Genomic DNA, 72,089 nt, shown 5'->3' with positions numbered 1-72,089 from the left:
GTTCATCACTGAAAAGCGAAACGTAGACCTGTGGTTCAAGTGGTAGAGAACTAACTTGGAGCAAAAAGGTAGTGGCAGTACCCAGGCCCTTAGTTCAAACTCCAGGATCATCACCAATAAATAAACAAATAACACACACATATACTTAGGCTATATATTTTATACACACACTATACTACATAAAATATATTGTGTGTAACACATATATGTTGTATATGTGTATCTGGAAGGGAATGGATTAAAGGTGTAGTTTCCTGGTAGAAAGTAGGCTTAGTATTCATGGAGTCCTTGGTTCAGTCCTTAGCCAAAAAGTCAAACAAAATCAAACACAAAATGTATGTGAATAGGGGTAAAATTCAGAAGACAGGTCTATGACAGATGTTCCTTAGTGGGTAGCATTTTCTTCTTTGATGACCATCATGAGCAGTAGATGAGATTAGGAGAGGGGCTGGGAGTTTGACCTAGTGGTAGAGTGCTTGCCTAGCATGCACAAAGACCTAGGGCCTTTGTACCGATTCTTGGTACCACTTGTGTAGGGAAAGCTGGAAGTGATGTGGTTCAAGTGGTAGACCTTTAGCCTTGAGAAAGCCCAAGGACAGTGCTCAGGCCCTGAGTTTTAGTCCCGGGAGTGGAAAAATAAAAAAAGGAGAGTAGTGGTACTAGAGAGATACAGGATGCTAGGCAAAATATGAGGATAAACACAGAAGCAGAGAAAAGAACCATGTAGACTCATTCTCCTCTTGTTGCCTACCTCTTACAAGTACTCATTCCTAGTACTCATTTTGTTAGGCTTTGAAGAATGAAAGGGGGAAATGAGTTGAATGAAGGCATGAATGCATTGTTTATGTCACAGAACTGAGGAAAAAAGGGAAGGGTTAGTGAAAGGGGTTGAAGATGTTGAAAGTATGACACAGCTCAAGATGCATGTATGAATAAATTGCTTTGTTGACAAATGACAAAAAAATCAATACATAATCTAAAAGTTAAGAAAAGTAAGAGAAGAGGTGGAGTAAGTGGGTTGGTGAGAATGTCAAAGAGAATGTCAAGAAGCACTATTTTCATAAACTGCTCTGTTGAATGACAACTCCTTTTTACAAGTCCCTAAAGAATATACAAATGTAGTGATTCTTGGTCCTTATTAAGAAAGTTTCGACCTGTGCCAAGGAGGCCTAGTGTATCTCCTATTCCTTCCTGTAAAGTTTTCAGTGTGTCAGCTTTTACCTCCAGGGCTTTGATCCATTTGGAGTTAATTCTAGTGCAAGGTGACAAAGAAGAATCCAGCTTTAGTTTTCTGCAGGTGCTTGACCAGTTCTGCCAGCACCACTTGTTGATGAGGCTGTCTTTCTTCCATTCTATTTTTTTGGCTCCCTTGTCAAAGATTAGGTGTCCATAGGTCTGTGGTTTAATATCTGGGTCCTCAGTTCTATTCCACTGGTCTTCAGGCCTGTTCCTGTGCCAGTACCAAGCTGTTTTGAGAATTATAGTTCTGTAATAGAGTCTAAAGTTTGGAATTGAAATTCCTCCAACGCTGTTCTTTCTGCTAAGAAGTGTTTTTGCTATACGGGGTCTTTTATTATTCCATATGAAAGTTTGGATTGCCTTTTCTATTTCTTTAAAGAATGACATTGGGATGTTGATGGGTATTGCATTGATTTGTAGATAGCTCTTGGCAAGATTATCATTTTCACAATGTTGATTCTTCCAATCCAGGAGCATGGGAGGTTTTTCCATTTCCTTAGTTCTGCTGGATAAGTGGGACTGCATTAAACTGCAGAGCTTTTGTATGGCAAAGGACATAGCTAGTAAACTAATTAGGAAGCCTACAGAGTGGGAGAAGATCTTCACCAACCAAACAACAGACAAAGGCCTCATATCTAAAATATATCAACAACTCAAAAAATTGAATCACTCCAAAACTAACCTCCAAAGCAACAACCATCCCATTAAAAAATGGGCCAAAGACTTAAAGAGAGTCTTCTCTGAAGAAGAAACAAAAATGGCCTATAGACACATGAAGAAATGCTCAACATCTCTGGTCATAAAAGAAATGCAAATCAAAACAACTCTAAGATTCCACCTCACTCCAGTTAGAATGGCCAGGATCAGGAAAACGAATAACAACAGATGCTGAAGGGGATGTGGCCAGGAGGGGTCACTACTACACTGTTGGTGGGAGTGCAAACTCATTCAACCACTATGGAAAGCAGTGTGGCAGTGCCTCAAAAGGCTAAACATAGAACTCCCCTGTGACCCAGCAATTCCTCTACTTGGCATTTACCCAACCACCCAGAAACAAGGACATACTAAACCCACTAGCACGACAATGTTCATTGCAGCACTATTCACCATAGCAAAGATATGGAACCAACCTAGATGTCCCTCAGTTGATGAGTGGATCAACAAGTTGTGGTATTTGTACACAATGGAATTCTATGCTGCTGTCAGAAAGAATGACATCGCCCCATTTGTTAGGAAATGGAAAGACTTAGAAAAAATCATATTAAGTGAAGTAAGCCAGACTCAAAGGAACTTAGGCTCAATGGTTTCCCTCATTCGTCATAATCAGTAGAAACCTTGGGCTCTACTAGCAGAGATTTGCAATAGAGCAAAATCTTGATACATAAGGACATATAATGTGAAGCTAATTGAAAGGACCTCCAGGATATTGAAACAAAAGCCATATAATGAATGATTGTTGTCCTTAATGTACTATGTTGTCTCTCATCTCCTTTGCTGTCCCTTGGTTATCTCATATTGGTATAGTATCTCACTTTGTTATCTGATATATTGAATTTATTTGTATTTGGATATTTGAAATTTGATAGGGAAGGGGGGAAAACCAAGACGGGTGGGGGGTGTGGGGGGGGGAGGGAAATGGGTACCAAGACATGTGAAAGGGTATCAATGTATGTGAATTAATGCACCTTCTATCTGGCAAATATCATGTAACCCTTTTTACTAATTACAATAAAAAAATTTTAAAAAAAGAATATACAAATGTATATTTTTAAAGAGGAGACAAACTGGGAGTTCAGTTCTATATGATAAAGACTGAAAACACAGGCTTTGCATTCTAAAAGAGGGCATGTTCAGAAACACATTGCAAAGAATAATTGAATACTAGCTATAAAACAAGAATTCCCACCTTAAGTTTTAGTACAAATCTTGGAGAAAATATTTGTAGAACATTCAGAAGTCTGAAGTATATTCTTTCAGCATCCAGAGAATAAACATTAAGCAGAGCCATACAGATTGATCCTGAACTGTTTGGTCATTTCTATTACCATGAACAATAGAAACAACACAGTTCAATCATCTCTATCCAGTCATTTGAAATGAGCAAGAACACATTCAACAAATCAGAGATTTGGGTCTCTTTGGTTCCTTTGTTTCCAAAACTCTACCCATGAGAGTCTACACCACCATTTAGTCTGGGTCCAGAAGAGGCTGGTAACTTTGCATAGTAGCCAACTAGTAAGTTTGAGAAAATACACAGTTGCATGGGTGGCCCAATCTGCATGTAAAAACTGGAATTAATATTTCCAGAGCTCTTTGAAGCACCCCCCTTAATAACATAAACAAACATGAGAAGATATCAGTGGTTGTCAACCAATAAAATATAATTTAAAAATACCAAAGACATGAAAGCTGTTTCAAGTGAATGTGCAATGAAATAAACACATGATAACTGAGCTAATGCACCTCATTTTCATAATGGCTTATGACTAAGGGCAGTAAGCACATGTATACACATATGATTCTGAATATACATATGTAAAAGCACACACATCACCCTTCTTCATTATTTTTACCTGAGACTTAGAACACACAATCCTCTGAAAGAAAGGAGAGGTAAGTAGAATGGAAGAACAAAGAATCTAGACTTTGCCTAGCCCAGATATAGTGACTAAGCAATTGGAGGTGTAGAGACCATTAGTTAGGAGGTTAATATGACATGTAGTACTCAGGGTGTCTGACCTTTAATAAATGTCAGTAGGATATAATAAATAACCCTTCATGTCAACATATAGTATAAGGAATTTTTGGTATTTGAGGAAAACAAGGAAGAAAAAGATATGTAAGATAAAAGGAGACGCAGGGAGGCTATCAACGGAGATTCTGCCTCTGAAAACAACACAGCCCAGTGAACAGAGGAAATATAAGAATTGGAGGTGATTTATCCAAAAAAAGGTAGTAAAGAAAAGTAGTACCATTAACAAAGCCTCAGGTAAATTGGAATTCCTTATTTCACTCCAAAATGAGAAGGCATTTATAATCATGATAAGCCTTGGTTATCACTTATCATTTATGTCATAATCAAACATTATCATTACAAATGGGAATCCCATGCTTCAACTGTGGTTAAAAAGTCTACAGAGACCTGAGATTCTGTCTAAGTCTACCTGGCAGTTTGTTTTAGGATAATTGGGGACTAAGATGGAATGGTTTTTCACCTTATCTATTAATTCTGTCATAGAGAGAAGGATGGGTAGATAACTAACTAGGTAAAGTGAAATTATCAAGGATTTAAATACAGATATGCAGATGTTCTCTCACATCTTAAACTGTTTGATTAAAGCACGTTTCAGTCTTACAACTTTAGTTAGCATTTTTGTAGCTAATATTCAAAATATCTCTGACAACTTTCGTGAGTCATGTTCTTTGCAATTCCAGCCCCACTGTCAAAGTGCTAATAAAATTGAACACAACATTTGATTCGAGGCAGAGTCAAGGGGCACATGAGAACATCCTGTGGAAAGAAAAAAGTGCACTCTATTTTGAAAAGCTTAAAATTTGAGTTGTTGATCATCATCATATTGGAAGGAAAAAAATACATCCATTATCTTTTATTACCTTAAGTATAATATTGAGGGAAGCCCTCATGAAGCCCTTCTCAGATGCTGCTTTATTTGGGTGGATTTTGGGTGCTCTGTGGATAGGTATAGAATGCTCTTTATCAGCCCATAGAAATCTACATTGTATTTTGCTTTCCTTTCAGCCAGTGGAATGACAGGACTGTAAGAAATAGTGAGCAACACAGAGATCAAAGTTGAAACAAAACCCTAATTTGTCTCTTGAAAGGAAATGCCCAGGAGAATTATCTTATCCCAAGCATCTAATCTTTGCTAGATTATACCAGAGATTCCTTGAAATTTTGGAGTTGCTTGTCCTACCTTTACTTAAAAACAAAACTTAAATCATTTTTTCCTCTAAAGTTACGAAGGTGATAGATTTTAAGTTCCCTTATAAACTCATAACACTAAGGGGAGTGAAAGGAAACCATTGATGTCCTTTACTTAAGTGCCTAAAAGTTTAACATTATGTGAAACCAGCACCCAAACCTCACAGAGGCGAGAAGGCAGACTTGTTGGAGCTGATGTTGCTAGACAGTCTTCAGGACCTGGTAGGTTTTAAAACAATACTAAATATGATGACTGAATTAAGAAGGCTTGAAATATTCCCAGGCCACTGAAGATAAGGGTCGTGCCACTCTTCTTCAATAATGGTGAAATGAATGACCTTTGAAAGAATGACTGTCTTTAAAGCCTTTAAGCTCACTGAAGACTCTCTACACCACCAACAACATATAACAATAGTAAAGATCCATACAATTTGGAATTATGAATAGAGAAAAAAATTATTAAAGTAGTACAATATGATCAAAGAGGTATAAAATATGTTTATAATTCCATGCCAAAGACTGTTCACAGAAAATAGCTGAACCTTTAGAAAATGGCTCTCCTCTATATTTTATTTAGATAAAAGAACATACTGTTACTACTAAGGGTAAAGAAGTTAAGAAGTGGAACAAAATGGAAGTGACTATACAGCAAAATAGATTACAATGTTGTAAATTATAAGTGAGATAATGTGCGAATATTTTAAAGTAATTTGGTTATGTCCGATTCAAGGAGTGTTGGATGGAGCTTTTGTGTGTTTTTCCAGTTTCTCTGTCAGTGTTTCTTTTTACCAGGATGAATTTAATTTCATCTTAGTTTTTTTCCAAGGTGGCAAGATACCTCCTGTGGTTGTGTGATTTATATTAGAAATTCCTAAAAAGTGTACTGAAAGAAGTGTCTCTTTCCAGAGTTTGGCTTGAATTCTAATTGAAGCTGCTCAGATTGGATGGAGACTCTTGAACAAGTCACAGGAATGAGGGTGATAAAACTGTGAGAATTCCTTACGTCAACCACTCTTCTGGAGAGAAATCAACCAGACCCACAAACCTCTGAGAACATAGTAGGGTGTTTAGAGGGTACATGGCAGAAATTTGATTAAACAGATGTTGGACAACAATATATGAGGATTTGACTAATGATTACTGACTTAATACAAAAGCAATACGCATTTAGTAGAACATGCACTTTTAACGTTGTTCTTGTGTTCTGGGGTGACAAATACGCAGAAATTTACCCCTCCCTCAAAATGATAGACAGAGACCATAAATGCTTAATCCTTGTCAGCCATTCCTGGTATGTTCTGTAAGTAGGGGGTGCTGTTCTAATTTATCAAACTATTATCTATGAGTCTAATTATCATCCATCTATCATCTATGATTTAATATTTTCCTGCTCATCTAATTTTATCTATGCATTCATCTATTTTCTAACATCAGAATACAAATGTTTGAAAATTCCCCAATATATCAAATGAACTAAGTGACTCCCAAAGGAGTGTGTAGCTTTTTCTTTTTTCATATATTTTTATTGCAATTAATAGAAGGGTTACATTATATTCACCAGATAGACGGTGCATTACTTCACAAACATTGATACCCTTTCTCATGGGTTGGTCCCATTTCCCTCCCTCCACCCCCACCCCTCATCTTATTTTCCCCCCTTCCCTATCTGATTTCAAATAACCAAATAAGCATATATACACTATATCAGATAACAAGGTAAAATACTGTAACAATATGAGATAATCAAGGGACAGACGAGATGAGAGATAACAGTACATTAGGGACAACAATAACTCATTATATGGCTTTTGTTTCTATATCCTTGAGGTCCTTTCATTTAGCGTCATACTATATGGCCTTATGTATCTAAGTGTGTGCCTTTTCAGGGTAGCTTCCCTGTAAGTGGTTTTTTTTATTGCCAGTCCCAGGGCTTGTACTCATGGTCTGAGTACTGTCCTTGGGCTTTCTCAAGGCTAGAGCTCTACCACTTGAGCCACAGGACCACTTCCAGCTTCTTTCTACGTATCTTGTACAGAGGAATTGAGTCTGGGTCTTTATGCATGCTAGGCAAGCATGCTACCAGTAGGCCAAACTCCAGAACCTCCTGTAAGTGATTTTACTCAGTTTCATCCTTGCTATAGTCTGATGTGAGACAAGCCCTTTACATTCTGTTGCTTAAGGAAATCGAAGCTGTCCAGGTTTTAAAGGAGACCACTGATGGAGTTGTGAACTATGGACTATCCAAAACCAATACCAGCATGCCTTCAAGTGTGGCCTTTCAGAAAGCCAGTGAAAGGGTAGCTTTCCAAAAGTTTGAAAAAAGTAGAGCTCCAGTATAACATTGTGGCATTGATGTGAGCTTGCAGTGCCCATGGAATCAAATCTTCATTGTACAGATAAGGAAATTGGAGCATTCTTCTTCCCTCTCCCCACTGAGTGACTTTCTCCTGATGTAAGCCAGACTTGGTCTATAATCAATCTACAGTTAGCAAATGCACAGTACCTTTATGTAAGAGAAACTCCCCTGTGTGCTCTCTAGAATAGATATGGCTAACAGGTCAAAATTCACAGCCCTCTGTACAAATAATAAAAAGTTATATTCAGTAGTATTAAAACAATTTAAAATATAGCAATAGAGAAACCAGTCAGTAAAGCTATTTCTAAACAATTTCAAACTTCCAAACCACTAGCTTCCTTTAATTTGGGCTCTCCCTGGTTAATGTACGATATTCTTAGTGGTTGGAAAATCTTCAAAGAAAAACCAGGAGAGAAAAAAGTTCATTATATTTAATGCCAAAGAACATGAATAATGTACAGTTATCTAAACAACAATACTATCTTTTCCTTTGATGAAAAAGATGAGAAGATACTGTGTTTCTTGTCCTTCTGAAGTCCACAAGACCCAATAAAATCTTCATAAGGAGGGAAATCTTATCATAAGAGACAAAATATAGTTTGGTTGTTGTGGCTGTACTAGCTACTTACATGCTGACATTAACACTGACATTGAGTGAGTTCATTTTCCAGTATTACTCGATTATGATTAAGTAAATGTTTACTGAATATAAACAGTTCATTAAATACCACACACACACACACGCACATACACACACACACACACACACACACACGTACATGATTCTTTGGACAGGAAAATACGAAAAACCAACCAAACAACAAACCAACCAATATATAAATAATCAAATAGTCTTAAACAGCATCATTTTGATCAAGGAAAAAAATGACCAAGGACACAAAAATATCTGCAAATGATCAAAGATACACAAAAATGGCTTCAAACCAAAGTAGTTGAATGAACTATTAGTAACCAAAATAATCAAAGGATATTAACTTTTCTCAATAACATCAGTAAAAAGCTTCTGGTACACACACACACACACACACACACACACACACACACACACACACACACACACACATCTATTGTAAGTCTTATAGGTTGTATTCTAATTGAAAAAAAAGCCATATTTTAAACTCCCAATACATCAGACTTTATTTGGAAATGTTGTGGACTCTTACTCCAATCTGACTGATGTCCTAATCACAAAGGAAAAATTTGGACACAGAAACAAGTTCAGAGAAAGAACACCATGTGAAAAATCAGGGTGATAAAACACTGAAAGCATCGAAATGAGTCAGAAAATCAGATATTCTCTTTTCCTGCCCTTGGAAATTGCCAACCTAACCAAAAGGACATTCTGAGCTATGAAACATTTCATTTCTCTGGTTTCAACCACTTGAAAAATATTTTTTATAACAGCTTTCCTATCAAACTACACCTAGATAGTAGAGAATATGCTAATCCCTGAGGAGGTACTGTAATAGATGTTGACTGATTTAATATGGCAGGTGACTAAAATAAATTTTCTTTTGCAGAATGACTTTTAATGAAAAATTAGGGCTCTACTATCATAACAGGAAAGCCAAAAAATACCCTAAGTTATTTTAGTTAAGTGAGCTTCATGTTCTCTGAATGTTTCAGTGCTAATATAATCATTAATTCAAATATGTTCACTTGAGGAAATTTATTTTTTGTGTGTGGGTCATAGGTCTTGAACTCGGCCTGGCCGCTGTCCCTGAGCTCTTCAACTAAAGGCTACCACCTCACCCTTGAGCCAAGCCCCACTTCCCATTTTCTAGAGGTTAATTGGAGATAAGAGTCTCAGGACCTTTTGTACCTGAACTGGCTTTGAACCTTTTTCCTCCTATCTCAGACTCCTGAGTAACTAGGATTACAGGCAAGAGCCATCATACCGAGCAGGAAAGTTATTTTGTATGTATTTTTCCTTCTACAGGATTTTCCTTATTAAAAGAATATTTGTTATGCATATTTTAAATTACTACTTTTATTGATCCTGGATACTTTATCTAGTTCTTAATCTCTAATGTTCCTTCTTACATTTGAAGAGGTTAGAAAGGTGGTTTAGGACATTACCCTTGTGCTATTTCCAGTGTCTGGGTTTTTGACTCTTGAGTTCTGGAAAGAAATCAGAATCATGCATGAAAAATACTTATGAAGGATTGGAAGGAAGCTAAGATGAAAAGACAGACTGAAACTTAACATCATTTTTGGGTAGAGAAGTCCAGGATTCACGACGGACAGGCTTCTGTAGCAATTTAGAACATTACATACACATACATATATATATATATAAATACATACGTATACACATACCATAAAATGATTGTCCATTTACCTTGATTCCTTACTTTTGGAAGGAATTGGGAATCTGCTTTCAGGCTCTAATCTTAAATTCACTTTTTATAGTTTCTACATACAAATCATGCTATTTTGTAACTTGTACTATTCAATTTGTTCAGTTTCTATTATACTTAAGCTATATTTAGTATTTCTTTATATCACATTGTTTTCCTTAAAACAGCAAACGTATTTTTATATTCTAAATTAAACTTCTGAACTCCAATAGATAAGTTTAAATTAAAATATATCATTACTCATTATTAAAAGGTATAGACACGTGCCCTGTATGTGGGTTTATGGCTACAATTTCAACTTTTCTGGAGACAGAGATAAGAGAACTTTAGTTCAGTTTGGCCAAGGCAAAAATGTTGGAGATACCCTATCTCACAAAGAAGTTGGCAGTGTGGTATGTAGTTGTGGTGGCAGCTACTTGAGTGTCAAGTATAGGCCTACTCAAAAACTTGATTCATGATTCGCGTTTTTGAATTACTCCAAAGTAAAAAGACTAAAAGCAAAAGACTGAAACTCAAAGGAAAAGGGCTAAGACTCTGTGGCAAGTGTTTGCCTCACAGGTAATAAGCCCTCAGTCCAATCTGCAGTATTACTTTCCCATTCCTCCAAGAAAGGATGTAGACATAATAACCCAGATTCGATGGTATAAATGTACTGCCGAGAGACTGAAGGGTGAGATGAGCTAACGGTCTATAGGTGTGTGTATAAAACCTGTATCATGGAAACTACGACTCAAACTTTAAAGATTATCATGAGTGATTATTAAAAGACAATGATGCCGATCAAGGAACAGAAACATGTTTTCTCTACACTTTTCATGGAAAATTTTTTTCAAACTGTGTTTTATATCAACACAAGCATTTTCCAAGAAAGTTATCAGAAACCTTCCTGGGCAGGGTATTTTCAGTATTACTGTATGTGACAGAGAGTAAATAGAGTGTGTAGAGAATAGTACTCCACAGCTGTTACGTTTTGTTTCTTTTCTTTGAAAAACAGGAAGATCTCCTGAGTTAAAACCCAGTCTGGATCTATTGAATCTTACAAGTTCCCTTCCTGGGTACAACTCAGTACATGAAATGGATGCTCAAAAATGGTGATGGAGGTGTGCCATAAAGTACAAAAAGCTGGTAGATGCTATTGCTCGTAATCATGTGAGAACCCCTGATCTTGTAACAGAAGCAACAGGTCTATATTCAAAAGCAAACTAGAATGCTAATTACATTCTCTTAGTTGTGTTAGTTCTGTCGTCTCTTAGGATTATTGAGTACTGTCTAATCAGAAATTTTGTTCTTTAATGGAACTAGATGATTAAGTACTATATATAGCTCCACTTCCAGGACCTGGAGTATAATTCACTAAGCATGCAGTTTTGAAAAGAGACATATCAAACAGTAATCTTGGAACTGGGACAATTATGGCTGTTCGTGTGCTGGAAAAGGCTTTCTGTAACTAGACATGGGCCAATCCCTCTACTTCATATAAGTTCTTAATGGCTTTTCCAAAGAAAATTCTTGAGCATCTTAGCTGGAATTCAAGACTTAGATTCTCACAGGAGCTGGAGAGAAGGGTGTCCATTATACCCTACCTCTACCAAATCTAACATTCTCTCCTCTTCTGCTCATTTTGTTTGGTGACTGCTTTCTGAGATAACTGAGCTTAACAATTTCAACACTGTCTATGTGCAGAGCCAGAATTGTTCTAGGGCTCACAAATACCAGCCATCAGAATCCACAAAGTTATGTCATTCTATTTGTCATATCTGAGTTATTCCACATAAAAATGACACTATATGTGAACCATTAATCATGGATGTATAATAAGCTGTAGGCATTCCTTAGCCTGACATCTGTACAACACAGAACTTTCGCCTCAATATCCTTCATAGCAAATGTTTGCCAAAGACCACATACACAAAGCAGCTGCCAAGACACAATAAATATAATTAAGACAAGTACAGGTCAGATCCATATTTATAAAAGAAACATTTCTAAGTGGTATTCTAATCTACAGAAGTAAGGAATGAGGACTCTTTTATATCATTTGGTAGCAAAGTTTAGTTTCTTGGAGCCAGAGTGTCTGGAGAGTCAGCAATCCAGAATGGGACTTAGCTTAAATATTGCCTCATTCAAAGCCCATTAAAATGGTTATCTACAAGCAATAAACTTGCTTGTTCTGAAGATATATTCAAGTTCCAACACTGAAAATCACAAATTCCGTTTCTAACTTTTAAGTGTTAAGATCTTCTGTTTAGAAATCATCAACATTTCAAAAACGCACTGTGTCCAGAATCAGCTGTTGTATACAGAAACTTAGTACTCTGTATGACATAGACACATTGCAAATGGCAAAAAGGAGAACACTCAAAATGTGAGCATGCATTTCCATGCTAACAGTTAAGCATTTCCAATTCCTGAGATGTGGTTCAGTTTGTATATTCAGCAAATTCTAAGCATTCTTTTATTCAGTTGTTTGTTTATTTATTTTTGTGTGTTATGGGTCTTGAACTCACCCTAAGCACTGTCCCTGAGCTCTTCAGCTCAAGGCTACCAACCTACCCCTGGGCCTGGGCATTGTCCCTGAGCTCTTTGGCTCCAGGCTACCACCCTACTCTTGAGCCAAGCCCCAATTCCCATTTTCTAGAGGTTAATTGGAGATAAGAGGCTCAGGTACTTTTGTGCCCCGGCTATCTTTGAACCTTGATCCTCAGATCTCAGCCTTCTGAGTAGCTAGGATTACAGGCGTGAGCCACCTGCCCTGCTAACTTCTAAGCATTCGAATCCTCTTATTTAGTGATAGAGTTCTGTCTTTAATCTGCTATAGAATATCATGGATATTTTTGTGGAGAATAACAAAGAACAGAATAATTCAGTAAACTCACTGATTTTCTTCCTCCTCGATCTGCACCAGGGCTATGCATGTGTTTAAAGAATAGAAACAAATGGAGCTTTCTCATTGACACACTTGGCAGTGATGGGAGGCCCACTGGTCCATGGTTGAGTTCAAGCATCTTTTCCAGGAGAAGCTGTCATAGCCAAGGAAATGCCCTATAAAGATAACTTTAAAGCACTAAGAAGGTGGCTGTCTGTGCCTCACACCTGGAAATGTAGTTACATAGGAGGCTGAGATCTGAGGATCCTGGCTCAAAGTGAAAAGTACAGAGAAGTTGATGAGTGTCTTATCTCTAATTAACTGATTTAAAAAAAAAAACAACCTGAAAGTAGGTGTGTGGCTGAGCACCAGACCTGAGTGAGAAAGCCAGGCTAAAGCACAAGACTATGAGTTTACATACCAGCATTTGCAGGTGCACGCATGTACACAGAATACAGTGCTGTTAGAATATGAATAAGAAGAGGTGCTTTTTGTAACTTAAGGTGGTGAGAAGTGTATAATAATATTGTTCTATACATGAATTATAGCAAAATATCATAGTCTTCAATATTGGAAAGGTTATTATTTAGAAGAATCGTCAGATTTATGCTACATGATTGCATTACTGGAGATGATGGCACTGAAATCATGGCAAGCTGGAATGAGGGTAGAAATTGGTCCCAGATAAGATGCTACTGTAAAATTATAGCTTCAGAGATAATCTAATGAAGACTTCCCTGTGGTTTGATGGACAACTTACACAGAGAGTTCAAGTTTTAGAGAACTCATTGTCTTTCAGGCTTGTCTGAATAGATACAGCCCACAGCACGGACTATATCCGAGATACCTGCATGTTAGAAGCTCTGCAATTCAGTGATTCCCATGTTTTGCTCTTAATTTCATTGTTTTAGCATAGTCTCATTATAATAGAACAACTATTTTGTTTATTGAAGCACATTAAAAATATAAAATGCACCAGAAGGAAACTTTTAATATTATTGCATGAATGTCCCTTTTGGTAATTAGTAAAAACCTTTGGGCCATGCCTTGAAAAAACCTTTTGTAAATTAAGTCTGAGGTGGGGCTGAGAGTTTGGCCTAATGGTAGAGTACTTGTCTAGCATGCTTGAAGATTAAGGTCAATTCCTTGGTACCACATACATAGAAAAAGCCGGAAGTGGAGCTGTGGCACCACTCTAGAGCTCTAGCCTTGAGAAAGCTCAAGGACAGTGTTCACGCCCTGAGCTCAAGCCTGGTACTTGTGAAAAAAAATTAATCTGAGGATATTAATTTAACCAGAGATAGGAAGTTACATTAAGTTCAGAGGAAGTCATATGAAGCTGCCTCTTGAAAAATAAGGACTTGAAGCATGGCAATAGAATAATGCAATAGTGATTTTTACTTCAAATAATGTACATCTGTCACAAGGTGATAAAAGGGATAATATCGAATCTATGGTTGCAAGATAAAATAATTTTTACACAACTAAAATGCTACAAATTTTACTTTATTTTCTTCTACTTCTTTATTTCTATAAGACTTTCCATTAAAATGAAAAAGCTGATCCACAGGTTATGAATATTTCAGCACAGCAGAGAAGTAGTACTGAATACCTTTGATTAACATATAAATACAAAGTAACCAAACGTAAAAGATTTATCTTAAATTCTCTTTAAGTATTAGAAGTTATATGTGAAGGTGGGACTCATTGATAGATTTTCCTGCTTAACAGGTGCAAGGCCTTAAGTTCCATCATTAGCACTATAAATAAAAGTGATCATGGTGATGACGTAATCCAGTGATGTGATTATGGTCTGCATTGTAGCATTTGCACAGTGTAAAGGTATCATATCAACAGTGACATTAAAGGAAATCAGAACATTACAGAACAAAGTAGTTTTTCAAACTATCTTTATAGAGGTGAAAGTGATATTGTGACAAATTCTAAAAGCAAAAAGACACCAAAGCATTTTGGTCTTTAGATATAACAAGATTCATAATAAAAAGCTTTGCTATGACCATGTAACAACATTCCCATCATGTTAAGTAAAGGTTCAAAAGAACAATATGATTTGGTGGTCTTCGTTGCAATAGCATTCTCTTGAAGAAGACATTCCTTTCTTGCTCATGATTCCTGTTGTTCTCTGTTGGTTGATGTCAGGACTTCCGTAGGTGAAATACTGTTAAGTACAAGACAGTACTTGATACACTGCAGCAGGGAAGTTGAATTGGTGGATAGATGGCCATGCAAAAAGCTTCTAATTGCCAGTTCTATTACTATACTACACTTTTTAAATCTCTTTATGGGTCACACTCGTTATCTATCAACAACATAAATAATACTCAAGTCATAATTGTGAAGATTCAGACTTGAAGCATCATATAATTAATTGCAAATGCTTTATTGTTAGCACACGCCCTAACATTTCTTGAGTTCTCTTTAAGGTAGGTATAAAACTTAAAAGGATCTTTTGTTTCTAATTTATATGATAAATTCCAAAGTGGTTTGGTAAGTAAGACGATGCTACTAGTCTTTCTGATGCTTTTAATAGCTGGGTGGGATATTACTCCGTCTGGTACTTGGCCAGCCACTAAAGAAGCAATTTCCAGATTTGGAAGTAGTTAATGTCTATTTCTTTTTTTCATATATTTTATTGTAATTAATAGAAGGGTTACATGATAATGTCTACTTCTTGAAGAAGTACGCCTTGGTATAGATATTGGATATCAAAGAATTTGAGTTAAGAGTGGATATTAAAAATTATTCAAAATGAATTAGATTGTTATTGGCTCATGCCTGTAATCCCAGCTACTCAGGAGGCTGCAATCAGGAGAAATCGCTAAAAGAACCAGCAAAATGCTGAGCTGGAGATATGGCTCCAGTGGTAGAGTCCCAGCCAGGCAAGTAAGCTGAACAAGTGGAAGGTCTTGAGTTCAAAGCCTACTTCCACAAAACAGGCAGAGACATGGGGGGGGAGGGATATGGGTACCAAGACATGTGAAAGGGTATCAATGTATGTGAATTGATGCACCTTCTATCTGGCAAATATCATGTAACCCTTTTACTAATTACAATAAAAAAATAAAAAATAAAAAAAACAGGCAGAGACAGAAAGATATATAATAAATGATAGACGGATAGATGACAGATGGATAGATAAAAGATAGATAGATAGATAGATAGATAGATAGATAGATAGATAGATAGATAGAGACAAATATTTAAAATGCAAGTATGTAGCACAACCATATATTTTCATTGGAAATTCTAATATTGGGTATTCTTAAAACAATAGATTTGTTAACTGAAGTGAAAAATTGTTCGTAATATGGCATGGCATTAGTTACAAATCACAATTACTGAGCTTATATCCTAAAGCAAGCTGAGTGTTTTCCTCCAGAGAAAAATCAAAATCTGATATATAATTCATAAATTTCTAGACATGAATGATATTTAGGCTGAAAACAGCTGTGGAGGAAAGCTCCCAAATTAAAATCTAGAATAAAATTGATGTGAAAACTCCAGCAATCTGTTTACTAGGAAGAAAACACATCAACATTGTACTCTGTTTCATTTGTCACATACTCACTGATTTAGGTGGAGCACAATAATGAGACTGTTGTCATGTGTTGTTATAGTTTATTGTATTTTAAACTGTTATAGTTTCTGGTATTTTAATTATAACAACCTGGATAAATGAAGGATAAAGACCTTATGATCTTTTAAGGAAAACTGGCAACCAATTCCATCTTAAACACTCAAAAGTTAAGAAAACTGGATACTGCTATTTACAAATATTGCTGCTATGGCTGGACAAAGGAAATTAGCATCACTGGATAATTACATTTCAGTAAACTGAGAAATAAGAATGAGATGCATCGTCCTTGGCCATGCATGGATCCTTCAATCATCACCAGAGAGCTTGTAATATACAGGCAGTTCAAGGAGCATTTGCCAAATGTAAAGCTACATGAATGAATGACATGTGCCTAGCTCATGCTTGGCAGGATTAAAGGTGCTGCATTGATGGGAACAAAATATTTATCCAATTTCTTGAGTTACATTGTTTTCGTCTTCCACTTTGGGCAGGAACAAAGGAAGCTATAATCTATGAATCCCCAAAAGGAAAGTTTCCAGACATTAAACCCTAGATTGAAATCATAGTGATGTGGTATGAGGTATACTGTGGTACAGGGATACAAATCCATATGGTAAGTAAAAGTGGTATTGCTAGATGAAATCACAAAGGGATGAAAGAGATACGAATCCTCTTGTGTTTCTCAATCCTGGAATTAACTTGTATGAGCCCGTGAAGGCAAATAAATTGGACTTTTATAGGAGCCCATTCTGATCTCTGAGTGATATTAGATGGAGTGAATCTAGATTTCACCACTACTCATGGGCAATTGAGGACTCCATGAGTTGTGTTCAGCTCTTCCTTCCGGTACACTGAAAAGTATAAATATTTTTCATCTCCGCTGTACTCCTAAATTGCCACACGGAGACAGATTCTAAACCAAGGTAGAATCTAAGAGCTCTCAGGGACAGGGTGAGAGCATTTGCATCCAGAAGAGCAATACCATGCCATAGTGGAGACATGATGGGGCGCATAGAGGAGAGGCATGGTGGAGCCAGACATCTCCCATTGAAACAGACACTTCTAGGCTGCTATAGGGATCAAAGTCTAGTAGAACTTTTCATTATTGGTACTTCTGTTTCCTGAAGATAATAGACTCAAAATAATCTGGTGGCAAGATGGAGATTTGGAATTTCAGATAGACCTAGAGCATCTCATTTGTGTCGTCTTCCATTCTTTGATTTTTATTTATTTAGGTTTCTGGAAGTACCAGGATTTGAACTCTGGATCTTGTGTTAGTTCTGCAGATTCTGCATTACTGGAATTGTGCCTTCTTTGGTTTTGTTAGAAATGAGGTCTGTAAATAGACTCAGTAAATAGAGTCTTGCCATTTGGCCTGGGACAGTTTAGACCTTCAAATTAGAAAACACAATTGCTACTTCATTCCAGAACTTGTATCAGAACTTGTATTGAACTTGTTTCCTGGGCTGGCCTAGATTTTTTCACATACTGGCTTCTTAGGAAGCTGGATTTATAAACATAAAACACAGTATCCACTGCTTCCTTCTGCTTGAAGCCTTCCTAGAATCTTCTTTCTCTTTATGGAAAGATTAAAATGGCTACATTTGAATTTCTGGAGAGATGTGATGATGACCATTTAGTATTAGCTTAATTGATTTAAGGGATACTTAGACAATTGGTGAAGTACTATTTCTGGGCTTACCTTTAATGATGATTCTAAAAGATTAATACTTCTAGCAGAATAGAGTAAAGGCCAGCTTCTGTTGTGTCTTGGGTCACCAGCCAAGTGACAGAAGGCCATACGTGGAACCATACAAAGACAGAGAAAACACAAATTTGCTCAGGAACTCTGTTTGTTCTAGAGCTAGAGCTAGAAAACCCTTCTACACTTCTACCTGTGAACCCCAAAATATCCTGCCTTTGGACTCTTGGACTTTCCTAAATACAACCCTTCTCTCCACTCCCCTCCCATTTTCCACTTAGCACAGTTCTATCAGGCTTTATAATGAGGGTTACACACCTAGACTCTGTCTTTCTACAACCTCCAAGCCTGGCTCCAGCATCCTCTGGAATTCCTGCTTGCAGAGAGTCAAATGTGAGACTTTTGAATCCCCATGATTTTATGAACCATCCTCCTTAATAAATCCTTCACAAATCTCTTTTGCTATTGTTATTTCTATGTATGTTTGTTTTCATGATTACATGTGTATGCATGAATGCTTATGTAATTATTAATGAATATAAATAGACATTTCAGTCGATCTGAAGAACCCTGGTTAACACAATTTAATGTCACTCAGAGTGGGACAGTTAGGAAGGCCTGTTTTGCCTGTGGAGTCACATTGTTTCAATCATTCTTATAAATAAAAAGACATTACATTGGATTCTTCCATCTGATTGTTATTTATGCTTACACATTGAGTCTCAGTTGGACAGGTGGTTGATCACTGAAAGATTGTGTACACTGTATCATTTGTCTGTTTTTCTTCACATTAACTGTGCCCTGCTTCTCCAGAAGTGGAAATATGTATTTCAGTCCTATGCCTTGGATCTGCTTTGATGCATGGACTATGGGAGGAAATAAGAGTGCAGTGGTCCAATGAAAGGCCATGTCCGGGGTATGATGTGTTCCTGTTTTCCCCTGGTATTTCTTCCATCCACTAAGGAGAAGAAGAGACTCCACTTAGCTTCTGGAATCTGCACCACTAGAGACAATCTGAACTTCCTTGGCTTTACAGAGTCATACTAGAAACAAATGGTTTTGTTGTCTAAACTATTAAGAATATATGATATACTTATGACACAATTAAAACTCCCACAAATAGCCAGAACCTCAGAGGTTATACCAGAGTGTTGCCAGGGAAACAAATATGTGCCAATGGATGGTACTGTCCCTGTCAGAAAACAAAGGAGAACAAGTAACAGGCCTCTCCCATCCCAGCATAAGTGGGCAAAGACCTAGTGGGGTAATTTGTCCTTTCTCTTGAAAGGCAGAGATTTAAGAACTTGCAGGGAAGGGCTGGGAGGAGGACAGGGCTTTGCAAGCAAGGAAATGGGAACCAGACTGATTTAACCCAGGGATACTCAGGAAAGAACAGAAATTCTGCTACGGGTTTGTTGAATGACTTCACAGGAAACAGGCAGAGACCTCAAGTCAAAAAAATGAATATTTCAGATCTAGAAATCAAGATGTTATTATTTTAAGTATATCATAAACTGAAATTTACATTTTAAAGCAAATGACAATGCCCTCAAATCTAGAGCATCTTCCTGTCCAAAATAAACTATATCCTGCTATCATTTACCACTGAGAACGGTCACCTGGCACAGCCATCCCCTCTGAATGTCATTGACAATGCTAATAGAACCCATTTTCCTGTCTTCTATACTTTTCCTGATAAGTAAACTTATTGCCATCACCAACTCTTCTGAGGACCTAAAATACTATGAATAAATACCCAAGAACACTATTGTGGAGGCAGACACCTAGAGATCACAGTTCAAGATCAGCCCAGGAAAAAGGAATTATGAGACTCCATCTTAACCAATGGTTTCACACACACAGAAAATGTAGTTTTACACCTGTCATCCCAGCTATGGCATAAACACAAGTAGAATTGCAGCTCAGGGCCCAAAATATGCAAAAATAGTGTACCAAAAGCTCTGGATGCCACTCAACTGATAAAGCTCTTGCCTAGCAAGCATGAGGTACTGAGTTCAGTTCTCAGTACTGCTAAAAAGGATGGAGAAAAAGACAAGACAAAAACAAGAAAGGAAAGGAAAGGGGGAAAAGAAAAAAAAAGAACGCTGGCCTTTCTTCTGTTGATATAGCAACGGTATACCTTTCAAAATAAAGACTTCTTAGGCATTTTATCCTCCCATTTCTAAAGTGAATTCTGTTTCTGTGTACTGCACAATTGGGAAAAAATCACTTAGCAGTTTTCAAAGTAGCTTTTCTCAAATGATGACAAATGAACACAGTGCTATCCTCTCTCTCTCTCTCTCTCTCTCTCTCTCTCTCTCTCTCTCTCTCCCTCCCTCCCTCCCTCCCTCCCTCCCTCCCCCCCCCCTCTCTCTCTCTCTCTCTCTCTCTCTCTCTCTCTCTCTCTCTCTCTCTCTCTCTCTCTCTCTCTCTCTCTCTCTCTCTCTCTCTCTCTCTCTCTCCCTCTCCTGAGCCATGGAGTTACTAACATTAATCTGATTTTAAATTCAACCCCTCAACTTTAACTTACCTTCTTTATGTTCTTAGGGGAAAAATGAGTTCTTCTCCAGATGAACTGCATTTAAGTAACTATAAATAACAATCATTTTTCCCATGGCGCATAGGGGTTCATTAAGTAAATTAGGAACACTCACATGAAACAGTCTCAACAATTACCATATGCTATCTTGGCAAAATTCAGTCTATTTATCATCCTATCAGCAGTATAATCTAAAATAGTAAGCAGACCCAACATTAAAAAAAAAACTTACAAGCCAAATGAAATACAGAACATATAGTACTTATAGCACATGACTTAAATTATTGTTTTAATTTCTAGGCAGTACCGAATGATAGCATTTCTGTTGGAACCGTCATTTCACAGGTCTGTGTCTTAAGAGGGTTGTTCACTTCCTGGAATATCCATCTAGGAACCATTTTGATGTTGGCTTTGGTAATATCAGAAAAACTTGCCATCCACCACGCTGGCTATGAAGTTGGGAAACACTCACACTCTACACTCTGCATGGGATATAAGAGTTGGGAAATCACTGTCCACATTTTCAAAATCACATCAGCCAAGATTTCCTCTTTATTTTGAAGAGGTCACTGAGAAGACTTTTTGTTGTTGTTGTTGTCATTTAAGGATTCCCATAAGAGAAAGTAAAAGAAAAAAAAGAGGATTCTGAAATGATGATTATTCTTGCTCTCAATAGAGATGCCCTGAGATCCAATGTGGGAAACTGAAGGTCAGTCATCAAGCATCTGAATGTGTCTTCCTGCTATTACTTCTGCATGAAGGACAGAAAAATGGAGGGGAAAGGAGTGTGTGTAAGGGAGTGCTTTGGGTTAGACCTGTGTATTATAGGGATGTAAGTCTCTAGACATTCACAGTGACATCAAAGGAGGACATTCTTAGGAAATGAACACAGACACAGTAGCTATGTGCATATGACCACATAAAATCATATTTACTAAAAAGAATTTCAGGAAATTGAAACGTCTTTTTTTTCTAATAATTGCTGGGGTTTTTTGTTCTTTTTTTTTTGTTTTTTTTTGTGGGTTATGGGGCTTGAACTCGGCTTGGGCACTGTCCCTGAGCTCTTCAGCTCAAGGCTACCACCCTATCACTGGGACTGGGCATTGTCTCTGAGTTCTTCAGCTCTAGGTTACCGCCCTACCCTTGAGCCAAGCCCCACTTCCCGTTTTCTAGAGGTTAATTGGAAATAAGAGTCTCGGGTCCTTTTTTGCCTGAGCTGGCTTTGAACCTCATTCCTCAGATCTCAGCCTTCTGAGTATCTAGGATTTCAGGCATGAGCCTGTTTTCCTTTTGTTTTGTTTGATCATTTACCTGTTCCTCCCTTTGGGAGAGGTAGAGAATTGGTGGGACAAAAGGTGAACAAATGTAACCGTGATACTCACTGGACATTATGATGAAAACAGTCTATACAACTTGTGGGTGGGGCCGGGAGGGTAAAACAAGGAGAGAGTGAGGGAAAAACAGGGAGAAAGTGAGGGAAGGGGCAACATTATTCAAAGAAAAATGTACTCATTCCCTGACTTCTGTAACTGCAACCTCTCTAGACATCACCTTTACAATAACAAAAAAATCCATGAAAGGAACAAAAATGACATAAAGAAATAAAATAAATGAATGGGAACCTTTCTTAAAAGCTAAAATATCCCCACGTTTGAACAGTTTGTGTGATGTTAGTCTGAAATTTGGCCTTGGCTCTCTGCAGCAACTCCAGAAGGCAAAGATGTCTTTCATCACCTTGTTTTCTTCTCAGTTGGAACTTTCCAGCCAGCCAGATTATCTAAGTTCAAAGCTGTGGGTGTTCTTGTATTTTTGGTTGGTGAGGACAAAGTTTTGATTGGGCTTAAATAGACTTCCCATGAGTTGGTGAGCTACTATTCTTGTCACCTAATTCCCTAAGAAACAAGAGATGCATTCAAAATAGTCATTGAGAGAGTAAGGAAAGAAGCTCTGCTTCCATCTTTTCTGAATCTGCAAATGAGTTGTGTTGTCAGTCAAAATAGGGCGAACATATCAGCCACTGTGAAGGACAGAGGGTAGAAAGAGCAGATGTCACTAAACAGTTTATTCATTTAAAATACCCAACTCAGTCCAAGCTGCTATAGAAGCTCATAAAAATAGTTTCATGTATGAAATGAAGCATTACCAGAGGTCTATAGAATGGATGGAATACTGGAAGTGGCTGAGGTCTCTATAGGTTCTGAGATGAGGAAGGCAGCTACCGTGCTTAGGTAAGCATTTTAGGCCACTTTCCCACCAGAAAGAGAAGCCTAATGCTGATACATCACCACAAGGAGCCTGGACAGTATGCATAATTGATTTGTTGTTATATTTGAAGACCTAAACCCCAAGTTGTATTTTTATAAAATACAGAAGTACTACAATGGGAGATAACATTATTATCACCTATAAGGTTTAATCTTCATGCCTGAAAAATCATTTGGAGATGATTTTTTCCACCAGTTTGCAAAAAAAAAACCCAATAATCATTTACAGACAGAAATAGCAGACAGGAAAGGAGAACTGAATTGCACACATTTGTTTCATTTTAACCTCTTAAGATATGAATAGAAACTGAGCTTGTTGCTCTTCTATTCGCAAAATAATGTATACTTTGAATATTTAGTTTATTTTCAATTCTCTCTGACATGGTATTTCTACTCAATTAGAATTTTACAAGTGTTCCAACTGAAATTTAGTTCAAAATCTTTTTTTCTAATATTGCCAGTACATAACACATTTGTCTACTTCTCTTTTATGCCAATTCTCTCTTATGAACATTCTAGCTCAATACTAATAAATTATTTAGAGCAGGTATATAATTCTATCTTGAACTCATAAAGCTTAGGGTATTTCTTTAGTGTATTTTATTCTTCTCATTTGTAAATAAAGGAATGCTATCAATTTGTTAAGAGCTATAAAATCAGCTTATATATTCATTGTGAGAAGAAGAAATAAAGAAATGTGGTATCTACATAAAATGGAGTGCTATCCAGACTTTTAAATGGTTTAACAATCTGCCATATATGTCTGCATGGATGGAACTGTAGGACATTATGCTAACTAAAATCATCAGACATATAAATAGACTGAGGTTTCACCGACATGAGGCACCTGCAGTAGTCAAGTTCATGGAGACCAAAGGGAAATAGTGAATAAGAAGGACTGGGATATATGAAGAACTGGAATCCAGCACTCCAATAGATATAAAGCTTCAGCTAATTGAGGTGAGTAATATTTAGCGATGCCTGCAACACACAGAGGAATTTTCACCTTAAGAACTGTATAGTAGGTATGCCACTGGAACTGTTTAGAAAAAAAGAGCAAGAATTATGGTCACTAACAGATTTCAAACTACCCAGAAAAAAATTGTTTTTGCCTACAAAAGGATGATAATTTGAGGGTCACAATATTAAATTGTGGATTGATTTGCTTTTAAAGGGGACCTGTATTTCCCTCACATTTAGAACCCTAAGAAGTTTTCTTTCTAATGTTCACTGATTGAAGACACATCGTCTAACCAAACATTCAGAAAGTAGCATTGGTAATCTGAATTTTAAAAGGTATGATTTTTAAAAACCTCATCGGAAGTACTGATTGAGGATATCATTTTGTCATGGACTTAGAAAACACACATATAAATAATGTGATCCAGTTTAATGCTGTATTTATAAGATAGGAATCACAATGCTGTGTTTGAGCTGAAAGTAAACACACACAAAGCCACACATCCACACATCTATACACACATGCGTAGACAGTACTCATACTCAAATATAAGGCCTCATAAGAGAAAATGCTCAGAATGAAAAAAAAATTATTCTAATCCTGGCCCCATGCTTTTAAAAGCTTATTTAGTTCCCTCTTTGTGTTAGCCTTTCCTATATCCCTTCTACCCCTCTCTCTTTCCCTCTGCTTCTTCTTCTTTGTCTTCCTCATCCCTTTATTTCATTGCATTTTTTCCTGTAGAAAGAATTTAAGTGGGAAGTTAGTAGGTTCACTTGGATGTAGACAAGGACTTGGCATATCAGAGGAAGGCAAGAGTGAGGACAGGATCACAGCAGCTGGGGGCGCCAGTCAGCAATGTGACAGAAGCCAGGACTCTGGCAAATCAAGTGTTAATTTCCAGCAGGGTGGGAGATGGGGGCGCCATGAATATCCACAGACAATGACAGCCAAGTTTCCAGCATGTGAAAGGTGAGGCTAAAAAAGGAAAGAGGAATGGATGAATAGGGATGACGGTGCTGGATTGAGATTTGAAACATGAGCAGAAGCTGGAAGTTTTCAGTCCACTTGTGTAAACAGGTGGAAGCATAGGTGAATGTGTGCATGTATGTGTGTGTGAGGATGTGTGTCTTGGCTCTGTTTCCTGAGAGGACACAGCAAGGATACTCTATAGTAATCATTAGCACGCTCTGATCTGTTCTTGGTTTTTAAATGCTAACTTCTGATCAAATGACCAAAGATTCTTGCAAACAAAAATGGCTAAATTCAGGGCAGGATCAGGGAAAGTACAGGAAGAAACAGTAATATTGGTAAGAAAAACTGGGGGAGGGATATTGAAAATGAAGGAGAGACATCATAAAAGCACAGAAATGAGTCTTCAAGGGCTCTTGCTGGACAAATCTGGGGAAACAGATCTTAATCGCAGCCCTTTGGAAAACAGATATACATCATTTAACTCAGATAAATAAGTGAATGAATGGATAACTGGAAGAGATATAGCTCTTATGTAATGTACAGGACAGTTACATACATGAGAAGAATGATGAACTTTGTCAATAGCTATATCATGTTTTGTTCAGCATTTTTGTTATTCCAAGTATGAGTATGTTTTCCTTTTCAAGGGTGAATAGTATTCTACTGTATACACACATCATAATTTTGTTTGTTTATCCATAGATGGATATCTCAGTTGCTTCAACCCTGTAGCTATCCTGAACAAGGATATCTGAACATAGATATACGAATATACACTTTAGTTACTCTCTTCTTTTCTTTTGCTTATACACTCACATAGGAATTGCTGGCTTGTGGTAATTGTAATTCTGTTTAATTGATTCAGAGGTCAGCATACCCCTGCTCCCAATGGCTATGCCATTAATAGTCTCATCTTCAATGTACATAGATTCCATTTCCTTATACCCACGAACACCACTTTTATATTCTCTTGCAATTGTTACATGGATTTCTTTTTGCCAGTCCTGGGCTTGAGCTCAGGGCCTGAGCACTGTCCTTGGACTTTCTCAAGGCTAGAGCTCTACCACTTGAGCCTCAGCACCACTTCCGACTTTTTGCTATGTATGTGGTATTGAGGAGTTGAACCCGGGTCTTCGTGCATGCTAGGCAAGCACTTTACCACTAGGCCAAACTCCCGGACCCTTAAATTTTTTTTTCTATTCCTAAAGCCACAGTATTTTAGCAAGAAAAAAAAGACAAATTAAATAGTTAATTTCCTTTCGATTGCAATAGTATTTGGGGTGAGCAATTATTTAATAAGTAACTGATCTCCTGTCATGAGCCATGGACTTTCTCTACCACTTATAAGGAAGCAATGGTTTGTTGACCAAAGACCATGAAAATCTGAATCAGCACAATGTCTTCCTCCTTCTCCTCCTTCCTCCCCTCCTCCTTCTCTGTGCCCTTCTCCTCCTCCTCGTCCTCTTCCTCCTCCTCGTCCTCCTCTTCTTCCTCCACTTCTTCTAACAAGGATCTGCTGCTTATCCATGTTAGATTTGATGTCAACCATCTACTTGTGGGAAATAAATGATAAAAATGGCAATTTTACTCATTTAACAGTCTTTGAGACTGAGATGATTTGATTGTGTTAGGGAGAAAGGGGTCAACAAAAGGAAAATAGCCTTTATTATTACAGCAATATGCATAAACAAAGACAGTCAAACAATATATATGTACATATGGAGATGTGTGCCCCCCCACACACACACATAATTACAGGTGTAACAGTTGGAACGAAGGACAGTTACCCAGTAATTCATAGGCTACGAAGAGAGAACAATGGAAACTTTTGCAAGAAGGTGATGTCAGGAGTATAGCTCTGTGGTAGACTGCCTCCTTCACATGCTCACGACTCTGGGTTAGGTCCCCAGGACTAAAAGGAACTCCATGCATCAAAGATGACTAGGACTTTAGGTGACCAAAGCAAGCATGAGACATGAGATTGTCCCAGGAAATTAGACCAGGTAGCAACGTGACTCTGAGTAGAAGCAACAGGGGAAAAGAAAGCGGGTAGCCATGGGACAGAGACTGAGTGGCTGCTCAGAGGTAAACGCATACCTCTGAGGTCAGCTGTGGCCAAAGGGTTCAAGGATGTAGAGGCCACATGGGAAGCTGCAAGTCCACTATCTGCAAAAGCAGGAAGTCTCTATTAAAAGGTCGTAAGCAAAGCAAGCCTTTGAGAGGTCCAAGTGGACATGTCACGCAGGAAGTTGAGCAACATCTTCTGTGCTCTGCAGCCCAGTTGTCAACTTGGGGAATCATTGCCCTGTGGATTGTAATGAAAGCCATGTGTGTAATTGAACTCGCCAACTGAGAAGAAGAGGGCGAGAGCCCAGAGGGTGACCTTCTGATATTGTCAGTGTTCTCTATGAAGAAGAGAAGAAATGGAGAAGGAATCAGATGAACAGACAAATGCACAGACCACTTTAAAACAAATCCAGGAACAAATAGAGATAGAAAGTTCAAGGAATGTTCATCTTTAAAGAGCAAAGTTAATCATCTCACAGTGTAAAAGACTAGGGATTTCCGAAGAGGGAGAAATAGGAAATTTTCTACCAGATCAGGCAGCATGTGAAGGGCATGAGTTCTTTGTAAATATTTTGAAGGGAAATTCTGGGACAGGCTACTTATTGCAAAAGGACTGACAAGTAGGCGAGGGCTGACCATTCAGACAGACTCTGGAAGTAATGGTTTTCACGACACCTAGCTTCAAAGAGGATGGGAAATGCCTGGAGAATCAAGGGATCTGTGAACAAAACCATTGCCAAATCCATCCTAGATGTTACTATGTGATATACTTCATTGCTGAAGGGGAGAGATCGTGTGCTAATCTAGACAAAGTCATCTCAACACAAAGCTAGACAGGATACGTATGGATGTGGGAAGGTTTGCATGGAAAGGTGGATTTTCATTCTATCTTTACCCAGGTCTTCATGACTTTGAAAAATCACCCAACATTTGACGCCTGTTTTCTGACAGTGTAAGTTAAAGAAAAGAGTGGGGTAACTTGATACTCTAAATTTATTCAGTCCTAAGAATCCAATAGAGTCCTATGTTCAGTTCTTCCAGAAAACATTTAGTTGTCGCATGCTGTTGGGTTTCATGTGAATAGTTGGTTAGGTTCCGTTTTGAGCAAAGCCAGAGGTTCAGGAAGGCCCTGTATGTGACCTGTGTGGACAGAAAGGGAGGTTTTCGCTTTTAAAGGGGAGTTTGCAGGTGTTTTCAGTGCTATGCTAACACATCATCCTCAGCATATGGGCCACACAGTCACATGGTGAGATGACAGTGACAGGTAGAGCGCTCCCCACAATAAGAAGCAGCAGTTCTAGAGAGTTGCTGGTTATTCTGACTCCTGCTTTCTGAAGTTGTCTTCCTACTTTCTCTCTAATTCTTGATCTCAAGTGGACACATTGAAGTTTTGCTAATGATATTTAAAGTGTCTTAGAACAAATCTCAATGATTATTTAACTTTTCCAGCTGGTCTGTTTCCTATGGTAAAATGATGATATGGACCAAATCAGTTCATAGTCCAAGGGCAAAATTGAAGAAATGGACTTTGTTATCTTAAGAACATTGATCATCTAACACTGTGCTGTAACTAGGATGTCAGACCAGAAGCTCAGTTCTGGGAATTTCCACATGTTAGGGTTGTCCATTTTATTGCAATATGCCAAATAAAGACAAAGGGCACAGAAAGGTGATTATGAGGGCATCACAGGAAAAGGCAAAGGAAGCATTTCAGTTAAGGTAGAAACATAAACTTGGGGCTTGTAAAGAGAGCAGTTACTTACCAATGACATCACCCAAGGGCGCAATGTGATTCCCATGAGAATATGACTCCTATCTCTAGTGTACGGTATGATTTAAAAAGGAAATTGTCAGCTGGGTGCTTGTGATTCATGCCTTTAATCCTAGAGACTCGGGAGGCTAAAATCTGAGGATTAGATGGAAGTTTGAATCCTGGGGCAAAAAAATCCCTATGATACTCTTATCTTCAACTAACAACTCAATAACTGGAAGTGGTGCTGTGGTAGAGAGCTAGCCTTAAGCAGAAAGGTGATCAGAGACAATATCCAGCTCCTGAGTTCAAGACCCACTACCTCCACAACAAAATTTTCTCTCATTTTGAGGTGGATGGTCTTTCCTTTATTCTGATCCTTTGCCATAAAAATATAATCAAATCACTGTTTTTGGACCCAGATTCCCTAGTGACATCACGAAAATAACTCAGAGCAAAAGAAGAGAGAGATGAAAGGATATTAGAGATTATAAGCTTTCAGTCTGTTTTTAGTGCTAAAAGCTCTAGTAAAGAGCAGGTGCTTTTTCACAACAGCAGTTTCTAAGTACCTGTTACCATGGTGACCCATGCACAAACACGTATGAAACAGACACGAAACCATCCTGCAAGACAAGGAGTGATGACATGCATACCACTGGTTCTAACTTTAATCTCCTCGAGGAGTTATTCATGAGCCCAGTGTAGAATTATAGAGATTTGAGAAGCTGTAAGCACGAGGATTAGAATAGGCATCATTCCTGGCTTTATAGTGATGTTACTGTTATCCTGCCTCTCATGGGAAGAAAGGATTATCCTGTCATCAAATGCCAAGTAGTATTGGGGACAATGCTTTTCCAAGGCAAGGAGAGGACAATTCAGTCATTTTCTGGTGCCCTTCATCTTGTTTCTCTTATAATTAGAAACAAAAGATTAATTCCTGTGGATAGATGGGTCTTTCCCTTCATTTAACTTGATATTCAGCACCCAGTAGACTTACAGATGGACACTTAACTAAAAGTCTGTTGTTGTTGTTGTTGGCAGATGAACTTCCTCAGGATACTTTCACAAAGCATCTCCCTTCTGTACTTGTATTTCCCCCAATTACGGAGGACAAGAAGGCTGTATTGACATTCCATGTTAATCATCACAAAGTATATGCATTCCCAGAATAGCCTAGGATACTTTAAGTGTTGTCTTTAAGTCATTAAGGGACTGTTGGGATTACTGGAAGTTGCTTCTCTCATTGAGAGAATGAACTGTCCAGTTACAGTGTGCACACTCATAGTAAAGGACCACCAGGGGGCAGCATTGGCCCACAGATGTTCATCCCAAGGCCTTTCCTTATAGAGAAGTACGCATGTTTCTCTACTTAAAACCTGCAGATAATCAACTTTTCAAAAATTAGATCTTTGAGAATAAGATTTTAATCATATCCACAAATTGAACAAATATCTTTTAGGTAACACGTATCTTTTCTGTATCTACATGTAATATCTTTTATGTAACAAAACCTTTATGTAAATATGTACTTACATATTTTTACAGAAGAAAAATAATAATCTTTCTCAATTCAATATTTTCTTTATTTTCATACTATATACTAGCACAATGAGAGAAGATTTTTTATAGATAGAAACTGTCCTCTAACGTTAACTATATGCAACAAATGTTTAAATTTAAAAGGATATAGAAAAAAATTGAATATGTGATGAAAGCCTTCGAAAACCTGCTTCTACTTTTCACATGTAAAAATTCATCAGTTTCAATTTCTTTATTATTAAACATTCTTCAGTATCAGTTTCATTATGTGTAACATTATGATATTATCTCTCTCTTTATATATATATATATGTATATATATATCCAATACATGATTTTAAGTTGTTCAAATCATATTTATACATTTGGTTAATTCTTTCTAAACAATAAACACAATGTTTTGTTTCTTAGATGATGGCCCATACTACACACTCACACACACACACACACACACACACACACACAGAATTAGCATATTTTTCATATGCAAAATGTTGAGAAATTATCTTTATAATAAAACAGTGATTTTATATAAGAATTTCCATCAGTTTATAGTTTCTGGAAGAAAGCTGAGTCACAATTTGGAGATCAGGCTTCACATACATTTTTGGTATTAGTCATCTAATTCTCTTATGTGTGGCATTATACAAAATCCCATTAAGTAACCACTTCCCAAATTAATTCATTTGAACTTAGGCTCTTCACTATGCGTAACTAACAACAAGGCTATGCCTATCTTATCCCATTATGTAGTGTCTTCCTATTTCCTACCACACATTTCCTAGGACACCTTCATGGAATGCTTTTCTCCATTCCCGTGGTGACAGAACCTACCTCGCCTAGATTAGCTCCTAAGCACACAGAATTCAAGGGGAACGGTTCAAGAGTTGAAAACAACAACTCGACTTTCTAAGGTGAAGTTTGGTGCTGAAACAGAATGTGCATGACAACGGAATTGATCGATTATTACCATCAGGATGAATATAGAATTCATTCAAAAAGAAAAAGAAAAACAACCAAAAAGCCCAGATTGCTCTTCTGTAGGGCAGGTCTGGCCCTAGTTCTTTCAGGAATGTTTGTGTATAAAGATTCCCTGTCACCTGAGCTCTGTTATGAGGCACTGAAAGTGGCGTGAGCAAACCAGGCCATGGAAGACCCAGTTGCCCTAACACTCGCAAATTCATTAACAGACAAGATGAACTTTTGCACTTGATGCAAATCCTCTTCCTCCCCAGGAAGCTGCCGAGCAAAGCCAGGCAGGACACAGGTCCTGTGGTGTGTACATTGTCAATCCTCACCTCCGCCATCAGCTGAGATGCCACCACTGCAGGTGAAGCTTGGCTTGCAGGTCTATTTGTCTCTCTTATCAGGAATTAGGAAGGATTACAGGGCTTTCCTGAGTTGCTGGCTAGGCTGGTGCCCTGTGCTAGAGATGCCACATGTTCGGCGTCGTCACCAGATGACAAGACATTCCACACAACTAAGAATATTCGGGCCCAAACCTCTTATATGAGTGCTCTTTGTACCATGTTTCGTAATAACATGCAAGTGCACTGGGGACATAATATGTATGTAGAAGTGACTAGTGAAATCATGTCTTACCCAGCAGTGAAAGGTGATAAGGATAGAAGGTATGGGTAGTGTGAAGTGCATGCAGGCCTCCTCCCCAACCACGCTGGTGAGTTATGGTGGTGGTGGTGATAGTGCCAGGTCTGATGGTGGTGATGAAGATGATGATGGCGGGGAGGATTCTGCAGTGGTGGTGGTGATGACTGTACTGGGGGTTATGATGCTGAGGCTGAAGGTGTAAACTCTCCACTTCATTTGCTGCTGATTGACGGTGGCAAAGAGGGAATGGTACTTATCTTGGATTATGCAATATTTATGAAAATGTGGAATTTCCATTTTGTACTTTTTTATTTTGTGTCAGTCCTAGGTTTGAACTCAGCGCTTGTTGGGTGTTGTTCTTAAGCGCTCTATCACATGAGCCACAGTACCACTTTTGACCTTTTCTGTGGTTCATTAAAGATTAAGAGTCTCATGGACTTTCCTGCCCTGGTTGGCTTTGAATCATGATCCTCAGAACTCAGCCTCTTGGGTGGCTAGGATTAGAGGTGTGAGCCACCAATACCTGGCTAAACTTTGTAATATCTCTAGCCTTTTAAAAATATAAATGCTAGCAAATTTCATACCAAATAACCTCACTCTCTTTTTCAGTTGGCACATGTTAATTGTGCATAGTTATGATACAGGTTCAGGATGTCTTTGGTTGTATGAATCAGTATAGGGCTTGCTTGGCTTTCTCATGCATGGTTGATGCCCAATCACTTGAGCCATGTCTCCCTTTCTCATGTTTCTATACATGTATATATTCCATTAACTTCTTTCTCTTCCTAGAAACTTTTTTTTCTTTTAACAAGGTGAACATGCTTATAATTTCCATGAATGCAGCTTCTTATTTAAATCTCGCACTTCACAGGAATTTTTTGTTTGCTCATATATGCCACATTCATGGAATAATGGCTCCTGGAGTGTAAGGTCTCAATAAACACTTTGTAAATAAAAGTAAGGGTGATGAAGAAATTATTTTTCAAATGTATTTCTGACTTTGATGTCATCAAGGTTCATGTCTGTTTAAAATTTGGCCACTTTTTGTCTACTTAAGATAAATAGGGATTTCTTTTAAAAAATTCTGAAACACTGTCCTTTTTTTTACGTATGATATTTTTAAATCTGCTTATTTTCCTATTGGCATCTTTTGAATGAAAAAAGATAACTTCATTCAGTATTTTTATTAAACTTCCAGTTTTTCTTTTCATATACCAAGTAGCTCACAGAGCATGATTTTTTTTAAGAAATTACTTCTGCCAAAACTCATGTTTCAAATGGTAAAACAAACAATAGTAAATAAAATGATTGTTATATGTACATAGGCAAATAGCGACAGGTGATGGGAATGATTAATTCAAGTAAGATATTTTTGCTGCATGCTTAATACATATATATCAGATGCAAAAACTTTAAAAGGTTAACAGGGTCTAGCTATTTGGTCAGATTGCTGTCTAACTGCCCTGCCTCAACTTTCCAGAGGCTGAGATTATAAGAATGTATCACGAGGCTTGGTATCTTCATTTAGTTTTACCTTTTAGAAAATGCAGAGGTTTTAACATTAGTCATTTTTGGTGGTTTTTTATTAAAGAATTTATTAACATTTATTATTACATCATATTTCAAATGAAATATGGGAAGGGAATCTCTATATACAATTACTGGCACTTAAATTTTAGAAGACAATTGAAATTAGGCTGAGGGTTTGTATGTCATAGATACATATTAATCTATGTATTAAAACATTATGTCTATAGAGTCACAAATCTTTATGTCTATGTAGTTGTGTTTATATTTCCAATACCATGTCCATAGCATTGAGTACGTGAATAATGAGTCCTTGTCTTGTTTGGATCTAATAGCCACATATTAAGGATACCATGCACCTTTTGTTCCTTTGGTCTTGACTTGTCTCACTCAACATGATTTGCTCTAGATTCATCCAATTCCCTGCGAATGCCATTATTTTATCTTGTCTGTTGGCTATGTAGAATTCCATTGTATGTATATACCATGTTTTTTGTATCTATTCATCTGCAGCAGGGCACCTGGATTGTTTCCATCACCTGGCTATTGTGAATAGTGCAGAGATGGGAACATAGCTGAGCAGGTGTCCTTATCATATCCTGGGTTATGATGTTCAGGATAGATGTCCAGGAGTGGTATGGCGGGATCATAGCGAATGTCTATTTTCAGTTCTTTAAGAAACCTCCACAGTGCTTTCCAGAGTGGCTGAACTTGTTTACAATCCCACCAGCAGTGTAGTAGGGTTCCTTTTTCTCCACAACCCCGCCAGCAACTGTCATTGTCTGAGTTCAAAATCTGGGCCATTCTTATCGGGTAAGGTGGTATCTTATGGTTGTTTTTATTTGCATTTCCTTTATGACTATGGAGAATGAGCATTTTCTTATATGCTTTTCTGCCATTTTAACCTCTTCTTTTATTAAGTCTCTCTTTAGTTCCCTTGCCAATTTAGTGATTGGTTTGTTGGGTTTGGAGGGGATTAGTTTCTTGAGTTCCCTGTAGATACTGGATATTAAGCATTTGTCTGATGTATTATTGGTAAATATCTTTTCCCAGTTGGTTGGCTGTCTTTCTGCCTTAGTAGCTATCGTTTTATTTGTGCAGAAACTTTTTTATTTTTAGGTAGTCCCATTTATCGAGTCTCTCTCCAATCTGTTGTGACCCTGGGATTCTGTTAAAAATTTTTTTGCCTATGCCTATGAGTTCCAGTGTCTCTCCACTATCCTGTCATTTTTTAAACTTTGTATTTCAGGATTTCTAACTTTAAACATATTAATTAGCAAGTAAATTAATGCCAAAGCAATCCATCCAGCCATTGCTGATACAAAAATAATCTTCCACTTTCAGGGCTTGAAAATGTCATCTAACACAATCCTAAGTGCAGTGAGTAAGTAAGCTATATTCTAAAATATGAACAGAGGGAAGGTGAAAGTGACTGAGCTCCTCTCAGCTGCATGCCAGTAGAACTTCTCTCCACCAGTTCCATTCACTGCCTCATCGCTCTCTGACTGAGAAAGAAGCAACAGAATTCTACAACTGATTATGTGGCAGCAAAAATTACAATAAAAAATTAAATGTCAAAGCCGGGTACAGTAGCTCACACCTTTAATCCTAGCTACTCAGGTGGCCGAGATCTGAGGCTCGTGGTTCAAAGCCAACCTGGGCACTAAAGTCCACGAGACTCTTATCTCCAATTAACCACTAGAAAACAGGAAGTGCAGCTGTGGCTCTAGGGATAGGCTTTGAGCTGAAGAGCTCAAGGACAGCGCCCAGGCTCAGAGTTCAAGCCCCATGACCCCCCACCCAAAAATAAATTAAATGTCTGCGGTGACTATTTTCACCTCCAAGTACTCATAATCATCTCATTCTCCAGTGACACCACTGCAAACCAAACTGTCTCCTCTGAGGTCACTATTTCAGAGGAAAGGGAAATCCACCTTCATTCCATGTGTGGAGACTTGTCCTGAACCATTTTATTACTAGTCTATGTCACTAACACCACTAAGACTGGTATAAAATTAGGTTTTGAAATGACATACATTTCCTATGTTCTCCAATTAACCAGAGATTCCTTGTCGGGTTTCCCTTTATTCTAACCCTGCCCCACCCCTACACAACTGTGGAAGAAAGAAAAGGATCTGGGTGGGGACTAGAGAAGATGCTTGGCATTTTTTCTACATGAATTCTTTATGTCCACCTTGTCAACTCAAACTAGTATGTCCAAATACATTTTTTAAATCTGTTCCCTGAGCTCTTCAACTCAAGGCTACCTTTCTACCCCTTGAGTCACAGTGCAACTTCCTCCAAATACCTTAGTAAAGAATGTAGAGAAAACGAGAGACGTGACACTGTTCAAAAAGAAAAGTACTCATTACCTGTCTTAGGTAACTGTAAGTTTTATGTACTTTATGATAAGAATTTTAAAAAGGAAGAAAGTATATGTAGCAGCTGCTAAACTCTGGGGCAGAATGAAACCTTTAGAGACCACACACAACACTGAGGGCCAAAAAGCTGGAAAACAAGATGCATGGTGTGGAGGTCCAAAGAAGCAGGAAAACCCAGAGAAATAGACCCATGGGACAAGGTGACTATTAGTAGATGATAGAAAAAATTCTTATCTTAATATGACAAGCTAAAGAATAAAAATGGGTAAGTTGTATGCATCTAATGTGTATTTTTGTGACTTTGGAATGCTTATCTAAAGATGGGAAATGTTTTATTATTTTTGTATTTTAGTGTCAGGGTGACATATAGAGGGGTTACAGTTACATTAGTCAGGTAGTGGGTACATTACTTCTTGAGCATTGATATCCCTTCCCATGTTTTTCTTCTAATTTCCCTCTCCCCATCCCCTCCCAATCATCTTGTTTTTTCCTTTCCTTTCCTTATTTCAGATAAACAAATAAATTTATATACAATATACCAGATACCAAAGTCAAATACAGTAGCAACATGAGATAAACTATAAGGAGAAAAAAAGAGGGAGAAGAAATAACTTCACATAATACCTTAAGGACAGCAATCACAAAGATAAACCTCTAGTTTCCATATCCTGGAGTTAATTTCACTAAATCTCATCCTATATGGCCATATGTACATAGCTTTTGAGCTTTTTTTTGTGGTCCTCTGCTAGGAGAATCATAGATGTGTATTAATAATTACAAATGAGGGAAGCCATGGAACCTATGTTTCTTTGGGTCTGGCTTATTTCACTTAATATGTTTTTTTTTCAAAGTCTTTCCATTTCTCTATGAATGCAGCGATGCCATTCTATCTTATGGCAGCATAGAATTCCATTGTGTATAAATACCACATCTTCTTGATCCATTCATCTACTGAGGGGGTATCTGAGTTGGTTCCACATTTTAGCTGTGGTAAATTATGCTGCAATGAACATGGTTGTGTTTGTAGCTTTAGTATGTCCTTGTTTATGGGCAATTGGGTAAATACCCAGGAATTGAGCTGCTGGGTCATGAGGGAGATCTATGTTTAGTCTTTTGAGGAACCACCATACTGCTTTCCATAAAATGACAAGTCTCTGATCTGTGTTAAGGAAATCCAAATTGTGACCTGTTTACAGCTGGTTTTCCAGGTTCACTCATCCTCTCCCACAAAAACAACTTCTTTCCATGGCTTTACTTACCCTAAAGTATAATAGGTCTCCTGTTATGCTAACCTCCAATGCTCCCACCCATGCAGCACTATTACTCACACACAAGATGCCAAAACTTCATGTGAAACAATAGAACAGAAAGATAAATATATGCCCATGCAAAGAGATAGAAGATAAGGGAAGAGGGAAAAAAAGTAGACAAAATCTGGACTATTGTTTTTTCCCTCCATAGTCTGTTCAGAGATTCCGTGCTTGAATAGTAGACCTAAGACAGCCTGTGAACGTAGCCAAGCTTGACATTGCTGAGGCCATGGAAACGTGCTTACAAAACTGGGGTTACTCAGTCAGAAATTCCACAAAGGAATGGCAAATGGCTAGTGTAAAAATGAAGGTTCAGCGTTGTTGGTTTTACTTATTTTCCTGTATTTCATTGCTATTTGAGGAGTTTGTAAGGTAAATGCTAAGTCTGAGAAATTGCCTGAAGTTAACATATACTAGATCATAACAAGATTTACATTGAAAATTTGGGAATAAGAGCATTGTTCAAAGGATTGCTATTCCCTATGTACTCTGGGTTGATATCTTAGTAAGAAAACATATATATTTATTCAATTAGTATTTCATGAAATTTATAATAGTCAGAATTAAAAGGAAAGTAAGACTTTCAGAGTTTTTCCTAAGTGAGACTTAAAGAATTCTGAATTATACTTGCCCACTAATGGTTAGGTCATTCCTTAGTCACAAAATAGTAGAGTTGAGAAAGTTTTGGCTTATGGCATCATTTTTTTTATGAACAAGTTGCGAATCACTAGGTGTAGAAACAAATGTTAATTACCACCCACAAACTACACCCAGTTCTGTTGGAAATCCTAACAGTCTCTCTCATTCTTAGATTTTCCCCAAGATGGAAGAAATTCCATCAATTGGCTTGAAGAAGTGCAATGTTCTAAAGAAAATTCTCAGGACAAGTAGCAAATCACCCACTGACAACAGCTTTTGGCATTTTAAATTTATTTTCCATGGGAACTTACCTATTTTCACATCACCTTCATATTCTGTTACTCTAGAGACCGTCAAACAATGTTTTAGAAAATAAAATAATTTTCAGGTAAGTATTAGAAGAAAATAATCTAACTTGTTATAGCAATATGTCTGGAGGAATTTCATGGCAGGATTCATAGTGAATGAAACATTCAAGTTACAGTATTCAAAGAGCTCTATAAAAAGCACATTTTATTCTGTGTTCTAGGTGGATATGTCTACTTTCTCACATAATTATTATATGCTGCAGCTCTAATTTAGACTAGGGATATGTCCAAAGTCTCAGAAGATACCAGTCAAGGCATTGGAATTCTTGTGAGTTATCATATTACGCTCAGTTGTTGCTGTTGTTGTTACCACCGAAGTATTTGAGATCTGATCTCAAGCTGTCTCTAATCCATAAAATATTAATAACTAAATTTTTGTGATTCTTAAGCATGTACACTTACTGTGTTAAGAGACTAAAACTTGGACACTGAGAATATTGCAAGAATACTTTTCTGAAAGGTAGCTAAATTTGCTATGAAAAAGCATAGTCACAGTGGTGTGTGTGTGTGTGTGTGTGTGTGTGTGTGTGTGTGTATGTAAGTGTGTGAGCATGTGCAAGCATGGTCATGGGCACATGTACCAGTCCTGGGACTTGAACTTGTGGCCTGGACACTGTGCCTGAGCTATTTTTGCTCAAGGCTAGTGTTTTGCTATCTGAGCCACAGCTCTACTTCCTGGTTTTTGATAGTTGGAGGTAAAATTCTCACAGACTTTCTTGCCTGGGCAGATGTCGAACCATACTATTCAGATCTCAGCCCCAAATCACTGTCTCAGTATATTGTTTCTTTTGATATTAGTTTTTAACGTAGATGACAATTGATATAGGTTTCTCCTTCCTGTTTTCATAAAATATCCTTTCCACTGACTTCTAATATACTGCAGTTTGTCGGATATAACTTTTCCTCATTCTGTGCCTAATTCCAGTTTCTTCATTGGGTTTCAAACATCTGTGTTGCTTCAGGATGTACTTCTGGGACTTTTGTCTGTCAGTACTTCGTCTAAAAATCTATTATATAACTTTAAATTCGACTTTTATCTGAAATTCCTGTGACACTCACCAAAATCTTCTTTAGGCCCAACTAAATCTCAGACTCAGAAAATTATCATAAACTACACTTGGTATCAGTCTACTTAGCAGGTTATAAGATGGTTTTGAGATCAGACTGTATGAAAGTATTTGGCACAATTTTTCCCTTCAAGCTTCCTATCTCTACGGGACTGAGACTCAGCTGTCATGAAGTTATATCTTACATACTTACTCCATCTGTCACCTACTTCATCTAGGCATTTTAAGACCCTGCTCTCCCTCTTCCTGTCACAGTTCTATTGAAGTTATATTGAGGATACATCATAACAGCATGGTTATCTGTCAGTGTTTCTTTTTCAGGATTTAATACTCCAAGCACAGTTTTATTTAATCCATATTCTATATCCTTCTCAAGAAGATCAACTCACAGCACTATGTCTTCTGAAAATCTGTTTATATCTTGAATGTTATACGTTTTTGTATACAACATGCAACCAGAAAACCAGCTTTGATGGATAGAAAACTACCTTCCTGAGCAGTGTCAATCTGTTTCTGCCTTCCGGTTACCAGTTCATATTTACTGAAGACCACACCTTTGTTCTCAAATGCTTTATATTATGGAAATCACATACAAAGTGAAAATATAATAAGATAAGGATCCCATATGTATACTTTATATTGAGATGTTAAGTATTTATCAGTTAATAACTAGGCAACACAATGGTTATAAGGGGATCTCCTGATCTGGTTTCCAAACAACCTATACCAACTTGGGGCTACATAGATACATATAGTATATATATTATATGTTACATAATATATTATGTATGCTACATATGTCAATTATACATTCATTATAGTATATATATATACTATAGAAAATACAATTATAATAATCAAAACAAATTTCACTTATGTAGTTTAGATTATTATGGTTGCTTTTCTATGTCCTAGGTAGCACAAAGTTTTTGCCAGGAAAGTCACTGAAAGAAATTAGCTTATTCAGCATCATGTAGTATGTAGACCTCCAATAGAATATGACATGAGACTTAATGTGGGAGAGGATTGACTTCTTTCTTGGCAAAGCAGCAGCGAGCTGCTGGAGGAAGTGGCTCAAACCAGGTTGAGCCTTCCACTCAGAAATGTGAATAAAATTAAATAAGGCTGATCAAGTAGACACAAAGATAATGGATTTTTTACAGGGAGTACAATTAATGAAAGTGTATTCTCTCTTCTTATTTCCATTTTCTTTCAGCTATGCCAAATATTATGAGAATGTGCAACCCTATCTTCATTATATTTTTGACAAGAAATAGCATCAGCCCTCCTGTCCAGAAGAGGTGGCTATAAAAGTGTGAGAGATGACCGCTAAATATTTTAAGTCCAAGAAAGATGTGCCAATCTCAGGCCTTTTAACAATGTTAAAGGTGGTACTGGGCCCCTGTGATGTACAAACCTGAGGGTTTTTTAAAAATATAGTTTAAATAATAAAAGAGCAATCCTCCAAAAGTTAAATAAAGACAGCTACATTATAGAGCAAGCTCCTGAAATCTATATTAATAAAAGCTTAGTACATAATATATATACAAATTTATTGTATGAAGATAAGCTAGTGAAGACCCAAGAATAATAAGTAGCATTTTTTCTCACAAGCATTAATTATCCAATTAGCTGGAAACAAGTCATGCATCAGAGAAGAAAATGTCACTGAAGGAAGGTATAACCCATAAGTTGACCTACAATGGACTAATTTTGGTCAAGAGTTTGAAATCCTTTTTTTTTTTTTTGCCAGTCCTGGGCTTGAGCTCAGGGCCTGAACCCTGTCCTTGGACTTTCTCAAGGCTAGAGCTCTACCACTTGAGCCTCAGCACCACTTCCAGCTTTTTTCTATGTATGTGGTACCGAGGAATCGAACCCGGGTCTTCGTGCATGCTAGGCAATCAGTCTATCACTACGCCAAACTCCTGGCCATGAGTTTGAAATCCTTTTTAGCATACATGTTTAACATGCAGTGTAACCAACTGAATTAATAAGGAAGCCAAGAAAATATAATTTAAAGTTACCAAATATGGAAATCTTAAATGTTGGATTTTTCTCTTTATATTATTTTCTTGTGTCTATTTATACCTAAAAAAACCTACAATTAAATTGTAGCTGACAAACTTCTTAGCCACATACAAGGAAAAGTCAAACCATATTATTAATTGCATTTGGATCCATAGAAAGGTGTATATATACACATATGTATATGTATGTGTGTACATATATAGCTGACACAATTCTTAGCCACATACAAGGAAAACAGATTATATATACATATATTTATATACATATATATAGCTTACCTTTTTATTGATCCAAATGCAATTAATTTAGCTATAAATGTAAAACCATTTGCATGTAACTTTTAGTTTTTACAGACATTATTCTTTAATATAATGACACACTTTCCCTATTTATCTTTGAAATTACTTTGGTTCAAAGAAATCTCAGTAGAGGAAAAGAAAAAAACTACCATTTTATTAAATATAATGTCCAGCTCTAAAAATCCATTCTCCTAGAGAAAAGTCTGGATTTCATCCCAGGCATATCCCTATATGTCCCTGGCAAGGTTTGCTGGAGGAGAAAGTATTATGAAAGAGGCAGATACCAAAAATGTAGCCTCAAGTGCCAACAGAAATGAGATAATACAGGAGGAGGAAAAGTTTGAGGCTTGTGGACCCCTTCCATATGTGGCCACCTACTAAGCAAAGTGTGGGTCTTTGGGCACCATGACAGGTAAGATGGCACCATAAGGGTGGACGCTGGCATCCAATCAGAATCTCTTGGTTCATATGAGAAAATTCCTCTTGGGATGATGTGTACCTCACTGTTTGTCAAGTTGGGCTTAGTTGAGGCTTGAAGGCTGGAATGTAACCTGAACACAAAATTCTAAGTATTCATCTTTAAGGAAAATATTTAAGAAATGTATGAGGTATAAAACTGGACCAAAGCCTGCAATATTTATGATTAAGTTGTTAGCCAACAAATGTTAAATTCACATTCATGTATGACTTCTCTTAGGAAAAATAGATGCATCTTATCATGTACAGGTCTTCTTTAAAAAATGAGGAATATTTAATTTAAAAATAGATGTGGCCAAAGTTAGATGAACTGTCACACTTGCTTAGGAATTAAAATAATAATGTCATCATTTTATCTATTTTTCACATAGCATAGAAATATAAAAATTTGGAGAGTATGAGACAGTTTTGCTTCTGATCTTTCTTAGAAGTGTGATGTGTAAATAATAATTAGAGAAAAAACTTCATATAGTACATTAAAAGCAACAACCACACAAGTAAAACTTGTTTCTATATCCTGGAGTTCATTTCGCATAGCCTCATCCTATATGGCCATAGGTGCCGGAGCCAGCCGGCAGCAAACCAGGGTTCGTGGATTGGGATTCCTGAAATAGGGGCAAGGACTAGGAAAAAATAGAAGAGAGACAAACAGATGGAGTTCGGGAGGACTACAGCCCAAGTCAGCGGTCCAAGAAGTCTGTGAGCTCCAGACTGCTGCCTAAGACTGTCATTTATTTTAAGTTCCGACCTTAAATACTCTTCTTAAAACTAGGGAACTGCCAGAGGCTACATTCATACAAAATAGTAAACAAATCACATATAGGATAATTGAGAAAGGATTAACATTGCTTAAAGTCATCATGATAAGAACTGATTGACATAGCTTAAAGTCATCATGATAAGAACAGATTGACATTGCTTAAAGTCATCATGATAAGAACTGATTGCCATTGCTTAAAGTCATCATGATAAGAACTGATTGACATTGCTTAAAGTCATCCTGATAAGAGTTACTTCCTTGTGTATACCGTTGTGTAGGTCCAAGGTCAGGTCCAAGGTCATTGATCCCACAGTCGGTCCCCAACACATAGGTACACAGCTTTTGAGCTATTGTGATCCTCTGCTAGGAGAATCCTAGATGTATACTAATAATTACAAGGAGGAAAACCATGGGGACTATGTTTTGGGGGGTTTGGCTTACTTCACTTAATATGATTTTTTTCCAAGTTTTTCCATTTCCTTACGAATGGGGTGATGCCATTCTCTCTGATGGTAGCATAGAATTGCATTGTGTATAAATACCACATATTCTTGATCCATTCATCTACTAATGGGAATCCTGGTTGCTGTATCTGATTTTGGTACCTGGTGCATTGTATTGTATTATATTGTATTGTATTGTATTGTATTGTATATACATTCATTTGTTTATTTGAATTATGGAAGAGAAGGGGGAAACTAGATGATCAGACAAAGGAAAAAGAGGGAACCAATGTAATAGTGATGTTCACAAGACAATATGTTGGAAATGAACTCTGTAATCTGGAAGCAGGTAGTGGGAGGAAAAATGGAGGTAAAACATTGGAAGGGGTAACAATATTCAAAGAGTAATGTACTCACTACCTTGGGAATGTAACTGTAAACCCTCTATACATTATCTGGACAATAAAATAAAATTTAAAAAATAATTAGAGAAACTAATTATTGTTGAAATATGTTTGATTCAGGGCCAGCAGTGTGGCCTAGTGGTAGAGTGCTTGCCTATGATGCATGAAGCCCTGGGTTAGATTCCTTGGTACCACACACACAGAAAAAGCCAGAAGTGGAGTTGTGGCTCAATTAGTAGAGCACTAGCCTTGAGAAAGCCCAAGGACAGTCCCAAGGCCCTAAGTTCTTGCTCCAGGACTGGAAAACAAAGTTTGGTTCATTCCAGAGCCATCTAAATAGCTATTATTTTGTAAGTTGATTTTGTATTTTTTAAAACATCAATGTTGAATGTTAAGAAGCTCATACACAGGTATGATTCAAATGGTAGAACATCTGTCTAGCAAGTACACAGCCCAATATTACTAAAAAGCCCAATATTACTAAAACTAAAAAAAAAAAACAATATGCCTAGTGCTCAAATATGCCGAATTTGAAAAGATGTATAAATACAAACTCAAATGCTTTCCATTTGTAGATTAAGCACTTTAAAGGGGTATTTCTTTTTTAACTTAACATTTTCAGTGGATTTTGTTAACTTATTCCAACATCAAGCTGTGAGATTAAAGATTCTCCATTTCATTTTACTTGAAACTCTTGTAACAGCCCTTTTCATGATTATGCAATACAGTGACTTGTTTATGTAAGGGATATATGTTGAGCTTCTTTTAAACTTCATCTTTTTTTTCGCCTTCTGGAGAATTTATAAAAATGGCTTGGATCACAGAAATTTGACAAAAATAGGGCCATGTAAAAAAATTCTTCATTGCCTATAAGAAAGACTAAACATTTTCACATGTATTTTTCATGACTTATAGTTTTGGAAATGTGGCTTAGGTTTACAAAATGGATTAGATTAAAGTGAGTTTACAGGAAACCAGAAATTCCCAGTAGATACATTTTGGATGATTCAATGTAACTAGATTAAATGTTATAATAAAGGAAGAGAAATAAGTGTATCTGAATTTTTCTGTTGCCTCTGTTTGAAAGCTTTAAAGCTTTAAATAGTGGTTAGAAAATGATAAACTAGACAAGCCAGACCCTCACATGGTCTGATTTCCCTTTGTAACACACCTATATATCTTCATTAAGTTATTAATTGGGACAAGATTTTATTATTAGAGGATTCCAAATCAAGATTTTTTTAGTGTGCTAAATAACTACTATGGAAGATGTTGAGGAAAATTCATCTTTTCCTTTGTAAAGATGTTGCTTTGAATTTTCTACAATTGAGATATAAAATTTACATGTCCTTATGAGACACAGTATGGAAAGTTGGTATTTGGTGTCAGGTGCAGTGATGAAGACAGTATAATAAAGCACTTTCTGTGCACTGAAACTCCCTTTTTTCTGCTTGTTTTGAGATATCATATAGACCATGTGAACTAATAATATTTCTAGTGTGCTATTGAAAGTAAACATAATTGAATCCCTCCTCTCTCTGCTCCCTTCCCTCCAGTCCTCGTAGCTTTGTCCTCTGCAGTCTCCATGACCACAATTCTGTTCTGTTCTTGTGAAAATTAAGTTTTCATTATCCACCAGTGAGAGAGCACAGTGACTTGTTTTACTGGTATTATTAGTAAATGATAGGACACTTTTATCTTCAGGTTTGTAAGAAATCTCCATAACTGCTATGTTCTACCACAGTGCATGGATGTACGAATTCTCTTCTTTCCACATTCTTGTCAAACTTAATATTTAAAAAAGAACAGATCCCAAAGAACCATTTCATTTTCAACTTCTTTCAATAATCTCACCATCACAATGAAATGTGAGGCATAATCACACAATTCATAATTTCATCTTGGTTCCTTGTATTAATACTTTTAAAGCTTTCAGATTTATTTTATATCTATTGCTTTTTTGACATTTACAATGCAAATTCAAGGCAAAGTTATAAACAATTCAATAGAATCAGAAGAAATATGTATTTGCAGTATTAAGAGATCTTTTTTGAAACAAATAAAAAGGCATAAGGGTAATTTCTATGCATAATATATCATAGAGAATGTGGAGAGAGTAAAAGCATATTATACCAACATACATATTCACGATAATATTTTATTTTTATTTGTTTACATTAGCAGAGCACTGATTAAAACAGTTTCTCACTATGTAGTCCAGTCTAGCTTAGAATTAATGATCTTTCTGTTTATCCTGACCAAGGGTTGATATTAAGGAAATGAAATCCCAGGAGTAGATTATTCCGAGATTTTAAAATAAGCTATAAGCCTATTATATGTGTAGGAACACTGATCAAACTTCTATGAATGGTGTACTATCTGAAAAAGAAAATCTTTGCTGAATGAATAATATATTTCTGATGATTAAAATTAAATTTTAGTTAATCTACTTGTCATTAAGCACATGTAACTCAGTCAATATATTATTTTTCCTACTTACTAAAACTTGAAAAATTTCTCATCACAAAGAGATGGAAGAAATTTCACAGTATGGTGACTGCTAACTTTTCTCTAATCCAATCATCATAGTTACATTTCTGTCTAACTTGAACTCACATACACATATGGGGAGGAATGCAAAGAGCTGAAATTTTTGCTTATCAAAATAATAATCATAAATATTTGGAGTATCTATGCTCCATCTATATTTCTAAAAGGGTTTTATCACTTCTTTCACCCACATAAGAACTCATTACTACATTTTGGAAATGTCAGCTAGTTTTCATAGCTTTGAAGAAGAACCTTGTCTATTGCTGCTAAAGATGCAGAATTAGCTATCTGAGATAATCCATGAGAAGTGAATCCGCTAACCCTCCATTTTCCATCCATCCTTACCTCTAGCTACAGTCTCCTCCAGCCCAGAAATTTTCCAAAGCCCCAAAAGTCTATGATTAGACATCAGCAACTATTTCTCTAGCAATGTAGTTCTATATACCCCAAAACTTTCACTGCACCCAGAAAGCTCTGTTTTCCACAGTGCTATGGAAGTTCATGCCTTCTTTCTTAGTTGTAATTTTTTTCTTGTAAGGAATTCCTGTACCCCTCCTCTGCTCTGACCTCTGTGATCCAAGCCCCAACCTGTAAGCCTTGACCACACATCACTACTATCTTCTTTGACCCTTTGACTGCAAATTCCCCAAACTCTGTACTACATTCCATTCCATTATTTTTCTCTTTTTTTGGCTAGCCACCAGCCTAGCCTGACCTCTAGACTGAGTTTTTTGGCTAGGGTTTGCTAGTGGTTGTGTTAAATCTGTGGTGGATGCAGCAGTGACTGGTATTCTGGGAAATCTCATTGGTTTGCGTGTCAAACACCTAATATATGTACATTACATTTTAGAGTATTTCATTCATTATGCTCTCTTCTGAAGGGGTAGTGATTAATCATACTGAGGGAAATTAGAGTCACAATGTTGAGTATAAAACACTCGTTGTTTGGTTCATAAGCTGTGTGTCTTTGGCAAGATATCTCTGTCTAGATAGCTCTAATTCTTCATCTGTAAAAACAACATGGTAGAAAGTAGACTTGTGGGGATGACAAACAGTTCTACATGTAAGTAATCTTAGAACTCTTCACAGAGAATGAATACTATCATTTTTAATTATCTTTGTAACACTGGAATATTACTGTCATTTCACTACTTTTTCTGTGTGGTGCTCGTGACAGAACACAGGAGTTCACACATGCTTGAGACACTCTTGTTTTCATAAGGTCTCTTGAGTCCTAGGCATAATACATTTGAACAGCGAAGAAGAATTTCCCTCTGGCTCTGACCAAAAAATGTATAGATCTTCTGACTTTTTCATCAACTCTGATATAATTCTCTTAAGGCGATGGAATATGTTCTGGATATGCTTTTTTAAATTTATATCTTTCCCTTTTTTCCTTCTATAAGCCATTGAACACTCCACATCAAATGTCTTTGGGCTAGTGCTAAACTTTGAATGAAATGTTGTTTCAACATCAGTTCTTCTTATGACCATGTTAGTAAATACATCAAAGAATTGCTTTTCTTTTTTTTAATGTTCTTGTTTACATTTTCTTTTTTGAAGGGCTAAGAATCAGTCTAAGGGCCTTTTTAAGGCAAGGCATGAGATCTGTATGCTGCAACACACAGCTCAGAATTATGTTTTATTATTGATGTACAAGTGATTTTCCTGCAAATATGTTGTTGTCTCTAAATCATCAAATCAGAAAGAAGCTACATGAAAGTGATGGAATTGAGTCAAAGGGAAAGGGACAGACAAATGATGAGGATAAGAGGCCCAGAAGGAGCTAAGAATTTATTGCCTATCCTACAAAATTAACCAAAAAGTATGGGAATGGACGGGAGGAAGGGATGATTGAGAATGTTGAATAACATTAAGCCGGGCAGGGTGGCTTGTGCCTGTAATCCTAGCTACTCAAGAAGATCTGAGGATTGCTTTTCCAAGCCAGCAGGCACACTACAGTCCATAAGACTCTTATCTCTAACCACTAGAAAGTGGGAAGTGGTGCTGTGGCTCCATTGGTAGGGTGGTAGCCTTGAGCTGAAGAGCTCAGGGACAGCACCCAGGCTCACAGTTCAGGCCCCATGACCCACCAAAAAAAAAAAAAAAAAGAATAGATGGATGATATTCTTAAACTTCTTTGTCAAATGATGACTCCTTTGTACAACTACTTTAAGATAAGAGTAATAAAAATAATAAAGATTGTATACTGACATTCTGAATGACATGACTTTATGGAGTTAACAAATTAACTTGAGAATTCAGTTTCCTTCAAATATCACATTTGTAACATGATTTGAACTTCCCAAACTGTGTTGTCAGATACAGTACACATAATTGCAACTGTCAGCAATGTACAGGGACTTTAGACTGTACACACTGGAAATATTGCATGCAGCTACAAATGGATACAGTGGCTCTATTCCAGACTGAGGAAATGAGATTATTCCATAAATGCAATATGTTTGTACACAAGGTACTAAACATCCTCCAGAATGCAAGTGTACATCTGTATACACTATTCTGGAACACTATCCCTCTATCTCACATGTGTTCAAAATTGTTTTTGAATGAAATCATATCACCATTTTATTCTTCTTACTAAAGTCATTCAATAGTTAAAACAACAAATACATGTGAACCTAAGCTCATCCCATATTCTTTTCCAAAAATACCTTAAGTATTGCTATTGTTTATCTCTTGTTACAAATGTTTCACAGGGAAGGTTTCCGGTGTGAACATAACTCTCTTCTGTTAACACCATTATCCTTTATAATTATACTTCCCTAGTTTCTTTAATGTTACTTTAAAAGCAAAATTTAAGTCATTTATGATGGCATGAAATGTATCTGTGGAACACTCCCAAAGTTCATTTGAATTAAGATTCTTTAGGAATTAGATAATTGAGCATAAGCTCATAGCATGGATACCTGCCAAAAAGTAACAATAGTTATGTTAGTGAGCTGAGTTACCTAGTAACAGAAGCACCACAGCATTGCCATAACATTTTAGTAATAAATCCAAAGTGTCCCAAGTTTCTCATCACCAAATGCATTCAGGGCAAAAGTAAATTTACCACAAATATTTCATAATCACCTCTGTGAATCAGAATTTTTTTCTTTCATCTTAAAGTTCTTTTTGCATTTTATCCTGTTTTGTTTTTGTAAACTTCATCCTGGAAACTGGTTCTGTTTGGGAACAGGTATAGCAAATGAACAAAGGCGAACAACCAAAAAAAATTTAATAATTCTAGAACTGAAGAATAAAGTTTTTGAAATAAAAAATAATTTCTTGAATGAGCTTAATAGCTAAGGATACACAACAGATGAAAGTAATAAATTTCAGGACAAATTCAATGAAAATTACTCAGAGTGAAAGGTCATTTAAAAAAGAGTAATGGACTGGGGCTGGGAATTTGGTCTACTGGTAAACTGCTTGGCTAGCATCCATGAAGACCCAGGTTCAATTCCTTGGTACCACATACATAGAAAAAAGCCAGAAATGGTTCTGAGGGTCAAGTGGTAGAGCTCTAGCCTTGAGAAATTCTAAGGACAGTGCTCAGGCCCTGAGCTCAAGCCCAGGACTGGCAAAAAAATAATAATAATGGGATGTTATAATCCAACATGTATGCTATTGGTGAAATGTTAGAAGAGAATAGGGAGAAATATTTAATAAATATGCTTAATATTTTCCAGATTTGGTGGTAGACATATATGATTCCTGATTGATGCAGAACAGAAAAAAGCCAAATAAATAAGTCATATCACAGATAAAGACAGCATTGTAAACAGAAAGAGAGCATGTTCTACAAATTCTATGCTGCTGTCAGAAAGAATGACATTGCCTCATTTGTTAGGAAATGGAAAGACTTAGAAAATACCATATTAAGTGAAGTAAGCCAGACTCAAAGGAAATTAGGCTGAATGGTTTCCCTCATTTGTCATAATCAGTAGAAACCTTGGGCTCTCCTAGCAGAGATTTGCAATGGAGCAAAACCTTGATACAAAAGGCCATATAGTAGGACGCTAAATGAAAGGATCTCTAGGATATAGTCTAAGCCATATAATGAATGATTGTTGTCCTTAAGGTACTATGTTATCTCTCATCTCTTTTGCTGTCCCTTGGTTGTCTCATATTGTTACAGTATCTCACTTTGTTACCTGATTTATCGGATATATTTGTGTTTGGTTATTTGAAATTGGATAGGGAACGGGGGAAAACAAGATGAGGGGTGGGGGTAGAGGGAGGGAAATGGGGACCAAGACATGTGAAATTGTATCAATGTATGTGAATTAATGCACCATCTATCTGGCAAATATCATGTAACCCTTCTATTAATTACAATAAAAATATATGAAAAAAGCAACATTTCCATTAATAGCTGAGTTCTTACCCGTTCTACAGAAACATGAAAACATTTTAATGGCTTGAAACAAAAGACAAGAAAGTCAAAATAAACTATCAATCTAGAATTTTATATCTATTACTAGTCAAGGTAAAATAAGCATATTTTCAGATGGGAAGGGAATTGGAGACTGAATTAGCACACTAGAAGTAGCAACACTGAAGAAGTAAATATTTAGAGAGATGGAAAATTTGAACTTAATTTAATATGTGTAATTAAAAATTATTGTCATATATGTTTCTATGTATGAAACTGAATACAGTAAAACTAAAACCTAAGGAAGAGAGGTACAACACATACCTTGTGAGTTTTTTTAAGTAAAGTTGTACATTGAATAAACTATGAAATATTAAGCATTTGCATTATAATGCCTTTGCCAATGGTAAAAGAAGTAGTTGAAAGACAACAAAAAACTTAACCAATATTCTAAAAGATCAAATAAAAAGTACTAAGGCATACCAGAAAAATAAAAACTAAGTAGAAAATTAAGCATAAAAAGAACAGTCATAAATATAATAGTGTAATTTATTACACTAACCAAGGAGAAATCGTTTTCAGAAGTAGAATATAGATTTACTTGTATACTACCTACAAAAACACTACTTGATCTAATGACAAATATGTCTGAAAACTAAATGAGCAAGAATATTTTAAAATGTAAGTTGTAAGTTTAGAAGATAACAAAATAGCCACTTTAATTTTACCAAAAATGTTTTAAAAAATATATACCAGAGAATGAACATTTTGATAAATAATGATAAAAGTAAATTCATCAGAAAGGCACAGAAATGCAGAAATATCCATGAACTCAGTAACAGTATGGTGCTCAAGTGCAGAACAGTACAGCAAAATCTTCTAAAGTAATGTTTCCATAACAGTAAATGATCATCGAAACAAGTGAAAATGTTTCCTTGAACATCAACCACTTTGACTCAATATTTACAAAATACTTGAGTCCACTGTGACAAGATACATTGTGTTCTCAAATGTTAGTGATAATTTTCAATAAATCATCAAATATTGAAATCATAAGATATTGAAATCAAGGCATTAAAATTATTTAACCATGATTGTGTGGAATTACTAATAAGTAACCAGGAAAATCCTACATATTTGAAAATTAAGCAATACTCCACAATCACACATGGGTCAAAAGAAAATCTTGAGGGACAGTAGAATTTTCTTCATTTGAATAGTAATGGGAACATTACAAAGAAAATTGGTGAGACAAGGATAAAGAAATATTAAAAGTTTATAGCCCTATAAAATATACACAATAAATTTTATAGTTCAATAAAAATTAATTATTTTAAAGCATTAATTTAGCCATCTACATGAACAGAATAATTTTTTTAAAGAATAACATAAAAATGTAAGTTTAAATACAATATTCATAGAGCCAATAAGATAATAAACATAGAGTGAATACATGAAAATTCATACATTTATATAACAAGTTAGTCATTTTATGCACTAGTATTCCCAGATAGCCATTTAATAATATTTGAAAAAGTTGTCTGCTCATCAATGTATTAGGAAAATAAAAGAATACTCATGGCCAGGGGCTGCTAGATCACACATTTGTAATCCTAGCTACTCAGGAGGCTGAAATTTGAGAATCACTGTACAAAGCCAGCCTGGGCAGGAACGTTCATGAAACTCTTATCACTAAGTAACTACTAAAACACCAGAAGCAGAACTGAAGTTCAAGTGTTAGAGTGTTTAGCCTTAATCCCTGAAGCTCAAGGACAGCACACAGACCCTGACTTTAAGCCCCAAGATTGGCCAAAAGTAAGAATATTAGTGGACACCTCTGTGCTCACACAAAAAAGGAGCACATCAGATCCACCAAGTAAATGTAAATGAACTCTCTAGCTGGGCATTTCATGAAATACTATGGGCAAACCATAATCTCACAGGACAAAGGAAAACAGAAAAGCCACATTCTGGTTAATCAATAAATTATGTTACTGGATTTGGGAAGAGTCAAAATGGAGAAAAATACAATTTGAATGAATATGAAACTTGGAATGATGATGGGAACTTATAACCGTGGAGTTCAACGGTACGTTACGGTCACCTGACAAACTCTCAATTGGTCAGATGGCACGGAATAGTAAAATTATTGAGTTGAATTAGCAGAATAAACAATATCCAAACCAAAATGTCAACAAAAGACACTATGCTTTATTTTCTGCTGGCTTCACCAGATTAAGATTTCCACCACCTCTTTAGTGTACAGTCAGTGTACTTGGTCGGATTATCGTTGTCCTGCTTTTATATTAGGTGTGTCAAATAATTAAATAGTTATATGTATTTATTTTCATCATGTAGGACAGGTGAACTTTTTCATATTCATCATTTCCTTACTTCCCATCCTATAAACATAGTCACATTTATGTACAGGGAGAAATAAAATTGAAGCAGTCTTGACTGGTACAGAACAATTTTGTACTCATATGCAATATAGGAGAAATCAGGTAAGTAATATGTCTTTCTGAAGAGTTGCATTTAATAAGGTTATTTATCATGGACCATATTTTATACCCATTCAAAATGTATGTAGTTGCCAGAGTGTTTCTGGGGCTTCCAATCTTGTATTGCTATGCTACAGGATCAACAAAACTACCCACAAAGTCTTACAAGAATGAATATGTAGGCCGGGTGTTTGGCCTAGTGGTAGAGTGCTTGCCTAGCATGCACGAATACCTGGGTTCAATTCCTCAATACCATATACATATAAAAGCCAGAAATGGTGCTGTGGTTCAAGTGGTAAACGTCTTGCCTTGAGAAAGCTCAGGGACAGTGCCCAGGCCTGTTCAAGGCTCAGGAATGGAAAAAAAAAAGAATGAATATGCGATAAATTTATTTTGCCACAATATGAAGTCACAATAATAAAAAGTATTATTAATGTTTGCCTCTCGGTTGCTGATTTGGCAATAGCCACAATAATTATTTCAAAAGGGATCATAACCTGTGATTATTAAGTATATTTTATAGCAAACAAGTTTCAGTAAATATACTTTTTATCAATTCCTTCCTTCCTTCCTTCCTTCCTTCCTTCCTTCCTTCCTTCCTTCCTTCTTCTCTCACAAACTAGTTGATTTCTAATCTCTACTCAATTTATCAATCTTTCCTTTAGTATTCACTCCCTAGACATACTTATTTTTTGTGAAATAATGAATTGCTGTTTTGTAATATTTTTCTAATATAGGTATGAATATTTTTCTAAAGAAATATACAAATTCAATAAAATGTGTATGTATAGCTGGACTTGGAGGCTCAGGCCTGTAATACTAGTTACTTAGGAGGCTGAAATCTGAGGATCAAGGTTCAAAGCCAGCCCAGGCACAAAAGGACCTGAAACTTTTATCTCCAGTTAACATCCAGAAAATGGGAGTGTGGAACTTGGCTCAAGGGTAGGGTGGTACCCTTGAGCTGTAGACCTCAGGGACAGTGGCCAGGGTGAGTTCAAGCCCATGACCCTCAAAGAAACAGTGTATGCATATACCTGTTTACACCACAAAATGCTAATAACTTTCATTGAGTTATCACATTTTATAATTATCCTGTTTAATCTCATGTGTTATCATTTGTCCACAAGGCAGATGCCAAAGTGAAACAGAGACATGGAGACTGACAAGCGTACGATCATCTATAACTACTTGGATCAAATTTTAAACCAACATCTTTTCTTTCTGAACAAGTTGATTTATGAAAAGCTATTTGTTTGTTCCTAAATATTTTTTGTACTTGTTTTGCTCTGGCTAAGTTTTCTGGGTTCCACCCAATCCAGAAATTCCACCGAATCAAAGATAAGTCACTGTTTGAAATGTTTCTTTGGCCTGATTTTTGGTATTGGGTCTGTCACTGTCAAAAGAAATGTGTGTTGTGAGACTGGTTGTTGTGGTGGCCATGACTCACTGCGTCTAGCTGTTGGTCACAGCATTGTGGAAAGTTATGAGTCTGGATCTTACAAGGTCCCATATTATGTCGAGCAGGTTTCCTGTGGTCTAGACAGTGGTCCAAGGAGGATAATTTTTGTTAATATCTATTCTCTGAGCCATACTATGTAAATGTTTCTTATTTGGATTAGTTTTTTAGATTGTGTTGGAAACCTTAAGTGAGTTCTTATCTTAAGAAAGTACAACCTGGGATATGTTTGCTGTTTACTAAGACTTATTTTTAGATATCATGCTACTAAGTACCATTCTTTCAATTTTATTCTCTTTAGTTTTCGATAACCAGTCATGTTACAAGTATAATTATTATTCAGAAAAATCTGCTCAGAAACTTACAAAATGGCACCATAATCATTCACAGTATAAGTTTTCTTTTATTTATAACAATTATTTCTATGTAGTTATCTTAAAAAAATAGTCATGTAAGAGTTAAAATAATGAGTTTGAAATTTCCTTAGTGTTTTTAAAAATGGTTGATTTGATTTAAGCAATTTCTTTTTAGAAATATCTTAGTTTTCTAAGTCATAGAACATTGAAATGTTATTAGTATACTTAAGGGAAAGACAAAATAGGCTATAAACAAAATAGTTGGTCCTATGGAAGTATAACAGTTACATAGCCAAGCTGACTGGCAACTAGATTAATAGGCATAACTACCTAGCTAGCTAATACAAATTGGATATATATATATATAATATGTATTCAAACCTTTTAAATAATTTTCTGTTTTATTTTGCTTAATGCTAGGTCATGTGGCCTATATAATATGCCTGCATTTTTTAATCAAGGAATTATCCTATTATATTTGCTTATAACTATTCTGAATTTTTGTTAAAAGTTTTTTGTTTCCCACAACTAGCATTACAAGGTAGTGGAAATTCTGGAATAATCTCAAGGAATTCCTCTATTATTTCCATTTAACAGGAAGAAGTCTACTTAAACTTTGGTAGTATCATTTTCCCCCAGAATTCCTGTCCATTCTTAGGAATTCTGTTATTAGAATTCTTATGGGTGCAGATGGAAGGCTGCAATGGAACAGATCTTCAAACGGAAGCAAATAGTTAAATGAAAACCTCAGAGAGATTTTGCAAGCTTTATACTGGAGTTCTGTACAATGCAGGAGGCAGACTGGAGGCTAAAGGCAAATGGTTCTTGTAGTTTTAAAGTCAAGAAACAGCAACACTGAGTTTTAAATTACAGATTAACAGAGATTGATTACTTGTATCAGCAAATACAGTAGAGATTTCCAGAATCTATAAGATCTGGAATTTAGTGACTGGACATCCAAGTCTTTAGGCAATTTGTCCTAGAAAAGCTTAGGTTGATGGAATCAGCTGAATCATCTTTTTCCTGTATATTATAATGGAGGAAGTTATGGAAAAGGGAAACATGTTTATTTTACTGTGCTGAGTTGTAATATTTTATGTGTCATGAATATTCCTACTAGTATTTTCACTTCCTATGGTTGGTATATAGCACCTTCTTTACCCTGGAAAATGTTGTGTTATAAAATTTATGGACAGAGGAATTCACTCTCAACTTTAGGAGGTGAAATTTCTGATATCAGTAATTCCATCTCTCTATTCCCACTAAACAAGCTGGCACCCAATATCCCATGGCAATTAGTCATTGCTGTTTTAATAACCCCACAGCCACAATCATGCTTCAGCAAGTTCCCACCTTCCTGACACATACTCAATATCATTTAATCTATGGGAAATATCTCTAAACACTAGATCATCTAGCTTATGTCTTCTTCTTTCTGGGAAATTGAATAAGATTTCAAAATACTTTTCTCTGCTACTTTGAAATATACAGAGGTCTAATTGATATTAAGTTGAATTCTGCTGTAGAGTATGTATAATTTATGGGAAGAAAATATTTAAAATTTTGGCTTTTAACTCAGCTGCATCAATGGCTGTTAATGGTACCTGCATGCAGTACAGTAACTGAATAACTTTACTAAATATAGTTATTCTGATCAACCATTTGTATGACACTATATTTGACTATCCCATCATTAAGTGGAACATGGGACCTTAAGGGCAATCATGCCTGAGAAGACACATTTATATGAGGATATGACAGAGTGAGATTTTGTACTTTGAACCTCAACCTGAATACCCCATGAGGCAAGACCTTTCAGTGGTCTAATGAAGAGGTGAAGATACATTGCCTGTGGGAAAAATGTGAATGGTTTGTGGACAGTAAGCAGACTTTTGTGGTTATAAACATAGCTACAAATGTTTTGATCATTTTTCATTGTCCTAGCCTATGATAATTGCAAAAGATGACATTTATCCTCTTTAGCTATGTCATAAATATCACAAAATTCTTCCTTATTATTAGACTCAGTCAGTAATTATTTTGGTAGTTATTTTGCATATGAAGGTCCAGTACCAAAGACTATGGTTAGTTCATAGACAACAGAAATGTATTTGCTACCATTCTAGAGGCCAGGATGCCCCAAATCAAGGAAGACAATTTAATGTTTCCTGAGCATGTTTCATAGTTCATTGAACAAAATCCCTGCTGCTTCTTTAATCAGAGCACAAATCCATTCACAAGAGGTTCAACTTCATAGGCTAATCCCCTTTCCCAGGACTTCTCTGCTAATTCCATAGCTCTGAGGGCTAAGACTATAACACAGAAGTTAAGAGAATATAAATGTCATATCACAGTAGATACATAAACTTCTACCTCCATAAATGAACTCTTCTCATGCGACCATACATGAAGCTGGAGTTATTTGTGACAATGCCCCTGAAGAGAAGCATCCGTTAACATTCCTAGACAAACCTGACCCTTCAGCCTGCTGACCCACTTGCAGATTATGAAAAGAGACCCTGGATGATTCTGGAGCACAGTCAACTCTAGTCATTGAAAACATTTTGAGCTAAATATCCCACTTTCACAAATCAGAATCAACAAGCACTTCCTGCTAGCACTCTGCATTCCTGACCTACATTATTCAAGAACAAAATAAAATAGTTTTCTTGTGCCACTACTAAATTTGGTTTGGTTTTTAATGCAGTAATTTGCAACTGGAACACATAACATAAATCAAGCTAATGCAGATCATCATCGGTTCTACTCCAGTGTTAAAGCATATTTATCTCTTCACAATTAAAAGACGTGGTATTTGAGCCTACAAAATATGTTTCTGAGTGACTAGGACTTTAAATTTTTATTTAACCACAAAAGAATAACTGTGTATTTTCATTTTATTGTTAAAATGTCAACTTTTACTTTAAAATTTGACAGAGCTTATTTTGTGGCACTCCCAAATTTAATATTCTGCAAGATATTATAATGTTCAGTATTTTTAAACAAGAAAGACAAGTGAAACTGATTTTTCCAATATCTCTTCCAACCTAGATATCTAGCATAAATGAATATTTATTACTGTTTAAGAGATCACCACTCATTTGTTATATACAACAGAGATATTTTAAGTATTGAGTCCTCAGTTCTAAGTAATATTACATTAAATAATATAATATGCTAAATAATAATATAAATAGCATTGATATCTAAATCACAATTCAAGTGTATGTGTGGAATACCTGGAGATATTTAAGTATACCTCCAGGAACATGTCTACAGCTACAAATATATTGGTATTTTCTCAATATTAGATTTTAAGAATGTGAAATTTATGTGTGGAAATCATTGGAAGTAATACAAAATAAAAATAAATATTTATAGACATTGAAAAATATTGATTAGTTCTATAAAGTGGTATTATCTTCAGATGACTTTTTCAATGACCACAATAGTTTCAATTTTCTAAGATATGAGAAATCTTAATATCATTGATGTTTTCGTGAAGGACTTATTTCCAAAGCTCTTGTCACCATTAGATAAAGGAAGAAAAATAGATTTACTCTTTATCTCTCTTTTGATTGTGGTAAGCAATCTCAGATATCTTTCAAGACTACTTTTAATTTTGATCTTTTAATTTAATGGACAGCTAGTCACTGTCCATTTTCTAATAAATGAATCACAAGAGCATTTATTTAAAAGACAGAACTGCATTTTGTAGTCAAATTTGGATTTCAAATCCTGCATGTGGAAACTGGGCTCAGATGGAAGAAATACTATTTTTCAGAGAATAGAAAAGATGTGATATTGCACAATGTTTGGTCTTCTACAAAATGTTTCTGTTGGTATTAAGAAAAAGTCAAATTCTTTGGGAATAATCTAATATCATAACTCAATTTTAATTATTATCAATTGATCTCTCTTCACTAAAGCCACAGTTATTTTTATAAATAACTATTTCACAACCCCATTGTTCAAAATAAATTTCCTTTTAATGTATTGAAGTCCATGTTTTAAAATCCATCAAGTATTTTTTTAATTCAATTGTATTTATTTGTGCTAATAGAATGGGGTACTGACACTATTATTCCAATAGTCTCAAGAATTAAGTCTGACCATTACAACACTTCAATAAATATTTGTAGAATAAACTGAACTAAACCATTTTAAACTAATGAGCAACAAGGAGGAGCAGGAAGTCTTTTAATATATTCTAAAGATTAAGTAGAAACAAATAAAATCCACTGAGTTTTATTTACATGTTTACACATGAAATGAAGAGGTCATTGACAATAAAGGACTTTTGTCATGATAATAAAGAACTAAAGAATGCTGTAACTTCATGTCATATATCAAATCTTCAGTCCAAATAAATTGAATACATAGCCATTGGTTTTCCCTCTCTCTCTCTAGGAATATATGTGAGTGTCTTATCCAAAATAGTCTCCATATAAAAACCACTATAATCTACAGAAGCATAAAAGTATTTTAAACCTATAGATAAGTAACAACACAAACATTTTATTTAAAACATTTTATTTTATATGGAGCAGGAATTCATCTAAGGCCTCAAGCCAGGAAAGTAAGCTTACAGTCACAAATGCTTTTAAATACAAACTTCAAATTTCTAAAAATGAATATTTATATTTCGCTTGAGAAAAATACTACATCATAGTTAAATGGAAGAAGTGAGAAGAAGTAAACACAATCAATAATGCTATTTTTGCTATATGCTAATCTGTTGAAGTGGGAATGATTTCCAGGAAGTTTTAGTGTCTGAGTGTTCTGGATTTATGAAGGACAAACAGAGGGCAACTTGAAGGTAATTGTAAGTGAATGTCAGTCTTTTCCTCCTTTCCTAGAAGCAGGATTGAAATTGTTTTATCACCTTCATACATTAGAGTGCATTGAAAAGAGGGGACATAAAATACATAGTTTATGAATGTAAGGGAATGCTACAATGAAACCTCTTTGTAAAATTAACTTCCTCAATTCCAAAACCCTGGTTTTTATTTACACATTTTTAAATAATTTCTTCTTCAAGTTCACAGAATATTGGGAGAAAGGAGGTAAATGACTACGGTTAACCTGTCACCTTCTGCTATTAGTTTAAACATTTTTCATATAAAACAATTTCCTGAATGTTTTATACAATAAAAATATATTTATTGCTGTATAAACAAAATGATCTTTTCCCCCTGAAAATTATAGTGAAGACAAGAAATTGAGTAAAATTAACACTTCATTATATTTTCTTTTTAACTTATTAAAACATTTAGAGCTTTTAAGGCAAGAGCAGCTCTTTGTAACTTCAGAAACTATTTTTGTAATAATCTATTTATTTAATGCCACTTGGATACCTTTTTATTTTACTTTTTAAAGATTTTATTAACATTGATTTTTACATCATATTTCAAATGTCATGTTTAACAAGCAAATATTCAAGAAGGGATTCTCTAGATACAATCACTGGCACATAGATTTTAGAACATAGTTGAAATTAAGCTGAGGGTTTATATGTCATATGTATATATCAATCTATATAACATTATGTGTATAGAGTGGATATCCCACTTGCATACTTTTGCAAAAGTTTTTCCTCTCTAACTGAACTAAAATGACCATGTAATGTGTTTTTCAAACTTCTACTTCTTATGAAAAGAGAATGTCTATCCTCTAACATATTGAGTTTTTCCAGCATTTTAAAGACAAAATATACTTTTCTAATACTTAGTTTCATGTAAACTGTAAGAAAAGCAATCATGAATGCAAGGAGTTACAGGAATCATGATCCAGGTATCAAATAATGCTCTTCTTTATCACTGCCTACAACACCACAGTGAATTAACCTTTCTGTCAAAGGGAGCTCATTTACCAAATCTTCCAGAATGATGTATAACAAAGAAAATCTCTCATCGTACGTATTGACACAATATTCTATCAATCTGTCTGGCTGATGTAAATACAAATCAACTTCATAAGCAAGTTTATAGATTTGTAGTTGGTTAGTTCGAGTAGGAATTTCTACCTCTGTGAAAAAATAAAATATCTTAGTCAGATATATGTACATGGATTATATTTCCTTTTTTCCCCTTGTTTCTTTTCTGGCACTGTGTACAGCCAGATGATACACATCTTGCAATGTAAAATGGCTACTGAGCTTTTTCAGCTGTACAAAAGGAAATAAGATCCCATAGCTTTGGAGCAGTATGTATAAGGAAAATATTTTTCATGGCAAGTAAATATATACCATGACTCTTAACAACCTGCAGGTGAATGGTTTTATTTGAAATTGGTAAAATGATTATGACACTAAAGAGAATTCAGAAAATCAAATGGGAATAGCATATGGCTTTGCACTGCTTTTTATTTTGACCTTTCTTCTTTATGTAAAACAAGAAAGTTCCCTGTGTGATTAGAGTTGTTGAATCCAGCATGAAGCAGGCATGGTTGCCCAGAGGGTGAATGGAGACATGCCTGTCTCACTTAACTGATTTGGTCAATGTAACTATGGTTTTTAAAAAATTCACTTGCCTGTCAAAATTTTAATTTTCTCAGTCATAAATGTAAATTTTAGCAAACCTACCTTTTTATGAGTGTTAAAGAATTTAATCTAGTGATAAATCAAAGAGAACTAAATACATAGCTTTTCTTGTGGTTTTCTCTGATTTATAAGAATATTGATAAGGTGTAAACTTTATAGATTCTTTAAATTATCTTTAAGTAGCTGAAATTCATGGATTCTTTTTCCAATTTGCAGTTTTTCAAAATTTCTCAAAATGCTAGAATTATATATAGCATCCATTTTGTAGATAAATAAATCAATTCTGAAGAATGCATAACATTCAGTTGTCTCACAATATGCCAACTGAGGAGAATCTTATGGATGTGTATGTGTGTGTGAGAGTGTGTGTGCATGTGTGTTTGTGTGGTTTATCACCTATGTTGCATTTTCCATTCCTGGTATATAATGCCTTTTCTTTCTTGATGATTTAGTAAAATGCACATTTTGCCATTTAAAGTAACATACTCAACAGTTTTGAAATTAGGAATTGGATTTCAGCCTTCAAGATCTTAGAGCTCTCTTACTGTATCTACCACATTCTATCCTCTGACTCCTAATAATTTATGTCTGTCCTACAAACATGAGTTCATTCTATTATCACGCCTCTAGCACCTTAGCAACATCATTATGCACATCAAAATTGAAAATTATATCTAAGTCTTATCTTCAGGGAAGGAACAAATATCATCCTCTAAGGCATCTACATGAAAAGAAACTTTCAGTATTATTCATCCCAGTACCAGGCCTCACAAAATATACTAATATTTTAATATACTAAGATGAGACAAGAATAAAGAAACAATGATAGTTTTTTTTTACTGTTTTGTGAATTAGAACCATTCTTTAATAGACTAAAAAAATCAGACAAAAAAATCAACAGTGCTAAGAAGTCTGAAAATCAAACCTTAAGTTTGAAGACCCATGAATAACCCTTGGCCCTTGGCCTGAGACATTCCCCTGAACTTGTTTACAGTTAAATAGTTTTATTATCTCATTTCTACTGGTGGGATTTGGGAGATCCATCAATGTGTCTTCATTTTATTCTATCTATCCTTTTTATCACAAGGTGAAAGTGAATGGGTCTGTTGACCTAACTTTCTCATGAGTCCTGACAAAGTCCTTCATGAGTGTCACTGGTCCATTCCATTAAACAAGATCCATTGATCATTTCTGGATAACACTATTGTTATTTTTGGCTGCTGTGAAGGTGTCTGGGCAGATCTATGAGTCATTTGTCTCATCTCTTCAAAGAGCCCTATGAAAACTGAATACTCTTCTCTTTTGATCCTTCCAAAGTACTCCCAGCCACACCCTGGGCTTTCTCTCCAAAACAAGCTTGCTTGACAATGAGTTTCCAGATTTCAGTGTCTGTAATGTGGATAGGCTGAGAATTTCCCAAGTCTAATTCTGTTTCCTTAACAGTCTTCCCTGGATCTATCTTGACACTGTATTCATAGCAGCGGACCAAAGCAAGGAACTACCTTCAGCACATAGCTTGGAAATCTCGTAATTGGAAGATACTGTTACACACAGCTTTCTGGCCTTTTTTTTTTTTTTTTTTTTTTTTTTTTTTTTTTTTTTACCATTGTGGAGTTTGAACTCAATGCCCTGGCGCTGTCACTGAGGCTGTTTGTGCTCAGAGATGGTGCGCTACCACTTGAGGCATAGTGCCACTTCCAGTATTTGAGTGGTTAATTGGAGATAACAGTTTTACAGGGCCTTTTCTGCCCATGAAAGCTTGAAACTTTCTTAATTTGAATAAGCCATCCACTTTGGGTATAAATCTATAGTTACCCCAGGAATCTAATCACCCTTTGAACTTATGCTAAGACATCATTAATGTTTAAAAATAAACCTATCCTCATACTCATTTAACATAAACTTATGGGTGTCCTTGACATTACCATTATTTCCCATATGGGCATCTCTAGAGAAAGAGGTCCAATAATGGTGTGTGTGTGTGTGTGTGTGTGTGTGTGTGTGTGTGTGTGTGTGTGTGAAAAAGCAGGGTGACTTAAGATGTCTCTCCTGTGATTATAGAGTAAGATCTCCTAGATTTGTTTTTGGCAGATTGAAGACCTGAGAAAATCACTGGCATGATTGAAAGATAATTCAGAAGATCTAAAAGCCAGAAAGGCTGATGGTGTAAGTGCCAGACCAATGACCGGCAAAGATTTTAGACAATCAAAGCTAGATAAGGAGCCAGTTCTTACATAAGCTAGGTGAAGAGTACATTTCTTTTAAGGCATTGTCACTCTGTCCTTCACTCTTCAGGCTTTTCCCTACCGTCCCCACTTGCAAGCTGTATATTTTGTTTTCTGTAGTGTCTAGGTAGTAACCCTGAACATTTGTTCACCCTTTGTTTTGCATTTTCTCAGACAGAATATTTGGTCCTCACAAAGAACATTGTTTACAAGTTAATCATTCCCTGAATATGAACTCCCTCCCAACTTTAAGTCATAAATTTGCAGTCTCTACCAACTTAGGAAAACTTCAACTCCATGACAAGGGCAGATTTCTAGTGTCGTATGCATGTTAGTTGCAAGTAGAATAAACACTACATGATATACGAACATTACCTCTGAGTCACACTTAACTTTATATAGGAAATAGTATCTGAACGTTTCATTCAAACTTACTTGTTATGTGGGTCCATTAGAAAATACTGAAGGTGAACTTACAGTAAATATCTTTTCCATTTAAGTGTAGAGAAAATGTAACTATCTAACAGATACCACGAAAGTCCTTAAGCCTAATTCTCTTGATACATCTTGTTTTATAAAACTAGATATATCCTTAGTAGTTCATGTTAAGTGCTAAAGTATTCAAAAATTGGTAGCAGTATGAATTGTCTAATCTAAAATCTGTCTAACTATATGCTTTAATTAAAGTATATCCTTAGAAATTTTATGTGTTTTAACAAAATGTTTGAATTATTCATTCCTTAGGATATACAATGCACTAAAAACAAATTTTGGAACATGGTGAGTTTAACCACAATATAATCTTGTTTAGGGATAAGTGATTATTTTCTCTGAAAGACACAATAGTAATTATTCTAGCCTTGTTTTGTGAAAGATCTAACAGTTAACAAACCTTGTTATTTTATCCTTGAGAGAACGACAGATATTATAATCTAGAAATATTTTCATCCAAAAGAAGAAGATATTGACTGAATTAACCCATAAATCAAGCTTTACCTAATTTCCCATCTCCATATGAAATGAAGTTTTCTAATTTCTTGTTGGTAAAATGCGTTTAATGGTTCAACCATTTATATATATATATTTTATTGCAATTAATAAAAGGGTTACATGATATTTGCCAGATAGATGGTGCATTAATTCACATATATTGATACCCTTTCACATGTCTTGGTCCCCATTACCCCCCATCTTGGTTTTCCCCCCTTCCCTATCCTATTTCAAATAACCAAATACAAATAAATCCAATATATCAGATAACAAAGTGAGATACTGTAACAATATGAGATAACCAAGGGACAGCAAAAGAGATGAGAGATAACATAGTACATTAAGGACAACAATCATTCATTATATGGCTTTTGTTTCAATATCCTGGAGGTCTTTTCAATTAGCTTCATACTATATGGCCTTATGTATCAAGGTTTTGCTCTATTGCAGATCTCTGCTAGTAGAGCCCAAGGTTTCTACTGATTATGACAAATGAGGGAAACCATTGAGCCTAAGTTCCTTTGAGTCTGGCTTACTTCACTTAATTTGATTTTTTCTAAGACTTTCCATTTCCTAACAAATGGAGCGATGTCGTTTTTTCTGACAGCAGCATAGAATTCCATTGTGTACAAATACCACAACTTGTTGGTCCACTCATCAACTGAGGGACATCTAGGTTGGTTCCATATTTTTGCTGTGGTGAATAATGCTGCAATAAACATTGTTGTAGTAGTGGATTTAGTATGCCCTAGTTTCTGGATGGGTTCAACCATTTTTTAAGTAAGTTAGATCTGAACAAAACATATCCACAAAGATGAAAGCTTTTAGTAGAATTTATGACATTTTTATTCATGGTATTTTACATTCATGTAGGAATTTTATTATTCCTAATTATTTATTTAAGTGTAATATATATATATTAATTAGCCCATAATGAAACTTGAACATTAGTATCAAATTCTACAAAAAATTCGTTCAATGAACTCTCATAAGAATTACAATAATGGAAATATGATTAAGAATGTACTCTTAGCTACCTCCATGACATTTACCATAAAAACCAAGAATCATTTCATCAATCAATAACCAATTAATCAAAATTAATTAGAATACGGTTCTAGGTTTCCTCCAACATGTAAACAGTTCTGTCTTTACCATAAGGAAAAACTGAACAAAGAAAGCTGATAAAATTTATGAGATTCATCCGAGAACTGAGCTCCAGGGAGACCCACCTTGCTGAAACGGGAAGAGTCAGCAAATCCCTGGAGAGTTTCTGATCCACGATGGAAGCTGCCGCAGTTAAGAACAGTTGAATGGTACTCATAACAAATTACTGAAGCCTGGACATCTGACTTAAACTTCCATCTATGCATCTGTGAAACACGAGGTGAAACTCCCTGAATAATTAATACACACTTAGAAAATGACTGACAGGGATGCCGTCCTGTTGGGGATGTGGGTAAGGGGGACAGAAGAGAGTGAACAGGCTGAGGGAAGAAGAACATGATCAAAATGCCTTGTGTACACTTGTGGAAATGGAACGAGGAAGCTTGCTGAGACTGGCTTGTGAAGGAGAAAACGATCTGATCAAGGTTTGCTCCCCCTCATGTGGCATGGCAAAATAAAACCACCTGGTATAACTAATTGTGCTAATACAAAATCTGGAAAGAATGTAAAAGACACTTGGATTTATGTTATTGTTTTACCGCACAGTATTGAATTGATGTCGTTTGCACAAGTGGCAGTAAATAAAATCTAGCATTTAAAATTGAAAAAAATAAAAGAGGGGAGTTCCATAGGGGGTCGTAGGCAGTGGCCATCACCTTTAGCACAAGGAAGTTATTAGACACTAAAGAACAGAGACTTCTAATTAACCACTGGAAAACTGGAACTGGTGCTATGTCCAAAGGGGGAGGGCGATAGCCTTGAGCTGAAGAGCTCAGGGACAGTGCCCAGGGCCAGAGTCCAAGCCCAACAACCCATCAAAAGAGAGAGAGCAACAGAGAGAGAGAGAGAGAGAGAGAGAGAGAGAGAGAGAGAGAGAGAGAGAGAGAGAGAGAGAGAGAGAGAGAGAGAGAGGGAGAGGGAGAGGGAGAGGGAGAGGGAGAGGGAGAGGGAGAGGGGAGAGGGAGAGGGAGAGGGAGAGGGAGAGGGAGAGGGAGAGGGAGAGGGAGAGGGAGAGGGAGAGGGAGAGGGAGAGGGAGAGGGACAGAGAGAGAGACAGAGGGAGGAAAGGAAGGAAGGAAGGAAGGAAGGAAGGAAGGAAGGAAGGAAGGAAGGAAGGAAGGAAGGAAGGAAGGAAGGAAGGAAGGAAGGAAGGGAGGGAGGGAGGGAGGGAGGGAGGGAGGGAGGGAGGGAGGGAGGGAGGGAGGGAAGGGAAGGGAAGGAAAAGAGAGACAGAGAGAGAGAGAGAGAGAGAGAGAGAGAGAGAGAGAGAGAGAGAGAGAGAGAGAGAGAGAGAAAGGAAAAAAGAAAGATAGAAAGATGAAAGAAAGAAAGAAAGAAAGAAAGAAAGAAAGAAAGAAAGAAAGAAAGAAAGAAAAGACCCAAGCTTTCAGAGATACTCAGAGATCAGGGTTCCTGATGCCATGCTCGGGTCTAGCAACTTTGACCATGCCTGACTGAAGCATTTTTGTCAATAACAAGTGAGTATACTTCTCTTCATTCAAATCTTTCCTGAACATTTCCCCGAGCCTTAGGTCAACTGGTCACATCATTTCTTTCCCTGAAGGTAAATATTTACAATCCTTACATGCCGGGAAAATGGAGATATGGAATCACAGGGCAAAGAGTTGTTTTGAAAGTGTGGTCGGCACACATTAATTTTCTATTTCACTAATGGAGAAAAACCTATCAAAATTCCTGTGTTCCCTGATCTCACCCTGAGGATGAGCCCGGTTAGGAAAGTCTGTGAGACTTTTTTAATGTTTAGAGTTTCTTTGAGCAAATGATGACTTGTGACAGGTGCAGCTCCAAACCAGAAAGGGTTCCTGGGGGTGACGAGGAAGAGGTTTTAATCTTTTTAGTTTTTTTTTGTAATGTACAGAGGGGTTAGAGATAAATTTGTCACATAGCAGGTACATTACTTCTCACACACTGATACCCCTTCTCATGTTTTTCCCCATTTTACTTCCCCAATCTCCCTAACGTCTTGTTTCTCCCCCTTCCCTTTCCTAGTTCAAATAATCAAAAATAAATACAATATACCAGGTAACATAGTCAGGTATAGTAACAATATGTGATTAACTGAAGGGCAACAAAAGAGAAGAGAAATAACATAGTACATTAAGAACAACAATCACTCAGGATAAAGCTCTTGCTTCCATATCCTGGAGATCCTTTCATTTAGTCTCATTCTATATGACCTTATGAATCTAGGTTTTGTGCTATAGTAATCCTCTGCTAGGAGAGTCCTAGACGTGTAATAATTATTACCAAGGAGAGAAGACATTGAGCCTATGTTCCTTTAGGTCTGGCTTACTTCACTTAATATGATTTTTTCCAAGTCTTTCCATTTCCTTACAAATGGGGAAATGTCACAAGAAGATGTAGTACTTATACACTGTGAGACTTTTATCTCCAGTTAATCACCAGAAAACCAGAAGTGGAGTTGTGGCTCAAAGTGGTAAAACACTAGCTTTAGGAAAAAAGCCTAAGGACAGTGACCAGGCCCTGCATTCAAGACCAATGGTCTCCAAAAAATAAAGTTATAATTATTTATATTAGAGAACAGTATTGAAAATAAGATATTTGCATTAGTATTTAAGTATAAAGATGCCTTAATGCAAATCATTCCATAACATAATTCAAATTTTGTAAGAATGTTGTCTTATTCAAAGATCCCAAATACAAAGAAACAATATCTTTATGTTAGGCGAGAGAAAGAAGACATAAAGGAAATATTTTAGCAGAATAGAAAACAGCTGCCTAATTGTTTCTTTTCCCTTTTTCTTATTTATTTCCTTTAGTTTTTTTTGCAAATGACCTTTCTTGTCCTTATTATAGCTTTGTTATAAGCAAGCCTGTTCCTTTATGCCCTATATAGTAGCTGGGTACAAAATTTAGGACAGACTAGCATACATATATTTAGTCATCTCTCAAGACATTGGTCTACATTTCTGTGATCATAGGTTATACTGTTACATTTCTGACATCATCAATTAAGAAACATTTCCAACCATCTTGTCCAATTGTTTCTTTCAAAGTAAAATAAGTGAATATGAAGCCATAGTGTGAAATCCAAAAATACTACGTTAAATATCATTATAAGGGTTCTGACTCATGAAATATTCCGTTGAAAATGATTCAGTGGCTCACTCTGCTAATCCCGAGTATACTGCAATCTGACATATGGGGAATGGATGTTGAAGCAATCTGGGCAGAAAAGTCTATGAGACTCCATTCCCAAAATATTTAGCAAAAAGCAGGGCTGGAGAAATGGCCCAAGTAGTATAGCACGAAAACCTAATGATCACGAGGGCTGCCTTCAAGCCACTGAATCTGCACACATGAACACACAAACACACCTGTGTGATTCCTGTTCCTAAAAAATGAAAACAGGGCATCCCTGAAAAATCTAGAACACAGTGTAATCGTATGTTCACAAATCATTCCTGATCAAAAACCTATAATGTTAAATTTCAAGAGGTACTTATTTTAAACCCCAACACGGAAGTTTGAAATACCTAGAATTTCTCAATGATAAGAGATCATTTTGATTCATTTCCAATGGTACAACCACTGGAACATCTCTATTGGAAGAAATGTCTGGCCTGACAGAAACTGTAGAAATCCCAGATTTCTTCACAGATGAGTCTTGAATGCTCTTTGTACTGGGAAAACTGCCCGAATATCCCCAGCTTTATGTTACCTCAGCCAGAGATGTATTAGATGCAGAAGTGTTTGCACTCACTCCATACTTGCTTTTTGTAAATACAAATAGAATGGCATTCTTCAGTCACAAAGAGTCTATTATGTATATGTAGTATGTGCTGATAGTGCAGGCTGATTTTGGGGGGCATTTTTTCTCTTTTTATGAAGTCTGCTTTATAGTTTGTGCTTTTTTATTTAAAATAAGAAAACTTAGGTTGATTTGACTTATGAGCCTGAATGTGACTTTTGTTTGGATCAAGGCATTTTCCAAAACATGATAATTGTAGAAAATTTTATGAAGATGAAAAACTTTCTGGAAACTAATTGGCTGTTGCCACAATTTCTATATTTTGTGCTATTTAGTGCTTTGATAGTATTGTTTGGATGGAAAATTATGCAAACAATATCAAGTGCTCTTTTGTTTTGTTTAATGACTGCCAGATATTAAGCAACTTTCAGATTGTACTTCTTTTGGAAAAAGAAATTCACAGATCATGCTCTAGAAATCATTACCACAAAAGGAAGGACTACTAACAGGATTACACCCTTAGGCAAACATACCTTAAATTCAGACATAATTTGAAAAGCATGACAGCTTTGGAATCAGCAGAATCCTGTCTACATTTTTAGTATTGCCAAAAGTAAAAGAGATGCGTTTATGATATTTTAAATGTCCCAGTTGCCATTTAGAAACCCTTGTTGGAGAGGAGATATCCTTTTAATACATTTGAAAAGAAAATTTCCATCACATATTAAATGTCTAAATATTTTAGGAAGGCAAAAATCTCAAAACTCTCACTAGAGGAATCAAAAGTTTATCCAGAGGAGAAACTGTTGAATTGGCTGCATCATTCTACTTTCATGGAACAATTATTTAGGAAGGAAAATTCTGGAGTGATTCAAAGGATGTTTTCCCAGGAAATTATTTTAAATTCTAAAACAGGAAATGAGGCTCACTACAAAATCTTGTACACTTTTCCAGGAACAGTATTGAAGCCATTGTTATTCCCTTTCCCTAACTTTTGAAATCTGGAAAATGGATGAGATGTCTCTAAATACATTCCATTTCTTCTTGGAAATCTCAGAAAGCACTTCTAAATACCTAAGGACATATCCTATATCTTCTAGACCAGAGAAGAACACTGAAATTAACTCTGCATGTAGACATCATAAAACATAGATGAAGACTGTAAGAATATGACCTTTTAGCAGTCGGCAGTGAGAAAGACAATCCCACAGCCACCCGAATAGGCTAGAATTTACTCAAGCTGATAAGTTATGGAGAAGTCTAAGTTTCTTCCCAGGGTTTTTGAAACTGTTTGCAGATTGGTGTTTATGAAAAGTAAAAAAAAAATGGTCTGTTTCTGGAAAAAAATTTGATCCCACACCAAGAAAGACTTGAAATGTAATGATTATAGTCTTTCCTAGAACATGTGATAGTTTACATGTTGGGTAAAATAAGACATAGGATGGTATTTTGAAACACTAGAAACGTGTCAGGGAACTCAGAGACACATCTACATAGAAACTTGAACTCACCATTGGGAACTTGTGGATGAGAGATCAGATGACAAGGGTAAATCAGAAGCCCAGAGCAGGACTAGGTAAGGGCCCTAAGATAAGTGAGCCGTTGGTGTATTGAAAGTACCTCAGTTTATAAAGGAGGTTGCAGCTCTTTTCCTAAGTTATATTTCAAATGACATCAATGAAACAATTCAGTGTTCAGCTAGATGTCTGACTTACAATATGGAATGAATACTGCAAATTCTTTGGAAGTTATTTATATTCTGAATAAATGTCAACAGCAAATGTTATTGCTTCAGTACATACTCCTAATGAAAATATATTTACATCAAAGAGAGCAACTGCTTTGTTCTCATTAAGAACAATTATGGTGAAGACACATAACCTAAACCTCTTCTTCGGTTCAGCCCAAATGAGTCATGGTCAATGGATTTTAATGCTTAAATTCCAACTGGAAAAGGATTGTGTTTTGCTAACAAACACATCATTTTCCCTCCTAAGTACAAGCATAAGAAAATACCTTATTGCAACCTCAAACTCTGCTATTACAATGTGTCAGTCTTTCCTTTTGAGATCTTCAAAACTTACATTCCAGAGATCACTTCCTTTCAATTTCCCATTTCCGTATCATTTAGTCGGTTTCTAACTGGAGACAGTCATCTCATTTCTTATTTAATTTTCAGAGATCTCTGCCTGAAACCACAATTATCAAGAAAAGCAAATCAATCCAGAATCCGCTAAGTGTTAGTTAGCTTTCTGTGGCTGTGACCAAATACTAGATCAAAACAATCTAAAGGCAGAAAGGCAGATTCTAGGGTTTTAGTCCTAAGCTGACTTGCTTCATTTGGTGGGCCTGAGCAGAGGAAGAATAGCCCAAGAGTGGAAGAGTGTGGCAGGGAATATTGTCTACCATATGATAACTGGGAAACAGACACACAGAGTGGAGAATGGCTAGGATCAAGAAATACCCTTCAAAGCCATGACTAAAGTGAGTTACTTTCTCTAACTGGATCCTAACTCCTATTATTCCCATAAGTTTCCACTAATGCCAACAGCCAGGGCCCTCTTCAGTATATGGGTTTGGAGGGAATATTTCAGATTCCAGTGATAACCATAACATAGTCAATATTAAAGTATAGTATGTGGATTTAGGGGGGACTATTTCAGATTCAAGTGACAGCATTAACAGAGTCATATTTACATGT

This window comes from Megascapheus bottae, chromosome 1 (genome assembly GCF_031878675.1).
Source record: "Megascapheus bottae isolate mThoBot1 chromosome 1, mThoBot2.hap1, whole genome shotgun sequence".
In the NCBI taxonomy this organism is placed as follows: domain Eukaryota; kingdom Metazoa; phylum Chordata; class Mammalia; order Rodentia; family Geomyidae; genus Megascapheus; species Megascapheus bottae.
Note: the sequence above shows the minus strand (reverse complement) of the source record.